The sequence below is a fragment of the Falco cherrug genome, chromosome 13 (assembly GCF_023634085.1).
Source record: "Falco cherrug isolate bFalChe1 chromosome 13, bFalChe1.pri, whole genome shotgun sequence".
Lineage (NCBI taxonomy): Eukaryota > Metazoa > Chordata > Aves > Falconiformes > Falconidae > Falco > Falco cherrug.
The window spans coordinates 3,640,989-3,697,300 of record NC_073709.1 but is presented as its reverse complement, the minus strand read 5'-3'; the positions used below and the strand labels follow the sequence as shown (position 1 = coordinate 3,697,300).

General features: G+C 41.3%; 1 protein-coding gene across 1 annotated transcript; it reads right to left on the bottom strand.

The window, feature by feature from the left end:
* Positions 1-31,474: 31,474 nt before the first annotated feature.
* C13H2orf73 (chromosome 13 C2orf73 homolog) lies at positions 31,475-46,256 on the bottom strand. Its single transcript, XM_055725992.1, is given in 5 exon segments — positions 31,475-32,546; positions 32,549-32,588; positions 33,618-33,715; positions 43,657-43,782; positions 46,187-46,256. Coding segments are annotated over 5 exon segments (657 nt in total). The 3' UTR covers positions 31,475-32,223.
* Positions 46,257-56,312: the final 10,056 nt, after the last annotated feature.

Genomic DNA, 56,312 nt, shown 5'->3' with positions numbered 1-56,312 from the left:
AGAGAGGATACTATTTTCATTTCAAAAAATTACTGCAAATATTTGTTAGTATTTTCAGCATGAACCTTCAGCTTGCAGAGTCAGAGAGCCAAAACCCACAACTCTGTGACAATTAAGCTGGGAATACATACAAGTTAAAATACCAGCACTTCCTAAATACCAGCAAGTAAACCCAGCTAGACAAACAGGTTGTTCACACTCATGGCCACGTTCCCACTCCTTTAATCAAACTGAAAGAAGCAGAATGCATGGCTGTATTAGAAACTGTTGTTAAATGAAATGGAAAGAGTCAGCCAAGCAATGTTGAGCAAAGTCACTCCGCTCCAGCCCATTACTTTGTAGTTAGCTTAGGCTTGGAAGGCCAAGGTTTTTCCTCTCGTACATTCTGTCCACGCTGCCATGGATTTCTTACAACTGAAGAAATATTTAATCTTTTTTTCCTTTGGAAAAATCTATTAAGCCACTGTGCTCAATAATACTCTCTGGTCCTCATCACACAGAAATATACCCATACATGTATTAACACCTTCCTTGAGAGGCAAGCACTATGTAGGTGTGTAAAGGTAAACATATTCCAAAATTTCTGAAAGATAATTTTAAAATAAATTATAGTTTGAAAAAACTAATGCATTGTTCAAAACAAAATGAAATCATTCAGCGTAGACTTTTACTCTTTTCAGGATCTAGGGCATTTCAGTCATCTTTGTGTGAACTGAAATTGCAGGAGGGTATTTCCAAGCAGAAACAGAAGCAGTATATCTAGATTAGATATTGAGTCACAATTGTTAAGGCAATACTAAAACTAGAAAAATTCCATTTAAGGATGGTGGCAATTTCCAAAAACACAGAAGAAATGCACACAAAGAAATCTGTGCTGCAATAAAAAAGTTCCTAGCTATACCATTAAAATGAAAAAGCATCATGTTATCAGAATGTTCCAGTTACACAGGTTCACAGCATGCCTGAGATGGGAGATACATTCCTCCCACCAGATACAGCTTTCCTCCACCCATAACACCTACTTTTAAACACACAGGGATGCTGAAAGGCAGAGATCTGGTCTACTGCTTTGTCTCACAGCAGACTTGGCCAAGATCTTGAGAGGAAAATCAAAGATGGGCAATAGTCTGCCTAAAGGACAAATTCCTACCTTCCTCACTGTGTGCACAACTTGTCTGGAAGCACAACAGCTTCTCTACCACAAACATCTCTTCTTCACATCACTCTTATTTCTTCTCATCATCTTAGGAACACCCAGCTCTGTGCTACACCCTTACCTTCAGTAACACCGTGTAGCAATGCATTTCCTGTGATCTATTTACAAGCGTATTTCTGTTTCCCAACAGCCACTGCAAACAGAAATGTGTTAGAGCCTCACTCCTTGGCTCCTCTTCTCTCTACAAGCAGGCCACGAAGCTGAAAAGCCCAGAATTCTGCATCAGGAATTAAACATGCTTCCAGGGTTATCTCCATGCACGGTACTCTGCGCTAACCTAGCCATGGCTAAGAAAGGTGTGCGTGACAGGGGCAGGGTCTCTGCTGGTAAGTAACAGACAGCAGGAACGTGGATGCCTGTAGCAGCTTTACTCTCAGGTAGGGTATTGGATGTCTAGGAATATTCTCTCGCTGAGAAAGTCCTACTTGTCCCTATTAACCTAAATGCTCCCCAAACACCTCTAGTACTTTGTGCCTACCCCATCCCCACAGTACTCATCCTTAGCCATTTTCCCCACCATCAGCTCCTGTGAGCTTAGGGCCTGCTTCTCTGTGTGCCCAACATACCGAACCCGGGAGAACGACTGAAACATAGGGCACTTACAGAAGCCTTTGCCTTGGCCTTAGCCAGTTGCCGTCTCCTTCCCACGCCACCAGAGTCAGCAGTGGAAATCCTGACAGTGTGAAGATGCCTTTCCTGCTCTGCATGCCAACATCACGGCAATCTTCAGCGTCCGGGAGGAGTCCTGGCAGCAGTCCTGGTGCTGGGCCTGCAGCACTGTGGAGGGACAGGAAGCATTAGCGAGAACTGGTAGAGGCACAGGGCCAGCGTACCACAACATCCCTTGCAGACATTTTCATTGTGTTCAAATCAGTACATTAAAAAATAAAGTAAGTGTCTTGGGACCTACTTGTATGTCCTGCAGGCTCCGTACGGAAGAAACCCTATCAAAGGGAATGTCTACAACTGCAGTCAAAGGTACGCCTGAAGCTGTGCAGACAGATACAAAGTAGGTTTACCCCAACTAGCTCATACACCAATAAGTATCTCGGCTGCAGCACTGAACGCCCAAGGGCAGCTGCACAAAACCACCCTGGAAAGTAGGGTAACACATCACACACTAAGCTGCGTCCTCCCAAGGCAACCCTGCTGCCAGCACCGACTGCTCTAGCAAACTTCTATCTGTTGCAGGGTTGCACGTACAAGTTAGAGATGTGCATTTGCAGACTGTTCCCTGAAAGAGCCTGACATTTAGTAAGGAACACCGAACGGGCAGGTGCAAGTTTCTTGCCCCTTCAAATCACCCTTTGTGGTGCAGCAGTCTGAGGACCGGTCCCGTGTGTTAAAGGTGTTAATGCAGCAAGATTCCCTCACATGTACCAGAAGAGAAATGGGGAGATAAGCTGACCACAAGCCTCAGCATTTATCTGTCCTAGAAAAATCTGCATGATTCAGTTTAAAAAAGCTTTCCCCCTTTGTTGCTAAAAGTTATTTTCTTTTCTTTTTCCTTGTGTTTCACCATAATTTTACTCCTCTATTTCTTCTAGGTGCATTATAAAAACACATCTTAGCCAGACTGTGTGCGTTTGACAAAACAGAAAGTTGTACAATGTATTTGGACAGGTTATTCTGGAACAGCTCGTCCATTAACTACTCAGTGGGGTAACAATGTCTCTATTTTTAACACCCATATTTGGATATTGTTCTTTTAAATTAAAAAGTAACAAGAAGAAATACAGACGGGGAAAGACAAAAATGGCTGAAGAAATCAACAGTGAAGTAGCCTTTAGAAAATACAGATTTCTAGGGTGGATACAGGATAGAGAAAAAAGGGAATTTTAGGGAACCTAATGTCATCTTCACTACATGAAATACAAAACCAAACCAAAACAAAAAGTTAAATCTTAGCTCCTCTCCCAGATTTTATTTGCTTTTCTGTCATATGCTTACTTTTCCTATAGAAACTGAAGCTGGGTAAAGGTCAGGTTAAGACATCAGCTCATACTCCAAAAACCCATCAGCATAAACAAGTTAGACAAGTTAAAGCACTTTTAAATGCTTTCAGTGGTGATTACCTTGCTCCAACAATGTTTGATTCTGATTGTTCAGGCTGTGATTCCCTGTTCAGCTCCACACAGGTGGACCACGTTCGCCTGTATAGGGATGTGTCTGATGCCAGTGGAACCTCATCCAGGTGCAGTCACCTGCTCTCACTGCTTTAACACTAGTACCATATAGATGGATTAAATTCTTCTCATCAAGTCATATTAACAAGAATTATTTACCAGAAAAAACAGGCTGCTCTAACATTCAGAGCTTCATCCTGAAGTTGCTACCTCCCACACACAAAACTTCCATGTCAGATCCTGCACACACACCAGACCAGAGCTATTACTCAGGTTCAGGTTTGCAAGTGCAATATGTTAACTTTTAATTCTTTGGGAAGCTTTAAGAAGATTCCCCTTTCCTCATTTAGCAGATGTCTCTCACCCATTTCCATGAAATACTGATTATTCTAAAAATGTCCCAGCCTACAACATTTGCCTTCTCTCAGCAATAAAGACCTTGAATGATGAGTTTAAGTGTAACTCTGCCAGTCTCTGTCCGATGGGCAGGTTCATTGCTCCAATGGCAAAGAACTTCTAGCGATGTGAATCTATCTTGGAAGGGGTCTGGAAAAAAAAAAATCAAAAGCAGCCAACCACAGCAGATTTTAAGGGCTTAAGGTATGGCCTGCAAGATTTCTTCAAAATTCCACAGAGTAAGCCATCCTTTCATAATATTTGACTTTCAAACTGCAGTCTGAAGTTCTTGAGTGTCTTTGAAGCCCCAAGTCTCATTTTCAAAAGTGTCATCCGCATTCTGTCTGTGTGCAGGCAAACAGAATCCACACTCCCTCATCACCTCAAAGTGGGACGGGAGATACTGTTTCTGCAGCATTTGCTAACTAGGAAGGTGAATCCATTGTTGAATGCAATTTTATCAACTCTATACCAATGCCCAGCCACAGGTTCAAAAACCACCAGCAATGTTCATCAAAACAATGAGGGGAGCATGAAACTGCAGTTTGGAAAATTCTGGCACAGAAGGAAATGTACGCTCATCTATTTATAAATGAAGTCTGGAGCTAGCCTCACTGATCATCCTATAAATAGTGACTTGCATGAAATCCAGAGTAGTGGATCTGATATTTCATACATCCTTGCTCCTTATTCTAGAGCAGCAGTTTTCTGCAAAACATCACTTCCCCAGTATTGCATGGTACTTTTCAAAAGCTTTTTGAAGCTTACTCTACGCGCTTGAATTCAAGGTCCAAACATGTTTTTCACACAAGGAAAAAAAAAAAAAAAAGTAGTCAAAAGTACTATTTAGTCCTTTGCAGAAGAGATATGATGGGAAGCCGCCTTCCTCCAAGGCTGTACCTAGCAACTTTTACTTAACCATTTTCACTACTTCCTTGAACAGTCACTTTTGCAAGAGCGTAAACACATCAAACTGTTGCAAACCCTGCCTGTGGTTTGAGGGAAGATTGCTGCCTAATTAGCACACTAGCTAAGGTAGGAAGAAGTTTTTAAAAGTCTGCTAATGTTCTGGTAATAACAGTACATCCACGCTGTAAGACCCAAGCCATCTATTAGAAATTTCATCACAAAGTAGAATTAGTGGACGGCTGAGTGAAATGTTTAATTGCAAAATTAAATCCTAGTTGTGGGCTAGTTTCCTTGGCTCTTACTCTCAACTTTTATCTTTATTATAATTAGCCAGAGGGCACAATGCTTTATTCCTGTCTTTCAGGGTATATGATATTACCAGAACTGCCAAAGCCTAGAACAAGTTAGAAGGCTATTGTTTAATACATTCGCCCTCTAGAAACAAAAACAAAATCATAAAAAACAGAGCAAAACTTAAACAGCAGGTGATGCTTCTTGCATACTTCCTCTCCAGGAATCCTGTCTCCTGGAAGACGGCTTTATTTCCAGTTAACTGGGTATTCACCTCATCTTCAAAGGTTATGACTTTTTATCCAGGTTATTTTTATGAGCTGTTGATATTAGTGAAAAAAACATTAATGTAAATTTTACATAGCCAAACAAATTGTGATAGGCCGCAGTAACTGATGGAAAATTCCCTAGCAGCCTGTCAAGACAGATTGGATCATCTGTATGTCAAAAGTTATGTGTCATTTTTGTCACTACGAGCCGCAGCTGCACAAGGATGCACTCAGCAGACCTATTCTTACCTATCTAGAAAACACCACGTTGTGCTCTGGTCCTGGGTAAACAACAGTTCCAAACCCACACAGGATCCTTTGCAGCAAAACTGAGGTTTGAATGTCATGAAAAAATCCAGAGGTTTCTGAATTTGCAGGCAACCCAGTTCCTTACAAAAGGCTTTTATTTTGGGGGAAAAACAAAATGACTATTAGGAAAGTTTGAAAAGTCAAGTAGCTGATGGGAAGGAGAGGCCCTATAAAATCAAAGACTGTCTATGGTGTTTCTCTCAATCCCCAAGCGCTTTTAGAGCCTTGGAAAAAGTCAGCACAAAACCAGGTGACAGCATAGTGATTTTCTCAGCCAAGAGATCAAGTTTCATTTAAGCACCTGACAGACCAGAACTTGATTTTTTCCTGCATTCACACTCAAGATATCACAAAGCACTTTATGAATCAATGCATTACAGTGGTTCGATCATTTCTAGCAAATGCGAGCCTAGAATAGAAAAATGGCCTTTAACGCCAGAGGAGCCTGATGCCAGAATTTCAAGATGAAATATGTAGGGTGGTAAAGATACGTGATTGCACCTTTCCCCTCAAGTGCCTGGATCTCACTGGAAAATGTATATCTTACTCAAAATACATATTGCTGTGACAATAGCTTAAATTCACAACGTTTGTATCTTACTTGGGAGATTCTGAGGATGCAAGAATGGTTAGATCCAGGGGTTAGGTACAATGTTGAACAAAACCAAAGCTGTGGGTTACATAAAATATGTTTTGTGGTACAAAGAACCATACCTTATGCAACTCTGGTAAGAAGACATTCTGGAAAAAAAACACTGAGCTGGACAGAAGTGTTTTAAATACATGCGCACATCTGCCTTCTTAGTAGAGCCCTAAATAAGACCGTGTACCTACCCAGCCTTGCTCCCAGCACAGAGGCTGCTGGGAACTACTTCCAGCTCAGGCCCACTCGTGGCTATGAGGCAGCTCCACTGATTTCATGGGGTAACTGGCATCAGAATCTGACCAAAAGTTTTTAGAGAAAATAAATGGGGGGATTTTTTGAAAACGCACAGGCCACACTATATTATGGTTCTTCCCCAACCTTATAAACACAGCGAAACACTATAGAAACAAACAGTAGCTATGTTTACACTGGAGGAAGTTGTAGCTTGTCAGGATACAGTTGTATAAATAATTTAAAAAATAACCCAGTACACATGGCATGTCCTTTTAAAAAAGAAAATAATGGAATGGAAAATTCTATTTTCCCACCATGTGCAGAAAGTCATTCTAGTGTCTGTGACACACTAATGCCTGTTAAAAGTTTCCTTCCTCGAGCTTTCTATCAGACCCACAGTGAAAACAGAGAAAGTAATGACATCTTTCCAATTAAGGTGGAAGAATTCAGTTTGTGCTTTTCACTTGGAATACAAATCCGTATACAGAGCAGTTATGTTTTTATAATGTACCATATGAAAGGAAAATAAGGGTTAAACGTAGCACCAAAGGAATACAGCATGAGAATGCAATCCTTTTTTGTGATCTTCAGCTATTTTTATTTCACTTTAGAATGAGAGATTCACAGGGACCTAAAAGAAACAAAAATAATTAAAAAAACCCCACAGCACTAGTAGTGGTAACTTCTGTTTGAGTAGAAGCTTTTTTTTTTTTTTTAACTCTCACAAATACAGTGCAAGTCAACAATAAAAATACACATCACAGGACTATTTTCTCTCTGTGTTTTGCTTGTAAAGCCCTTTCACCAAAAATCACAGTTCTGTCTAAGCAACTAATAGGTTTGGGGATGGGAAATATATTTCACAGCTTTTCACTCTTCAGATTCTAATCTAGAAGAGTCAGGAGAGAGGTACTGCTCCTAGCCAGCACTTTTTACAGCCATGGAACATCTCCCACCAGCCAGATGCTCGTAATACACTACGATCACTGATAGTAACCAGTACGCACGCAAGTGGTCCCAGCAGGCAGGCCAGGCTACGAACAAGTTTCTTCTTTCAGCAAAGATACCCCAGGAGCCAGACTAAGGCTTATAAATGAAAGCATACAAGGGGGTAAAAATAATAATCTCTTGCTCCCTGATGCCTCACAATACCAGACATGCTCTGTTATCACAGTTCTTCAGCTAATGAAACAACCCAGCCCATGACACCAGATGTTTGTTCTGTAGGACCAGGGTATGTTTTCCATGAAGATAAGAGATTTTGTGGTACCTCGTTAATGCTGCTCATTAGTCCTTTTAGGATGCACATGGCGCCGGACCTCTGTAGAAAAGCGTTGAGGGGAAGACTCAGGTCACGGTTTTGCCCTGAGATATAAGCCAGTGATAACGCTGTATTGTTACTACTGCCTCCCAGGTTCTCCTGCTGTGTCAGAAGGAGACACAATCCGTGGAAGACTTGTGTAACAGGTGGTCAGCACCCACCCAGAGCAAAACATTGTTACTTTAGGAAGCACCCTGGGGTAGGCAGCTCAATCCCAGACCCACTTTACCTTGTTTGTTCTCTGCCTTGCACTGGAATGTCCTCACAAATCTTTACTTTCTGACATGCTCCATGGAATCCAGAAAGGTAATGCAGAAGAGTGTTTGCTTTATAATCTAGGCTTCAGCTCTCAAATGCAAATCAGTCCCACAGCAGGGGACAGCTCAAGCTGAGATAATACAGTTTCATTATTTAACTAACAGGGACTACTCTTTTGCCATGTTCCACTGCTTGCAGCTCTCACCATTGCTAGGCCAAGACGTCAGGAGGGCCTGACAATGGTAGAGTGATGGCAATAATTCATTTATCCCTCTTCAGGCACTCCAGAGTATCCTGGTCTGTTCGCCCTTGGAGTTCTGGTCAAATTTTACCCATTTTTCCCACATGCTTTGCCACTTCTACAGTAGCTGATTATTTATTGACTTACAACCTTCAACTGCCTGATACAGGAAAGCAGCCTGGACAGTTCCCTGCTCCGAACAGTTGTTCCTTAAGAGGCTGAGATGGAAACAAATTCCAGATTCAGATCCATTCTCAAAAGAACGGCAAATTTTTCTAAAATTATTTTCACAGATGAATCCATATGGGTCAACTGCACTCCGCAGAGCATTCCCATGTAGCAACAAGCACCCAGGGACAGCTGCTTAGAGGATGCCAAGGACAGGGGTGCAGCTGTGCAAGGGAAGGGTCATTTCATCAGCAAAGGGCAAGAGCTGGAAGGCTGCCAAGCTGCAGACCCCATGATTGCCCCACAGGTCACCGAAGGCACTGCTGGTCCCTTCCATCAGAATCAGTGCTGCACATCTTGCAAAGTCTGGGAGAAGCGTTTAAGCAAGTTTTCGAGAGATGCACTGAAAAACAGGATGTCATTTTCTGTGCTGGCTGACAAGAAAGTTGCACACAACAGGAATGTGCTGAGGGCATCGCATATTGCCCAGAACAGGGTGAGAACCTGGGGCTAGATTAATTTAGGCAGTTGAATTTGTCATTCTTAAAATGCTGTCATTTGATTGCAACAGCCACAGACAGACACATCACAGCAGCATAGCCAAAACTGGTGTATTTGCCACCAGCTCAGGCCTGGTAAAAGAATTCAGCTGCAACTACACTTGCAATTGATTGCACCCAAAATGTAAATTACACTTCCATGTTGTTTAAGGGTCTCCAGTAACAGCCCCTCCCTGGCTGTGTAAATCACTACATGATGCTGCACACAGACAATGACTCATGCTCTCAGTGAATGGCTCTCAAAGAGGCTTTAAAACAGCTTCAATAGTTTGTAACAAAGTGCTGATTTTACCAAAAAGTTTGGATCCTTTCAGAGGCACCTCATTTATCTAAGTGCACCCCACCTGAAAAATCACTCTTCATCCCCTTGAAGAATCTGGTTGGCACAAACTCCTCCGAATTTTTTTTTATTTCACAGTATTTTAACTTGGTGGGGTTTTTTTGGTTTTTTTTTTTTTGACTGATCTATCTTGGGTCAAAGGAGCAGAGAAAGATGCCTAAGCCTTCCATATTTCAAGAAGGAGCACACTGAAAAGTGTGGAATTTGTTTTGTCTTTTTATTCAGAAGGCTTTTCTATGAATCATATCCATGCTGTTTTCTGTCCTACAATAGACCTAAATATTTTATCATCAGAGGCCCAACTTAGATAAACATCACTGAAATCAATGGAGATGTGTTGATTGTTTTATCAGTGTTTTCCTTATAACTTTAAGTAGAAGAAGTAAGAGTAATGTAAAATTGTACATGTTCAGAAATCTTCGTAACTGACTTTGACATTAAGATAAGGGAAGAATCTGGGTCAACACCCCCTCCTGCTCTCCTTTGTTTTCCAGGAGAAAAGGATGACATTACTTCTGTCATTACTGTGAATGCTGCTGGAACACTACATCTGCTTTTGAGGGCTGTTCTTGAGGAAAAAAAATACAGGGAAAGGATCAGAAAGAAATATAACATTATTTTAGATCTAAAAAGCATGCCATTTATCAAATCAAGATATTAATTCTACTTTATCAAGTAGAGGTCAAGAAATTTAGTCAGTTTTCTGTGTACTAATTACAGAACAAACTTCAGACTTGAATCCATCAGTGAAATACAAGGTCCATCTACTGAAGATAATGGTAGATAAAGCCACTACAAATAAAGTGCAAATTTTTCCACCCATGTCAGTAATTAACTAACAGAACCATTCACTTTAGGATGTACTGAGATGTCATGAATTCTCCAGCAAATACCAGAATAAAACACATTTCTGAAAGCAATCCAGTGGCTTCAACAGGAACTTCTAGCTAGATGAAAAAATTACTCACTGAACTTTGACGACCTATGCTGTGAAAACTGTACTAGATAATCAGGGTAGTTCCTTCTAACCTTAAGAAACGTACATATGCCTCATTCACTTTTGACACCTATAAACTGAAGTCACCTATTGATAGGTCAATGCAAATAAAGACATATTTTCGTCTCCAGGTAGAACAGTGGAATTTATGTCCTTTGTTCTTCCTAAATCCTTAGCACAAAACCCTCAAAGAATCCATGCAGAAGGAATGGGTAAAAGGATCAAAAGATTTATTAGCGGCAAAAGTACAATGTTCAAATCCGACTCCAGTCTCCCTGACCTCCTATTTTTAGGAAACTGGTAACAACTTAATTATTGTTGGAAATTCTCCCTTGCAGTCAAATGTTGCTGACTTTGGTCAGCAACTCCAAAAGATATTGGGAAGAGGAGGACACAGATGTGTAATTCCATGTGAAACCAGGCTAAAAATCACTGTAAAATAGTCCAAGTTTGTTGTTGATGTTATTCCCTCTGCTTCAGTGGAGGTGAACTAACAACTGAATTACAGGAGGAAGCTGTAGAAGCCTTCTCTGACTCCACATACCTCCAAGACAGTCGTCCAACACCTTCAAAGCACTGATGAAACAGTCTCTTCACATCCCTTAGTCTAGAGACTGTAACGTCATAGCCTGCCTCTTTAATTTTAATTCACAGCTGAAAGTATGCGATAAGAAAAAACAGGAAACAATCTTACAAATAAACAAAGACATGTTCAGGGTGGATCCACATCCACCTAAAAAAGGAGACTTTCCATTACAGAATGTACCTAGTAATAGTCCATATCTGTTTTTCACAGTAAAGGCATATTCATTCAATGTATTTTTACACTCTGAAGTACAACAAAGCCTCCAATCAGATCTTTGCTACAGTTCAGAAAGCCAGTGGCAAGGACCGATAACCTCAGTTTCCCTTCCATATCTCTTGTTTGGTAATATCTTACTCTATATTAACTAAAATAGAGTTATGACAAATATACTTTAATTGTGCACATAATGACAACAGATAAGACCACCGTACTTAACCACCTCTGTGACCCACCACAAGCCTCTGCCTTTTAAGGTATTTACATTTTTTTAGTATCTCTAACAGTTACAAAAAAGCTGTTTGTTTGCTACTTACCATCAGGTCTCAGAAACATTTATTTTTTAATTTAAAAATGTAAAAAAAAAATTGAAAGGCTCAATTTCTTCCTGCCTTGTAGCACCTTTCTCTAGCTGGCAGGACTGGAAGGAATGGAGACAGTTTGCTTTAAAAGCTAGGCAAACAGCAATGGCTTGAAAACATAGGTTTCTAATAAATGCTCCATGCCATAACTAGCTCACTGCAGGCCAGGTCCCTGCTGGCCTCACTGGAAGTTCCCAGCACAGACCGGCTGCTTTGTGGGCTTGATTTGCTCCTCACACATAGGACCCACCCCCGCAGAGCTGGGAACCTGCAGCCTGGGCAAGCCAGTTCAAAACAATATTTAGAAACCTATTAGCACAAGAGACTTTAACAGCTCCTCTTCTAACAAGCCACAGACTGATCTGGGGGTTGAGGTAATCTGTCACTGTCTAAGTACACGTCTTCACGAGTCTCACCATCCACACAGCAACACATGAGAACACGCCAGCTTCAGGGACGACTCCCTTCCTCTCTGCACTGAAAGAGGTTGCAAAGGTTCTCAGCATTGCCCCACATGAAATGGTTGAGGAAATAACAGCATTTCTGAGAGGGACTCGCATCACGCCACCCACGACTCTAGCTGCAGCTTCGGCAGCTGCGCCTGCCTTACTCACCCACGGGCAGCCTGTTCCCAAGATATGCCACCAGGTGTTCACAGGTGACCAACAGGAAGCAACTGGTCTTTGCAAGGCCTCACAGTAATGCTTTCCGACAAAATACCATTTCTTCAATCTATTCTCACAATTCAGTTTTCCAGTTGTCTCATGTTAAAGAGTTATAACATCATGCTTTTGGGCAAGAACTGAGGGACTAGGTGAGAAGTTATATTAATTAAAAAGAAAAGCAACAGCAGGCTCTCTCCTGGTGAGGACATTGATCTGGGAAGAGACTGCTGTGCACACAGTGAACTCTGGCTCATGCTCCAGCCAGTAAAGAGGACAGGTGTTTTCCTGCTTTTCCTGACAGCTGATAGAGTAGCCATGTTGCTAGTGCTTACAATTTTATGAGGAACTGTAAGATATTCGACATTTTTTCTGAGGACCCTGCTACTGAAATCAATTGATTGCGTAAGATATCAGATCTCTTTACAGGTCATGCTGTTCTACCCATCAAAGAGAAAGTAATTTTATTTTCTTTTTTTAGCTGTTGAAAAATGCTTTAAAATGTGTTCAAGACCTCTAAAAGCTCAAAATCTGAAAGGCAAAAATAAAAGGTTCACCTGCCTTCCTTTCTTCTTCAACTTCATAAGATTTAAGTCCATCTCCTTTTCAGGAAGATGTAGTTTGAGGCATTTGGAACTTCGAGGCTAGCAACAGCAGCAGTGAAAGGAGTGAGTGGTCCAAGTGAAGAGGAGGACATCCAGCTCACATAAAGTTCTCTTCTCTTCTGATTACAAACAGGAATCAACAGAACTGCACAGAGCCAGGGAGAAATCCACTAGTCTACGCTGCAAAACACCTGGTGTTATCTGGCCACTTTGGCTTTTGGACATGAGATCTTCACACCCACATCCAAAGTGAAAAACAAAACAGAATCCACCACAGATGAAACTCTTGTTAGGAGAGTGGACATGGAAATCCAATCAGCTCTCTCCTTCTCAGATGAACCCCTCAGGTCATGGTTGAAGCACAGTAACATATGACGGTGAGAAGCCTGCAAAGCCAGTCCTACAGCTGCATCTGCACTATGCATAAACAGAGAGCTTCAGTTCCTGGTTCTGTACTTAGTATTTTCCATAGGGTACTGATTTCATTTTAAAATGAGTTTCACATAACTAGTACATTTTGTGCAAAACTGGTTAACTCTACACCCTCAAAATATCATGCGCTTTCCAGCAAATAAATCCCAGACCTTGACATCTAAAGAATGCTTGGCAGATCCAACAAGATGCACAGCCAAGCTGGATGTCAAAGGTATTTGTTAGGTTTCCCGTCAGCCAAGAATATTAACACCTTGCCCATACTTAAAAGGAGTAAGATTTTTTCTGGTGCTGGAGACAGTGCATGAAGAAATTATTATAATAAAGATTTGATGTGTTCTGCAAAATGTTTGTGTGCTTGGTTGGCTTTGAACACGTGTCACAGAGAAAACTCTCCAAGATCTGCAAATATGAATTCAGTGCTGGCTGGACTTGATAACCTCATCCAATTTCTTAGGACATTATCTTTTTCATGTGCACACATAGATGGAATTATCTGGAATCCAAAACAGCTAAAAGGGAGAGAAATTCTCTCAGGTGACAGGCTGCCATATCTCAGATGTTTTTCACTGCATCTCTCTTCGAAAAACCGCCATCGACAAAAAACAAAACAGAGTCTGGCTTTCCAGTGCCTTGAATTCAGAGAAAAACAGGAGTGGAAGGGATCCCTGAGGACTGCTCAGCCCATCTCCCAGCCCTAGTGCACAGTCAGACCTGTGTTTGGATTGTTATTTTGACAGGCTTTCAGTCACAGCCTCCACAATGTTCCCTTCCTTCTCTATGCACCTCCTCAGCTATTCTAATTCTAAAAGTTTGCCCTAAAATCCAGCCCAAATGGTGGCACATCCTAAAGCAGGATGGTGGGATTTTCATGGAGTACTGACATCCTCAGATTTTTATTGGCATGACTTCATCACAGACAATGGAGCAGTTTTGCACCAGCTAAGGGCCTCACCAACAGCCGATGGCATCAGTGAACAAGCCACGGGCAAGCAGGCCTGTGCAAGTGTCCTGGTCCTGGCTGGGATAGAGTTAATTCTCTTCCTAGTTGCTGGCTGGGGCTAAACCACCACAGCAGAAAAGAATCAGCTTTTGCAGAAATCAGGGCACCTTGTCATGTAAGTTCAGTAGAGATCTCTTAAAATCCAGACTAGATTTTGCTGGATTTTTACACACCCCCCCCCCCCCCCCCGTTTACCGTGGGTGCAGCGAGGGAGCAGCATACGTTGGCTGCAAGAGCTGGGAGGAGCAGAGCCCTCCATGCCAGAAGATAGCAGAGGCCACAGGATCTGGCCCCAGCCCACTGGCCTGCTTCCCATTCCTCAGGGCCAACAGGTCTCCACCCAACACCCAGCCCAAGCTGTGGACTTCCCACCTCTTCCAAAACACCAGCAGGCCCTGTTTTTTGTGCTGGAGCCCCAGACGATACAGTAGGCTGGCAGGCATGCACCTTCACCTTCTCCCATCTGCACTCCCTCTTCCCTGCTGCTCCAGCCACAGGAGGGTGGATGGCAGAGGCAGGCAGGGAGCTGGCCTGCCGGCACCGGGTCACCTGCCTGCACCCTGGGCTGCTGGCTCCTGGCACCCCCAGCGCAGGAACTGCCTGCCTCCCCCAGAGATGGCTGCTGGGGATGGGGAGGGTTGTCCCCTCCTAGGAACAGCTTGCTCCCAAAGCAGGACGGATGGGAGGGAGCGAGGAGAGAACTGGGTGCAGTAGGGGGAAACAGAGGAGAAACAGAGGGGAGATCCTCCTGCCAAATGCATTTGCGGTCTTTATAAACATGAGAAATATCCCTCCCACCATTGACTTAGGCAGAACGAGTTAGAAATCCACACTAGGACAGGGATAACCTACCTGGTACCAGATCACAGCAGTAAGGAGCTCTATCTACAAGGCAGTTTGGCATTGACAGGACATTATAGGCCAGATTCTGTTCTTATTTTCCACATCTTTAACTACACCATGACAGCCAAAAGCAGAACTGTGCCATCCGGACACAAAAGGCCTTGCAACTGCCTCAAGAGGTGCTGATCCCTCAGCAGCCAGCACTGTAAATGGTACAGGCTCAGCTGGCAATTGCAGATTCTGCCTACAAGCTCTCCAGCTGCCCCCTGGCCTGTGCATGAGCCCCACATTTACCTTCAAAAAAAGATCCATGTGGAAGCACTGCACAGTGTGGTGAAACACTTGCACGATACCTGCTGTGACACCACCACTCAGAGCCCACAGGCCAGCCACTCCCTCTGCAGTAGATTTTTCCAGTGGTTTCCTAAATTGTTTTTAAACTATTTCATTGATTCAGGCGTATTGCAAAGCTCCAATATAACGGTCAGGTTTGGAAAAAAACCCAAGAGATTCCCTTCTTTCCCACCAGCCTTCCCTATTCTGCTCCCTGTTCCTTTGTCACACCATTGGTGTGGTGCAGGAGAACTTCTTCATCACGAGGGACAAGCACATGCCTGAAGGTCAGGGTCAGCTTCCTCTTCGCAGCCAATTCACACAGGGAAGCCTGGAAATGGGACCAAGCAGGCTCAGAACCAAAAGCATCTTCTAGCACAGTCTGGTCCCTGCTGACCTTGGAACTCCAGGGGAGATTTGGGCCCTACCCAAATGACCCCTCCTCTGGCTTTTCCTGCGATGCTCACACTGCCAGGCCACGCCTGTGCATCAGATAGGAGCCAACACAACTGAGTCAGCTGCCACCAAGCCAGTAAATGTTTTTTTGCTCCTTTCTGCAGCTCCACAGGCACATGGAAACCTGACTGTAAAAGGAACAGCACTAAAGTAGTGGTCAAGCACACCTCACATAGAAGTGCCAGAACTTAAGGAACAGAGACTTCACAACTAGGAATATGAGTGCCCCCTCTTACCTAAGTCACAGTGTCCCCCCATCATCATTTCCTTCACCAGCAATAAATTCTGGGTAAAACAGATTACATCTTGGTTAGGTTTATCTTCCTAGGAGACTCAGTGGTTCCAAGGAGAAGAGGATTCATTATTCATTCATTATGTACCCTATTACATTGTTGCGGTAATTACTTACCCTCCTTGTTGAAAACAAAAAAACCTGCGGAACAAACAAAAAATACCAAACCACTCCTCTGACTTCAATTTAACTTTTCAGCATCCTCTCCCACCTCCACAGATTACGAGCTGCTTGCACAATTTTAATTCAGCATTCTTTGTATTATGGACTATTACACACTGTTTTTTCCGTTGGCCCCAGCCTTCTGTCTCCAGGAAAAGTGGTCCCCAATAGCAACAAGTAGATACTCTGTTTTCTCCTCATTTTTCTACAAGTTACTTGATGCCTGCCTTTTGCATTTCTTATTTCTTTGCCTTTTTTTTTTTGTTCGTTGGTTTGGGTTTTTTTTTTTCCCTGTTGCTCACAATGAAGATACCCTGCTGCATCCTAGCCATCACAATCAATCCCCAGTTTTTGGTTTCCAATCTCTACCTGTTTATCTAGTCAGACTCGGGCTCCATGAAACCTCTCAGTTTCATTCACGATGATCTACCAAATTCCATTCTGCCAGACCTTGCTCTGATAGATCTTCAAAAGGTCCGTCTCCTCACTCCTCCATTACAGTCAGACTGCCTTGCCTGGCTACTTGCCATCCTTCAGGAACATTAGATATCTGAGAGCAGCCTGTGCAGCAGCAGCAGGAGGTTAGAAAATGCCTCAGTTTGGCATCCAAGCTGCTCGTCATTGCTGGATCAGGCCATTCCCAGCTCAGTGCTCAAGCAGTCTTGCAGTTCTCACTCAGTGAGTCATCCAAGGCCTGTTTCACCACACACCATCCATACCTTGAACTGTATCCAGGACAGCACATATCCAAGCACCTCCCCTACATCAGTGAATCAATGGCAGCTGTGAGTACTCACAGGCACAACGCTCAGTGGTATCCCAGGAAAAGCTTTCAGTAGCAGCAACTGCAGCGCTGGAAGACTGCTGTGCATTGCCTTCTAGCTGAGCCTCCGGCAGGAGAGGGAGTTACCCACTGCCGAGGGCTGCAGAGGTACTTCCTGATGACACAGCAGCACCAAGATTCAGGAACATGCAGTTTCCTTCGTGGAAAACATTTCAATGGTTTTTAGATGCTCCTTCCCTTGGTTGTCCTCAACCTAATTCCTCTCCTGCCTTTCTCTGTCCCAATCCCAGATTCTTCCCTCTGCCCACCTCTGGTGCTGGATTTTACCCCTCCTGAAAAACCAGTACTGGCCCCAAACCCCAGCTCTGCACCCATCTGTGCCACATCTTGGTCCCTTACCTACTCCTCTGATTAGGCCACCTTCCCTCCTTATTTCCATCTCCCAACTAAGATCAGTTGCTTTCTCTTTTCACTTCCTGCAGCTGATGTAGCAGCTGGGGAATCAGTAAGAGAACAGGAAACAGTGTTCCCCTGCACTTTATAACTCACAGCTTTTGACCATCAGTAGGAGGAAGAATTGCCATGATGGTCTGCTCAGAGGTGGGCCTGTGCCAGGTCATGCTCAGTGCCAACAAACTCTCCCCTGATTTTAGCTGACAAACTCTAACGAGCCTCTCCCTGGTAGATGGCGTTACAAGTTTTCTGAGGTTTTCTGATGACTAAATTTGGGCTACTTACACAGAAGCTGCAAACCACACATCTGTGGTAACTGCCTTCCTAAACAGCAAAGTCAATAAAGTTTAACCGATCTACTACAAAAAAAAAAAAAAAAAAAAATCATATAACATGGGATACACTTGTGACAAAGAGCTGAAGAGCTTTAGTTGAAAGTTTAAAAACCACAGCAAAAGCAAGTTCAATGTGAGCCTGACACACAGGGCAAAATACTTCAGTATGAAGAGTTCAAATTGACATTTACAAGCTACTGAAAACAGGGAATCGGAAGTCTCTCAGACAAAGTTTCTGTGTCATTTATTGGCACAGCCACCTGAACTTTCTGTAACATGTTTTCTTAGCAACTGAAGCTTTTGGGAGATGTCAGTGTGATAAGATAGCATGTTTGAGTTTTTTTGAGATGCTTTACCAGTTACATTTTTTGGTGAAAACACAAAACCTGTTCCAACCCTTCAGATCTCTGCTCTGCTGCAGCCATTCACACTTAGGCATCACCTCAAAGAATTACAGGCAATTAATTCCACCAGATGCTCTCCTCTCTTGCAGCTCTGTTTAGGAAATGCTCAGCCATGGTAAGCTCTTTTGGCTGTTTTTCCACTGCTCAAAGCCAGGCCCTGTGACTTTCACATCCAACTGCTCTTTTGCCCACCTCCAGTGATACTAGAAAGGGTCTTCCTTAAACCCAAATGTCCTGCCTTCTGTTTTCTGAAAAGAACTACTGTAAACTGATTGCTAAGCCTGAAAGTCTGTCACTGACATTTCCTAGGACAAGAACATTTATTTATTTTCTCTTGAGACACGCAGCTCAGCTGTGCAAACAATGAACACTTCTGAGCAAGCTAATAAGCCTGCAATTAATATCCAAGAATTGTCTAATGGAGAAGACAGTTATTCCTACAGCCATAAGAGAAAGAAATGTATGTATATGATATTTAACCCACGAGCAGCCAGCTGAGCGAAAAACTACAGTTATTGCAAGAAACAACAAGGGTGGTGGAAAAATGGCCTAGCAATGTAAAGCAGGCCTTTTGCTCATAATTTAGAGGTGGAACAGTGCATGGGCTCCAGCAATGCGAATGTCCTCTGTGGATATGGATCTATCTATGACTTGTTCTAGCCCTGTATGTTGCTCTCTTGGAACCCAAAGCTCTGAGATCCTATACCCTCCACTTAGGTTTAGGCACAATAAATCACACTGTCACAGTCACGCACCAAACACTGAGGAAATGGTTAAGAGATCTCCACACCCTGTTTTCTCCATCCCTTTCCTGACTGCTTGGAGCCTCCCAAATCCCTCTTTAGTCCCACCAAAGTAATTGCAGTAAGATGTCCTGTCATTGCATAGAAATACTGCATTTGCATGTTCTGCTTCTGCAGCGCTTCCGCACCGACTTCCAGAGGGAGTCCCACAGCAGCGCACAGTTGCTCGCAGGCTCTGCAGCGTTTTTCAGCGGTGAAGTGACCTCTTACTCATCAGAACTAGTAACACTGGCTTATAGGCTTTGAAGGTTATGGATGTTGATATGAATATACAGCTCCTTTGAGACTGGTAAAGGCCTAGCCAAATGTTGAAAATTAATTTGTCTAAAATTAGCAGTAAGCCCTAGTAACCAATTTATCATCTTAATTTTATAAAGTTAACGTTTTTAACCCCCACTCCTTGCATGGGAATCTCTGCTCATTACTAATGAAGACTTGATATTCAGCACAGACCCACCATTTAAGCACTCTCAGTCATACCGCGATCAAGACAGCACCAGAGGCTGTACCGCTGAGACCCCCGTGCACACCCCACCCACTTTACTGTACTCGTTTTAAGAAGGCAAAAGGGATAAAGTATATGTGGAGACTGGACAACACTGCAAAGCAGCAAGGCTGATAGTGCTTTAGCACCTCTGAGGCTTCACAGCTCTGAAGATAAGTTTTTCAAGGGTCCCACGTAAATCAAAGTGCTGATTTTTAATTGCTGCAGAAAGAGCTCAGTACACAGACATATGCCTTCAGATCTGCCACTTTGTTCCTAGTGCCCAGATATCATCAACACCGCCATAAAAGCTGTGAACTGAAAGAGCAATGCGGACATTGAAATGTAAATGAGCATACAATCATCTCTCTTGGCTCCAGGATCCATTACTTATCCCCACTGACTTTTGAACTAGTAGAGGGCTTAACAAAGCAGGGCATAAGCACTCAATTATTACGGACATGTGTTTACCCTGCAGATGTATCTGGATGGCCCAGCAACTTGTGTTGTAGGAAGGATATGGGATAATTTATGATAACAAAGTCAAGTGTGTGTTGTTCCTCTAAACTCTGCTTATTGGCCTCAGATCCTTATCTCCTTGACGCTCAAGAGTGGTGCCTTACAGATGCTGAAGTGCCTTCAACTCAGCTGGCATTGTGGGAAATCTCTAGAACTGGAATAAGAGGCTTCTTGCAATGAAAAACACTCCTTGGGCAAGCAGAGATGCTCTCACCCATCCCTGGAAAATAATCCATGCTAAACTGGACCAACCTCTGCACAAGTCTGAACAGCTTCAGCTCCCACTGAAGTCCATGTGAGTCACTCCCACTTATTTCAGGTTTGAGTCTGTGTCTTTCTAGAACGCTCCCAGGAACATGCTGTCCTTTTCCACACATTTCACTCTCTCTGCTTGCTTTGATTAATTTCAACGCTGCTGAAAGTTTCTGATCCACCACTGCTTGTACTCACCCATGTACCCACAACATTCACTTCCCTGCCCTGCCTCCCTGCTGCATCGTACCACAAGGATCTCGTGCTCATCCTGTCTGGCCAAGATGGTGACATACATCTTGTGGACACCTCACCCCAACCCAGCATCACTTTCTGCCAATGGAAAGACTCCCAGTGACTTTGACATCCATTTTCTTTAAGGTCCAAGAAAGCTGCCACGCCATTTCACCAATGTAAGTCTGCAGCGCTGTTTTTACCCTTTGTTGAATTCAAACCAGAAGTGCACTCTGACCAACGGTTCATTCCCAGCCATATTCATCTTTGCTTTGATTGATGAGGCTTCACCTCATTCTAATCCATATGAAGCTGCTCAAGAGATGGATCCATTCCATGTAGGCTTTTCTTTTAATTTACCCGGGTGCCCTTTGATCTTGTGAATCTCTGTATTTAATTATGTGAGTTGAATGAGCTTCACATCATATCTCCTGCTGCACTTTGCTCAGGTCTGTCTTTTTTCTTTTTTCATTTGAGGAAGGAGAGTGCAATTCTTGGAAGCACAGCTCTTTAATTTTAATATGCTATAAAAGTAAGCTCACCTTCAATTGCTTCTCATTGTTGATCCGTGAATAAACAACTGGTAGGGGAAGGAGAAAAAGATGCTTCTAGAGGAATAGATTTGACAGCCATAAAGGGCCCCAGTGATCTCCTGGGGCACAAAGGCCTTGGTGGTATTGCTCTGCCACTTGCAATCAGCATAAATTTAGTACTTTACAATCCTCCTCGACTGCTAAAAAATAATACAAAAAATATAAACAAGACAGAATTATGAGAAACAAAGAAAAGTCTACACTGCACCCCAAACTAGCGGTCCAAAGCACGGAAGGACAACTTTCATTTTGCAGTGAGAAAAAACAGGTGAAGAAGCGTGATACAACAGAAAGCAAAGGTGGGAGAAACTCCTTTTATGGAATTTCTGTCTTTTTATTTAGCTTGACTGAAAGTTTGACCTTTTACATTTGTACCCTAAAACATTCTGGGATGCCCTGACAGTAACGTGATCACGGTAGATTTGAATTATCTTGCTGGCAGGCAAGGGCTCAGATCACTGGTCTTCAGAGAAATGGAATTACTTGTCGGGACGCCTATACTTTATGCATGCTTTATACCACCAGAACATTAAGATCAGCTGGCTTGAGGATTTCACCAAACAGGTTGGATCTCTAACTAGAGAAGCACCTCATTTCAACACAGCAGCTGTACCGTGGAGCTCACCTTTGGGCAAGAGCTTCAGTCAGTAGTGCCTGGCACCCACCGCTGGGCTAGAACAAGCTATCTAGGTACTAGGTACTGTTATCAATGCAACAGTACAGCAATCCAGCTCAACTTGAGGGCCCTGCTCCTCTGCTTATTAGCTAAGCTAGTACCACTTTCAGATGGTTTATTTTTAGTCCCTGCCTGCAGGGAACTGAGCCTGTAAGAGGCTCTGGAATGGGCCAACTGAAACAGACTGTTATATTATGTATGCAGCAGCTCATACTTGACAATATCTATCATCTGGGATTTGGGCATCAGGAGGACCACCTTCACCTGCACCTGGGTCTTTAAGCCACCACTGAACACCACATTTCTTGTGTCATCCTAACTCACAGCAGCAATTTACGTGGTTCCCTAATGCATAAACCCCAAATCTGTATCTAAAATTAAGTTTCTGCATTAGCTATGCATGGTATAGTGCATTAAAAATGGATAGTCCTTTCAAGCTCTGACACATAAGTAGGGAAATATATTGCTCAATATGCACAAAGTACCGAAATAAAATATCCATTACCTGCATGCCTCTGTTTCAGCAGAGTACTACAGAATGTGATGGTCCTGCCACAGACTGTCCCCGTCGTCGGGTTATGCTTACAAAGCTATTAGGAAGGTGGAGGAAGTGAGGTCAGTGAGGTGGCTGACCATCCTGTGGCATACAGTCTCACGCCACGGAACAGGCCATTGTACAAAGGAACAATCTAACTTTGTTTCTCCTTTGAGGGTCATACTGAACAGGAGTGCAGGAGCACTGGAAAGCAGCCAACTTCAGAGTTCCCACGGCAAGCATGAAACAGTCATGGGTACTAAAGAGAGTTTCGCTGTGTACTCCCTGCAATAATGAACTCACAAACTCGTTTCTCCGCAAGCAACAAGCAGTACTGCAAGGCCACAGCAGAGCCCCATGCCACAACCCCAAACGCAGAGGGTTTCTCACACCAAGAATTCTCCCCATAGCCGAATATTTACTGAAAGCCCAACTTCATTAAGGAGGCCCCATCAGACAAACCCAACCCTTACGTGTTTCCTTTTTGATGAAGCAAGGAGGCTGCTCTTCTCTTTCTGAGTGTATTGTCTCACACGGAGAAAAAAAATGCATTGTTTTATTGGTACATGCTTCTTCTAGTCCAGATCTCTGCTACAGGTTAAGTGTATGAGGAAAAATCACAACCAAACATTTCAGCAAACTATCCCCATCTGTGTGACAGTTTGTAAAAAATAGTAATAAAACAAGGCACAGGTGAAATGAATCTCAAGTCCTAGTGATACAAACTGCAAAATGTAATACTGATTTGCTGTGGATCCACACTTTTTTAAGATTAGAAAGACCGCTTACAAACCTGTTCCTTAACATCTGTGAATAGTGCACAAACTAGCATTATTGAAAGAAAAACAAAAAAGATTATGCCTTTTGTGCTGTAATAGGATTAAACTGTTTTTCAAGCTCAGATAGCTGACTCACTATTTTAACTTGCTACCAAGAAAGCATCAAAGTAATTCATGGGATATATAGCAAATACCTACTCTACTCAAAGGATGAATTTTGCAGCACTGTAAAGGTGCAGGCCTGTGCATGCAAGGCGAGCACAAAATAAGCAGATTTGGCTTCTCAAAAAAATTTGGTTTGTACCAATGATTCGGTCACAGAAAAGACACAATTTACCAAATATGGTTCTTACAGTGATCCTGCAGCCTGAGTCTCTTCTTCAGAGTCACTCACTAGACAAAAGGTCTGTGTGAACAAACACAGGAATTTATACTAGACCTTTATTAAATCCTCTGTATACATGCCCAACTGTCTGTTCTCACTGCGCTCTTTACAAAATCTCTTAAGCTGTAATTGCTATGCTCTAGCCTCATCTATGTCATCCTCCGTGCTGCACACTCATTGACCAATAATTAGTGACACAAGCTCCTGTAACCTAGGAGATCAGGAGGCAGCATTTTAGATGACTGTTAGAACATTCAGAGACTTCTCCTGATATTTGGATTTTGGCTCTGTTTAATATTTTACCACATCAGCAGATTCACAGTATGGCTAATTAAAGCTAGATATGGCTGACCTAGTAATACTGCCACCACTACCATACTGCCTTGGTTCCTTAAATTAATGATAAACTTCCAAGACTCCTGCAAAATAGAAAAGCATCATCCTTATTGAGCAAGCGCTGATGCTCATAAAAATAGACTGGCTCACAGTCGCTATATGGACGGGGGAGCTGAGAGCCAGGAATCAAACAGATCAACAGATCTGAGTCCTAGCCTAAAGCCAGATGCCCATTGTTCTGTTTAGGAAATTCCTTCTGTTTCTGTTCGGGAGAACCAAAGCTTCCAAAACCATATGCTTTCATTGGTCTGAGAAATCACTCAGCCTAGAGATACAGTTCATAATGATACTGTCAGGGTACCTTGCCTTTGCAGTGTTAATATGTAAGGTGAACACAAATCATGGAAAGACACAGTGTATTGATCCATTTCAGCAATAGGAATAGCAATTGCTAGATGTAAATGGTTTATAGCTCTGTAAAGCATCCCAAATATGCAAAAAGCATTATAAAATCATTCACTATTAATTATTTAAACAAAAAACTTTTTCTGTAATTTTGTATGACTGGAACTATTCTGATGCTTATGCTAATAAATGAATGAATCTACAAGTTCACTACAAAACAGTCCAGAAGTATTTTTTTTTTAATTGAACAGAGCTTATACCCCCCACTACATTAAACCACCCTTGTCAGCATGCACTGTACCAACATGTAGCAGTGTCACAGGAAGGGGCCTTAATTTTTGTTGATTAGATTTCCTTCCATGTGGTAGAACTCATTGCAGCAATGCAAGAAAGCCAGACAACGAACAAATGAACATCTGAAGGTAATTTAGCTGCCTATGTGATAAGACTCCTGAACATGATGCAAAACAATGTCAAGCAAAGCACCTTCACTGACAGCAGTTCTGTTACATCAGCCAAATGTTTAGACTGGGCTAAGCCATACCTCTCAAGCTAACTGTCTTCAGTTCAAATCAATATCTATTGTTTATCATGAGAGACATTTTCTGGGCATTTGTGTGCATTATGATCACTTTGCATAGGGCTAAAAGGGAGCTCACTGGAGTTTCAGCAGATTTAGAAATGAAAGTAAGGTGATGAGACACTTTTCTTATCAAGCAGCTATTCGGAAACTCAGCAGTGGGATGAATACTGCCTAAATTGCCCACAATCTACTTTGTCATTTTATTAATGTTTTAATTGGCATTTGCAGTTAATAAGTCTTTTACTGTTTTCTCTGTATTATTCCTTGCATAAGAATAAGCACAGAGCAGCTGAGACCAGCGTCTATGTAGCACATACTACCTTCAGAGACATTCCACTGTCTAGAGCTGCTTCCAGACAGTCAAGGGAGGAACAGGGAAAGATTAATGAGAATATGAATGAGGAAGATCAATGCCAAATCTGTGTGCAACGCTCACCTTCCCTGAGCATGAGGCAGCTTCTTAACTGCTTCCTGGCATCTGTAAACTGCATGTTCTCCCGAGACGTTAGAAGTTAAACAAATAAAGACTAGTATTTTTTAATTATCCCATTGCTCTCACATCTCCTCAAGTACTGACAAATAAGCTTCATGTTGAAAAACGTCTTTCTTGCAGGAGAAGTGGAGGGTGATTGGAGACAAGGGAAGACCACAGGCACAGTTGCACTGAGCTGTGCTACGAAGGAGTTCTAGATCACCCATAGAGCTCCCAGTATATCTCTCTATTTAGGTACTGTTAAATTTAAATAAAATCTTGGTCAGGACAGTGATCAGGACACCATTTCCTAGAGTAAACTTCCTAGATAGTTTCCTAGAGTAAACTTTACTTGTTTTGGCCCTATTATGTCCATTAGCCATTACATTTGGTGTTTATTCACTTCATATCAGACATTCCCCACTTTCACCCCTGGTTAGAACCGCAGTGGTTCATAGACACTCTGTGGTTGCACAAACCACTTCCCTCCCATGTGCAGTGACAGCAGTTGTATTCACAGAAGAGTTCTAGTAGGAACTTCCATGGGTTACAGCTTAATCCCCATTGATTTGTGCCAAAGAAATGCAACGACAGGGCTGTGTCCTTTTTCAAAGACCGCAGTTTTGTCCTGCTCCCATTACTTACTACAAATGGGAAACGCATATTAAACTAAGGCTCCATGCCTTTTGTTAGGCTGGAACAACTGACTTTGCAATTTCATTAACTCGCAACCAGATGAAAGCCACAGTCCTCTGAGACAATTAGAACATAAAGTGCCATCACAGAGCTGGATCCAACTACAGTTAAAGCCTGTGGTGGCATTTCCATTGACTTCAACCCCACCCTACAACTCAAGATTGACTGGAAAAGACTTAATAGTACCTTACAAGTTATTCTGACTCTAATGTGTATTCTGTTCCTACCAGTAGCTGCTGCTTTATTAAACATGCTGACCATCCACCGCCACAATGCAGAGCGATAATGCCACATGTCACAGAAACATGAGGGTATTACTGCTTAAGCTGGCATGTAAAATGACAGTGTGGCGTAATGGTTGAATCGTGCCATCTCAGGCTGCTCCACTGCCCTTCACAAGTAGCCACGCATAGAAAAGAGGTGAAGCTCTAAGAGATGCAAGTAGCAGCCAGCCTGCCGTATGAACCTAGCCTCAGTGCTGTAGTTTTGTGTCCCAAAGCCTAGTGGAGGACACCATTCCCAACCTGTGACTGGCCGTCATGTCTGGTAATAAGCCATAATGTCATGTATTCCAGCTATTTTGGCATTCATATTACAGAATGATAAAATTGATGAACTTGCCACTGGACTAGAAGCAGACACGTCCTCATGAAGCACCAGTCAGCTGAGTGCAACACAACATTTTAGGCTGATCAGTGACAGACTAATTATTGCAATTACAACTGCTGATTATAAGAGGTTTCTGCTCAACAGTACTCAACAGTAACCGCTCTAAGAGGTTTCAGAAATTCACTAGCCCAACCATATAGATTAAATCTCACAAGTTCTGTTAAAACAGTGCTATAGAGACAATGATATGGCTAATCATTCACTGTCTTCATTCCACAACGCAAAGGTCTTCAATCATGCTACCTTCAACTTACCTAGAATGGCGTTTCCTGCACAATCATGGCATCTTCTCCCATGTTTCTTTTTGAGAACACCCAACTTAACAGAACACTCTGCCCATCCAGGTGTGCAAACAGATAGGTAATACATCGAAGTGACAGACGAGTGACCCAGACACACTGAGTAGCACAGCTTCTAAAGGAATTCCTCATGACTGAGCTCCTAACAACATGCACACATGCCTGTCTACCTAATTCCTATTCAGCATCCTGAACTGTATCTTGAGGGGAAAAAAAATTATTTTAAAAAAAAATCTGTCCTCCCTGAAGCTCCTCTTTTATTTATATATTTTAAAGCAATGTAGAAAAAAACATTGATACCTCACTGACAAGAGCTTCTGAAGGAAGAGTGTGCTATGGAGCAAACAATGCAGCCAGGAACTGCAAGAAGCCTCAGCCATAAGTTTTGCCATTTTATACTGGACTGTACCAATCATAGACTGAATTCACAGCAAGGTTCTGATGCCTTCCATCACATAAACCAGGACAGAGGGCTTCCTAGCAAGTGCAAGAACACTTCTATAGCTGGATTTTGGAGGCTGCTAGTGCATTCCTTACAGTGAAAAATTCTCTTCGGGGTTGAAAGATGAGGCACTACACATTCTGTAGTTACTCTACTAATAGGATCCACATCACCAGCAAAAACAAGTACAGGCTGTCTATTTTGTAAGGGTTGAGCAATTCAGATCATAGCTGGACCAACTGGATTTTAGGCTTCTCACTACACTAAATTTCACTGCAGAAGACGGTCAGGAAGAGAGGAGGGTGGAAGCAACAACTGCAGCCACCGATTATTCTTTATCCCACCACTTTAACATTGCTCAACACTTAGACTGATTTAGTTAGTACAACTCTCCAGACCTAAGCAGACACACGCACATTCAGACACAGAAGTAACCTTAAAGACCTGGCAAATGAAAGACTAAACAGCACAGCAGCATGAAACCTGAATGCCAGGCCAATGCTTGCTCGCTTCTTCCTTTATTGTGACTCATGAGAGCAGCACAAGACAAGCCCAAACCCCACTCGCACCCCACAGAGAATAGCAGCAGGGACACTAACCTCTTCTCTCAATGAATTCTCTCAACTCATGGTAATCATGCCTTCTTTTTTGGCACAGGGGTATAATCTGCATCTCCTCACCATGCCAGTATGGGTGACTGTAGGTTGGGTTGGTGACCTGTGAGAATCTAACAACTGCTTTTATCATCTCATTGTTGCCTTGAAGGATTTTTTAGCTCACAGACCAATGACCCAGGCACACCGGGTAGCATAGCTTCTAAAGACATTCCTCATGACCAAGCTCCTAACAATACACGCAAATGTCACAAAAAGTCAGTAAACACTCTGAAGACTAAAGTGTGCATTCTGGACAGCAATACTGGTAAATTCTGGTTTTAGTAACCACTACAAAAACCCCTAAAATGTTAGCATGTTTCAAAGTTCTTACTATATTTTTTTTAAGTCTCTAGCTCACAAAATGTCTGATTAAAAAAAAAAGAGAGATAAACCAAGTCCCACCTCTCACACATTGCATTTATTTCGTAACAATAGTCCACACATGCCAAAATCTGTGAGAGAAGGCTTAGAATCCTTCTGCTAGAGCTCTCTTACAAAATTCCTCCCTTGTAGTTTCCTTCTGGACTGAAATTTGCCACCTGGAAACAACCCATGAAAACTGTTTCCAAGCCTCAAGGAACAGAACAGCTCTCTGGGGATGCATAGGGACCAAATACTTTGGTTTATGGCCAACTTCTATGTGGCCTTCTATTAAATCTAGCAGTGTGAACACCTCAGTGGTAAACTCCTCTGTTCCACCATGCAGCACTTGGCACAATGGAGCCCCAAATGATGACCAGAGGCCCTGGGCAACAAAGAGTACAGCAGTTTAGCCTAAGTTGTATATATCTGAACAGACACAGAACAAGAAAGGATGAGGAAGACTTACCCCAGATTTTTTTTTCCTTCTATGACAGGAAGGTTCTGTGTGTTATATGATGCCACTTACAGAATACAAAGCTATCTTCAGAATATAGAAAGGTATTTTGTAAAAAGTTCAAATGAAATGGAACTTTGATTTCTCCATACGTACAATGACTAATGAAATGCTTTCACTAATGCTCAATGAAAACTGTCACCAATGAAACAGCAACTCTGTTAAAGTAACAAGCTTAGAAAGCAGAAAAGATGAATATACTTGGATAATAGATCTTCCAGAGTGCACAGCAGAGGGACACAATCAAACAGCCAGTACAGTTACTATGAATTCACCAGAGATGCTCAGAACAAATGAAATATCTTCAAAAAGCAGATCTGATATAGAGAAGAAGTCATCAAAAATATTAAAGTGCAGGTATACGGGTGTGGTACAGGGTAGGACTGGCATCGGTCTGTGTGTTTATAGTCTGGGTAACATATGAATTAAACTACTGTGTATGAAATAAACTACACAATATGTAATGCTTTTAGGAAATATGAATGAGAGCCTGGAAACATTTACTCATGTAAGCCATGAGTAGCAATCTTACTCCTAAGTAGAAACCAGTCACACTAGTAAGGATTTAGGCAGTCTGATCCTTCTACTGAAGTATGGACAGTAATAACATGAATTATTAATTTAAAAATTATTTTCATTGTTATGAAAGAAGTCTAACTCTAAGCTTGTCCATAGCACCTGCTGATTCTTTAGATTGTAAATTCAAGAATGCAAGTTCCCTCAGACTGTTCTTTTGTTGACATGGGTTAATAGCCCAATTTCTTTTTCAGGTGACACAGACTGTCCTTTAATGAGCATCATTATCCTGCCTTAGTACAACTGAACAACATATATGCCTAATAGCTGTCCTGTGTCAACAAATTTTCTGATTTATCTTGTCATGTATGTGTCCTCTTATCCTACAATAGGCATTTCTTCATTATTTAAAATAATAATACCTGCATATTTACTCTACTTGGAGAATACAGAATTAATTTATTCAGGAAGGTGAGCTGGCATTGACAGAGGCTCCAGGAAACTCCACATGGGAGAGAAAAATATTCCAGTTGGGACAGAGAAAGTACGATTCTGGAAAACACAGTTGATGTGCACTATGTGCTACTTGCACAGGACGACAAATAAGATAATCCAGGTCAAGGTTCAGGTGCTTCTGAAATGATAAAATTAAAACCGGTTAGTGAACACGCTCTGTGCATTTAAGAGACTGACAAGGCATTAGATGCAATGGCAATGTCCTCTCTATCATGTTAACTTGGTCTCCCATTGATTTTAATTTTGGCATTTTGTTCTTTTAAGATATCTTGTCTAAAATTGTACTTTGCAAAACTTAACAGTAAATTATCACGGGTTTGGGATTTGTGTGCGTGTTATACAAATATTCAATTAAATATAACATTGGGCTTCTGCTACCTCATGTGAAAAAAATCCATCTAGAGAAAGTATGCAAGAATTCCAGGGCTGCAGAGCTGCTTTCCTCTTCTTTAGCTATTAAGGTATTTAACTAACTGCTTGGAATATACTAACTGCGTTCACTGTGACTGAAGGAAGAACTGAATTTATAGAGATTATCAGATAGCTTTACTAAGGTATTCTTATTTTACTGGGATGACCTCTGAAGTCTGACATAGTAGGTTTATTTACAGTGTACTAGATGTCCCAAAAGGCTGTTACTCGTTTTAGGATTGGCTCCTTGTGCCTAATGTCTGCGTTGGTGTTTGTACAGAGTGTTTTAGTTCTTACTGATTTTACCCTCTCTTCTACTCCCCACACTTTGCCAAGTTACTTTAAAAACTTACAGCTCATTATGAGAAATGAAAAGTTTTAACGCACAGGATCAGGAAAATCCCGACTATATTGCAAACATATCTGATCATTTTGGCAAGACCTGATCTACAAATGCCAATGTACTATCAATATGGCAATGATAGTAGAAACCGAAGAGGTGCAGCTAGTAATCTCGCTCAGTTTTTACCGATACAAATAGAAGGTGAGTTTGCACAAGGGAGGGCTAAATTAGAGCAGTTTCATACATTTTTCGTCAACTGAAGAAAAACTAAGAACTATCACAGCATGTGGTATAAAGGTGTGTTTTCCTTTTGACTGTAACACAGGATCTAAAGCATTAAGTAAACACTATCTCAAGTATTTTCCCCAAAACGTTCAAGGATTATTTTCCCATTCTGTTACCAGTACTTGAAAGAAAAACTTACCAAATGTGTAAGTCTAGTAAAATGATATATAGTTAGGACATGTCTTTCTTGATGCAGAAAGCTGACAGTTGATTTTTCATTACTCTCATTGCAGCAAAGTGCATACATGAACTGCTCCAGCATGTCAGAGGGGCCAATTTGAGTGCTGCAGGAAATAACTTGCTCTTGTCTGTTTTATGAAAAGCTGCAAGTTAAATTTTTGAGTTAAAACGTTGAATCTCTCCGACACATGAATACAGCGAAAAATCTGTTGTGAATACCAGTGAAAAGTACAGGGAAAAATAATGGAGAAATATTCTTAGTAAAACTTGTCCTTCAGTCTCTTGAACAATTGTTTTCTTTTCCTATGGAGGGAAAGCCTAGAGTAAATTAGCTGTTTTCTTGTTTAATGTGCTCTAATATGAAAAAAATTATAGACTTAAATCTTATGTAAAAGCATTCTATTCTCCCTCGAAAGGGCTTGCTTCAAGCTCTTCATTAGCTGTAGAGAGCAGTGATATATTATTTTTGCATTCCTGTGGACTGCAGCAAATTGTCCCTCTTGGCTGTCATTGTTTCCTATGGAAGCAACAATGGCTTCCATTTATCACAAGCTGACACCACATGGCATGCAAAATTACGTTTCACACTGCAGCATCCAAAGAGATGGTGTAAATACAAACCATTTACATAAAACACCTAGCAACCAGCAAAAAAATAAAAGGACAAGTACAACTGGCTTGAAAAATGAAGTACTTTTTCATGAATTACAGTGAGTTCTAACCAGCAGCTCTGAAAGTATTTACTAATGTAAAAATCATCTTACGTAGAATGTATAGAAAGAATCAAGAGGGCTCCAGGGAAGACAGTGAAATTTCACCATAACAAAAAAAGACTCTGATAAACATACAGTTTTCTAGAGACATCAAAGCATAGTGCAGCTGTTAGTACGTCAAAGAAGTATTGTGTTCCCTCCAACAATTCACTGGTGTCAGCTTGTGTTTGGTGTTATTGATATTAGAATAAGCAAATGCAATGGCCTAACAGTGACTCTAGGCTCTGTTTGTTTCAGTTGCTGATGGTGATATCAGTGTCTGCATGTTTTTACATACCGTAGGTAACCCCCTCACTCATCTATCAAAGGCCATTTCATTGCAGGATGCAAAGGACTCCTCCCCAGCAGTGCAGTCAACATCTACCTTGCTTGTCTGAGAAATGCCTGAACTTTTGTGTCCTCTCACAGGAATTCTGGGGTATGCCTTGGCTATTTCTCTGACGTCTGGTTTTGATAAGTGATTTTCAGAGCCTACTGTCTCCTAGGAATTCTGCAGGAAGAGACTGGGTGAGGTCATTCGGCTTTCCACTGAGCTTCCTTTCTCTGTTTTTGGCCATTCTAGTGAACATGACCCTCTAGCACTCAGGAATATTTCTGTTCCCTTAGGAACTATCGACCACTTGCTGGTTTTATCTCTGCACACACAAAAGCTCCATGTCGCTGGAAGGGGAAACAAGGTTGACATTAACCAGGGGAACATAAGCAGCTCGTAGATGCAGCTGTGAACTGAGTTCATTTATTAGCTCAAGTGCTGGCAAAGCTTACGCTTGTTTCTCGGCCTCTCCACTGGCCACTGGCCTAGGTCCGAATAGCTGAAGGCAATGGAATAATAGCTGGTTTGTCAGCCCATTTTATTCATGAAATGGGGCACGGTAGGAATACTTGGAAAGAAGCAACAAGAAAACGCATCTTATTTTCTGTGGTTCACAACCACTCTGCCTCAGAGAGTGTGTGACTTGCATACAGCTCTTCTGTACGAGACTATTCATATCAGATTTCATTTCTTGCTACATGGGTTGCTATGGATACAATTCTGAACTGCTGCTTTTGTAGGCCAGGAGATTTACGGCTGCATCCTGAATTATTTTGCTCATCAGAGCTACATAAGATTTTTTTTTTTTAAACAGATAGAAATGCAAACAAACATACCTTGCATTTCTCAAAATATTTTTCACAACTGAACCCCATATTTTGGATCTTCTTTAAGTCTATCAGAGTCTGTGGATCAGTTCCCTATTTATACGAAGCTACTGGTTTATAAGAAACGCATAACCATACATACAAACCCCTAAGAGGCAAGGCCTGGCAAAAGAGTCTGTATCGAAACAGGCCCTCATACATTAGCCCTTGCTCTAATCTTACTCATCCCAGCTTTTTCACACAGAGAGGCAGTCAGGTTCAGTGAAGTCACAGCATAAACAGACTCTTTAGAAATCCAAATCATGTGATTTATGATTAGGTTATTGTTCATCAAAACTACAGGAAGCCTGGGTGCTACAATACACAGGAATCCAAAACAAAGCATGTACAAGTAATACAAAAGAGCACGTCGTTAATATTAACTGCTAACAATTCTAAAGCATCCGACAACAAATCTTCATATAAAACAGACAGTCGGAAGCTCTGGGATAAACGTACTCCTCCACCTTCCTGAATGCTATTAATCATACAGGATGCACATTGTCTTACCTTTCCTTGAATGGGTTCATTAGCAGAGTCTCTGGCATCGTACTGATGGCTAAAGGAGGTCTGTTCCTGTAAAACCTCTGGAAGACCTTCGGACGCCTCTAGGAGTTGCAAACGGAATTGAAAAATATTATATCGTTAGGAAGCACTTGAACTACATGGTCCAGGGTAGCCCACACAAACACGCTACATGCTGCGCAGAAGATAAGTGATAGCTGCTTTTCTTGAACTGCTCAAGTTTCCATGCCAGACAAGTGGAACCACAGCATTTACCACCAGGGGAAGTGGGCACAAAGGAGTCAGATACTCAGCTGTGCTCGCACATGTCAAACATGTCCCTCATGTTTGTGCTCGCACATGTCCCTCAACAAAAACAACAGTTTTGTTGAGGGACAGCATTGCTGAGGTGGCTTCAGAGCAGCGGTTTTACAGGAGTCAAGACGAAGGCCAGGTTGGCACGTTTTGGAGCAGCATTTCAGTGCGATCATTTTTGAAGCACAGGACAGGAAAGTCCTGTCGGATCATTTGGCAGGTGCATGAATACTTCTTACAGTATGTTCCTTCTTGTTTTCTCATGGACGTTTTACTTCATATTACCTGTCCCCTCTGCAGGACGGTTCAGAAACTGCACCATCAGTACCAGTTGCCACTACACCTTTATCAGCAGTCTTCCAGGCAATTTTCCATCTACTAACACAACAGTACTGCCCTCTAAATGAACAAAATTTTCACTGTTAATATTTAATGAAACACAGACTGATCCATTACACTGAACCACGACACATCCAGGCACAAGAGGAAGAAAAATGTCCAGCACAATTTAAATACTCTGTATTAAAGTCTCCAAAATTACTAGAAATTTTTAATTTTCAGCTTGAGGCATGGTATAAAACCAGATTCACTGGTGAACAAGCGCTCAAAGCTTTCTGAAAAGCAGGGCTGCTTAGAGCATTTCAAGCAGGTCAGGCTGTCTCACTAATCACTGTTGAAATGTAGGCCACTGCACTTCCATTTGCACAGCTGTAACACAGCAAAGTTGTTGGGAGTCACTAGGACACAAAACACTCTACATAAACCCTGAATGTGGGAGCAGAGCTTGAATACGGTAAATTTATAGTTGGCATCCCTATGACACAACTAGCAGCATATCAACAGATGCTGGCTTACTGCTATGCCATTGCTGGACCAAGACCTACATCAGCTGAAAGATCCCACTCTTCTTGTAAAATATATATGACAATAACGGTATTCCATTAATATGTTGAGAGGTATCTATTATTAACTAGGCAACTAGATAATTAATAACATCCAAAGAGCATGTTTTCTCAAAAAACACATACAGGAATATTAATTAGCTGACACCAAGCTCTCTGCTGCTACAGCCAGACTGCTCCTAATAACTGAACTGGCTAATTTAAGGACATTTATTTGGGTAACATGCAGCATCGTACAGAAATAGTGGTCTACGGGCCCCTTAGAGCAGCAAAGGCCAGATCAGGTCTTTTAAGTGTGATAAACCTAAAGTCCTTTGTTAGAGTAATAGCAGAGCAAACAAGATACGCCACTGAGAAGATAGGGAAACAGAGGTCAGCAATATGAGTTCCTCAAGGTCAACTTAACTGACAGCCTGTGCTTAAGTGCTTGGCTGCCAGACATAGCAGGCTAGGAGGGAATGAGTATCAGACCACTAAGTGATATGTATCTCCCAGTCTTTTCACAAACTGGTCGCCTCAATGAGGTTGTAATTAACATGGAGCAGCTTGCTACATTAGCACAGGACTAGTAGTGAGAAATATACTGAAGACCTTTAATATGCTGGAAGTGGTTAATTAGTACTAACGTGATTCTGAAGATAGAGCAGATCTACATTCAAGTACAGTGCCAGCAGTTTTAGGCCAATCATCTTCTACTCAGCAATGTTCAAGCAATCCCAGGCAATGATGTGTAAAATCTCACGCCTCGGTTTCACTAGCTACAGAAGGGGAATAGTAATACTTACAGCTTGGAAGTGCAAACATAACTTTTGAAGTTCCTACAAAAGTACGAACAAGTAAAGACTTATTTGTAGCTGTTCGTGGAGCTCTACAGGCTTCAAGCATGCCTGGAGCTAGCTACAACTTTCTGTGCATTAATTATATATGTTTAGAATTAACTCTCCTTTATTTGTATAGATAAAGAAGTGTATTTTGGTAGAACTATAAACTGCCTATCTGATTACTGATCACAGGTGTTTAATAACTGAATCTATATATGAAATTGAGGAAGACCTTGTGTGAAAAATAAAATTAGATAGAAATTCTAGTTTCCAATTATCATACTGGAATACAGAGGTAAGAAATATATTTATATCAACCATGGTAGTAGCTGCATGTACAACATTGCTATCCATTCCGCAGACTCTACTTTTGCTGCATAGAAAATGCCACTCTTCAGACATGAGTTAGAATCTAAAGTTGCTCAAAACCACATGTGAATGCCATTGTCGAAATTTTGAGTATGCATGTAGTTCACAAAAGTAGCAGGGACTTTCTCTTCAGTATCTGAACACCTGCAAAGACGATCAAACCCATTTTCTTAATAAATTACTCAGTAAGTTTTGTTAGCTCTCAAATACATTATCTATCTTAATACATTTCAGCACACTAGTTTTGCACATTTGTTTTCTATAAAAATAGATTAGCTCATTTCTCTCAGTGGAATTTTAGGTATCAGAAATCTATTCATAATATCTTACATAAATATTCCAGCAGAGAGCCTGAATGAGTTAATATTTCCAATAAATAACTAAAAAATCACCCATGCACATGACCGAAAAGGAGAAAAACAGATTTCATGGTAGTGTTTTCCTTCCACAGCACTGCAAGTCATCTTGGGAAGAAACGCACATCCTTGCCGATAAGCGTTCTGACATTCACTCCATACATGTACAATTCTTGCACAATGAGGATCATAAGGGTGGTCAATACACATCCCCACAATGCTCCAATGATATCACTGCAAACATTCCTAGAGTTAAAATGCTAATCTAGTAATTTCCCTAGATTTAATGTGCGTTGAAGAGTGATTTGATATGTTTGTTATTCTCAGCAAGAGGAATTAGCATTGCTGCAGTGGTTTGAATGATTCTGCCCACTGTGTCTCACAGTTGCAAAGGTTTTTTGGCTGCAGAATTGAAAGCTTGACAGTTGCTCACAATTTAGGGAGTGAAAGAATGCATTTTTTTTAGAACTCTATACTGAGATTTTCCAAAAGGACTAGCCTGGCTGTGACACAGAAAGAAGTCTGTGTGCCTCTAACAACCTGCCTGTATGTTTTTCAAACGGGGTCACAGACACACATATGCAACATCCACTGCAGGTTTTGTATTGCTGGTGGAGACGCTTCAGGAAGGGTGCAGTGATCTTTCATTGGCTGGATCATAATCAGACAGCTTTGCTCCATTGTTGGTGGTTCAGGGAACTGCAGATACCTGGGGAACTTGCAGAGTATTTTAAATTGGTGGCTTCTTCACATATTAAAAATACCCTTTTCCAGCAATCTTTAACTTACCACCTCCCTCGGGTACATACTTGTGCTTGATACAGAAGTTAGCTTGGGGCCTTGGCATAGAGGAACCTCATTGCTGAAGCCTAAAAATTAGTAATCTATTTGTGTAGCAATACGTAACTAGTTTGACACTACAAAAACAAAAACACACACACAAAAAAAACCCCAAACAACCCAAAACTAAAAGAAATCCCAAAGAGATGGTTTTAGTAGGTATACAGCATATCTAAAGATCCATTCAAAGAGCCTGCACTCCAGCTGAGAAACTTAACAAAACTAGATCTAGCTATTAAAACACCTCTAAGGAGTCGTGTTAAGAAAAGGGGGAATCCTTACAGGCCTCAGCAGGCAATAGCCCATGCAGCTAAGTTAGCACATAAAACAGCACCAGCTATTGTTTTATTGGATTCCTTGGGGGGTACGACAGGGGGATGCTGAGCAAGAAGGAATTTTTATGCATATATGCATACACAAAAGGACTATTTTTTCATCTATGTAAAGTCAAAACATACTGGAACCATAAATTACATCCTGGATAAGTGTTCAGAGTTTATATCCTTTTAAGGAATACAGCCTGAAGTTAGCACCCACTTCCAAGGTATAATCTTCCATCACTGTTAGATGCTGCTGCCTGATCACAGCCAGACAACTGGCTCAACACCAAGATCACAAGTGTGCCAACATATGGAAACAATTGCTTTCCTTTTCATTGGGAATGACATATTCTGGGTGTGTGCAAACATCCCCCATCAATCATTCAAAATGGCTCATTATTTCAACTTAAACTTATTATCCAATAGAAGATCCCTAGAGCCTTGTGTGAAGGGTAGGAATGATATTTACACACCCTAGAAAGCAAAAAAGCCTCTATCTGGTGATAGCCACAGTGTGCCCTGAGCTTGATTCCTTCTCTGTACAAGGCTGTTTCACACACCAGCATTGATGTTGCTCAAGTTTAATGCAAAAGCAGCTAAATCTTGAAATTATGCTTGCATAGTAAGGCCGTGCCAGCTGCTAATCATCCCTGGGACTCCAGAAAATCTCCACGTTAGCTGTCTCAGCAAGGAAAGTAAGGGGAAAGGTTTAATAGTGAATATTTGACCATAGATTACATTTTTTGACACCAGTAGCAGCCCATCTGTCTCAAAGAAGTTACAATGACAGAAGGGCTGCAACATGAGGAAAAAATCAGGGATTTTTGTTGAACCTGTGTGGCTGATCTGGAGACAGATCAGGAAGGGAAATTCCTGCTGAGAATGCAAGTAAAGTCTAGTTCAAATAGTTTTCTGGGTTCATACAACAAAGGATAGCAAAGGGAAAAAAGAAAGGCAAATAACTTCCTAAAGAACTGCCAGTATAAGTGAAAAGAAAGCAAAGGTCAGGGTTTTTAAATTGATAAACACTAGTGATGGTGGTACTTTTGGAGTTAGTCTGGGCAGAGGCGTTCTGCATCCCAGGAACAGACCCACAAATTGAAAATGAAGTTGTAGCTCAATGGAGGTGAACGTATACTTTTCCATTGCTTTCAATAAAGCTAGGGGCTTGTGGGAATGTTTGAAGTCTACTGGTGTTGGGACTGACTATTTCGTGTTAATGTGAATTCTGAAATTAGTCCTTCTATGGATTATAGAACAAGAGAGGCCTTCACATGGAGGACAAGCAGGCAGAAGCACACCTAGCTGCAATGTATAGCAGATAGAAACCACCAATGGGGCTTTTTGGCAAGAGGAAGACTATTATGACGATTAAGGTTCTATACATAGGCAATCAAGAAACAGACTAAATTTCTACCTCTGTATTGCCTTCCTGCAATAACACACACAAGTCTCTCAAAGGCAGATTTTTAAATGTATTTAGGCACTCAAAGATGCAGATGAGCACCGTGTAGGATTTACAAATGCATGTATGCAGGCTAGATGTTTATCAGCACCTGTTTGTGTCCTTTGGGTCCCCTATTTGCAAGAAGATTACAGATGTCATCTATTCAGATCACAGCCAAATTCTGCCTTCACTCATATGCCCAACATTTCCATGTAAGTGAAAGAGAGGAGTGAGCTCATATCTAAGGATGGGACTTAGCCCCAAGTAAAATAGGAAAAAGGATTTGCTGCATGACAAAAATAGGCCGAGTGCCTTGTCACATCTGACAAATGCCTCAGATAGCATAGCACAGACTTGTGGTGGTGCTATTAAAATAGATTATATTTCCACTGAATAAATTGACTTCTTGTCACAGGTAGGTTGGTAACCACTTTCTCACTGGCAGTGAAAATGTGTCTCAACATCAGTGGGTAGCAGGTAACTAACCCTTATATTGTTTTGAGAATGTATTTCTAATGCATCCCCTTGCTACCATTTGCTGATGAGCTCTTCCAGGCTGCATTCTGCAGGCCATGGCGCTCCCCATCCACACTTGCTCATGAGAGCTGCTCAAATATAAGGAGAACAGAAAAAAATTCTAGCCATTTAGAGCACAGGCTGCCAAATCAGGCCCTTTCTTGCTGATGATCTGCCTGGGTTTGGATGTTTTCAATCATATAAAATAAAATTAGGTCAGACCCTCACCTAACGTACATTCATAACGTCAATGGCCCCTGCTGCAGATGGGGACCTAAGTAGTAGCTCTGATCCACTGCTGCTGCCTACTGACTAGTAGTTAGTATTCCTTTACAGTCTTTCTGAATTTATCTTTTATAAATAGAAAGGCTGTATTAACAAATAACACTCGAGGAACTGTTTTAGTTGTTAGCATAAACGGCGATGAGTCACACAAAACCCACAAGCCAGCTGATGAGAAACCAGCTTGCTTTTCCTGTAACAAAAGCTGACTTCCCAGATGAAAAGACCATGGCCTCCAACTTATTTTGGTTTGAAAAACCAGAAGTGGGCAATTACGTTTTCCAGCAGATACTACTCTGGCACAGGAGAAATATTTGTTGATCTGACTAACTGGCAGACAGGCAGTTGTTGGGTGTGTACGACACAAAGAATACTTTCATTATTTGGCATGGTACAGCATTTCTGAGATACCAAAGACCATGGCTAATTAAGTGGAGTGATGGAACAGAATGATTTGATGATAAGATTTAATTGGTATGAACATTCTCATAGACTAGTTACTGTAACTGGAAGGACCAGACGCTCAGCTGCGTTGAGCATTGCTCAACTGTAGCAGAGGGAGTAAAGAGCACAAGGGTGCCCTTTACTCGCTCTTGCTCCTGGGACTGTTCAGGGTACAAATCTGAGTAGATTGTACAAGTCTTCTGCAGCCCCATTCTGCTGTTGCAGTAACTGAAATGACCTGGATCAGTCATAACCCCTTGCCCTTACCATGCCCCCACGCCGCCTGTTGGGGAATGAAGCTATGTGGGAGCTACTACAGCACACCTGCGCTGCCCAGAGCCCACGCCACAGACTGCTCAAGCTGCTTCACAGCAACAGATGGAGCACAGCACAGGATCCAACCACCAACCGTATGAGTGTTGCTGCTTTCAGTTGATTATTTTGATTCTTTCTTAATAAACCTGATTATCTTAACTTTCTCAATGGGAAACAACACTTGGGTAAGCCACTTGGAACTTAACAAAATGATACTTGTCCTGCAGTTCGGCTGACATCAACAGAACAGGTTCCCCAAGTATTCTCTGTAAGTACCTCTATGAAAGCCTTCCACAAGTCTCCCATCTGGGGCTCCAGACTACTAAACGGGTAGTGCTGCAGCCTCCAGAGACACAAAAAGTCTATTTAAGGGCTCCCACAAGGCCAAAAATCACTGATCAAAGCCACGGAGCAATGACCAGGGTCATATTAGGACCAGTGAACTGGTGTCGCCAAGGGGAAGGGCTTGCCTTTCAGAGCATTCTCCTTCCTTGGACACAGATGGATGATCACAGCATTCTGTTACAGGCCACTTCCATCTGCCTTGACACATGGCCAACATCAAACAGGCAAGAGAGCCAAGATCTTTCCTAGAAGAGCCTGAAAGATTTCTGCCACAAAGGTACATATTATTTGTGTTCAGCACATGCTTATGTCACTAAGTCAAGCAACACAACACACAGAAGAGTGTCACAGGCTTTAGGATCCTTCAGGTAAACTTAACTACCACACTCAAAAGTCATCCTAAATTTCATTAGTCGTCTCTGCACAGCTCTAACTTTTGCTGCAGAGAGAAAGAGAAAACTGAAAGTAATTCCTTAATTGTGTCTCTCTCCTTTCTCCTCAGCATTTAGCAAAAGCTGTCAGGGTTCCAAATGTGGCTTTTTATTTTCCACTACACAGGCTCAGCTACATGCAGTAAATCTTAAAACACTGTTTCATAACTCGCTCACATTTGGCTATGGTTTCGATGCAAAATGGTCTACACAATTGAAAAACTTGCAGCAGTTAGGCTATAAACAACACTCATTTGATCTCTTAACACCAAGCGATACTGTATATATCAAAACCCACACATATAAGTTAACTATTATCTCTGACTTTCATTCCTAGATGCTAATAGTTGGATGGAGACCTCTTGAAGATTCAAGAGCCTGATATGTTGAAAGATTTGTGCCTATCTGTATTATAACATTTTAATATGTTCTTCTCCTCCACTAGCAGAGACAAAGAAACAACTGCCATTCTCTTTCCCCTCCCACTCTGGAGGAAAGCAAGCCAGCACACAATAGTTCTTGCTGTAATGTAAAAAAATTTACTTGCTTCAAATGCCATTGCCCTCCCTTTGCTGCCAGAGACCTTGGGAACTCCAGCGTCTACCCAGGCAGCATCACCTTTGCTTCTGGCTTTGTGGTGTCTTGCAGAATGAATCTGCTTCATCATTTACTAAAGAGAAAGAGCCCTGAAGCAGCAACCCCAGTCCTTAGTCCAGGGGAGACAAGAAATTATCCCTCTCTTCAAGGCAACATCTCCCCTCCTTCCTCTCCCTTATTTTCTCCCTATAATTGCTGAAGTTTTTTTTGGAGAGATTTTAACACTGCATAATCTTTGCCCTATTTCCTGCACATCTCAGATTGTTCTGAAATTGCCAGCTAGGGAGGAGCCTCTCTCCAGACTTCAGAATCTAAGCTTCCTATTACCTCACAGTAACCATGCACCTCAGAGCATCAGAGCAGCATTATACTTATGTCAAGTGTATCAGGCTCTCATAACTGAGAAAATGCATTGGGTTCTTGAACAGAGTATAAGCTGTTGTGTTTCAAAGTGTTATCTGGCACTAAAAAAAGTAATCCACATAATTTTTTTTTAGTTGAAGACAATGCAGTTCAGCCATAACACTCTAGTCTTCAAGAGTGCAGTCACATGCTTGCCATGCTGCTCTCTTGGAAAATCCTTTGGTGACAGCAGCAGTCCCTTTTGATCCTCCTGGCACAGTCAGCGAGGGTGTTGGCTTATCAACCAGTTGGCTCAGAATAAATATGCGTGGAGTTAAGAAATGCAGAATTGCAGCTGCTCTGCAGCAAATTCTTCTCATTAAAATAAGCGATGAAAATCACAGCAGCAGCAGTTTGAGTTCACTTGCTGATAACACACTGCTACTAGGCACATAAAGAGATACATTTAACCAGTACTGCTTTTCCAGCCAGTCCGCTAGCTCACCTGTTACAGACATGCTTTTAGATGAGTCTTTCCCCCTCATGTAAGTCTGATTTTATAGAAGACTTAGATCCCCAAATACCCTACTTACAGAGAATAAAGTGCCAGTCATTATACTGACAAAACACTAGCAAGAGGGAGAGCCTGTCTGAGCAGTTTTTTAAAAATTGGTCTAGACTTGCTCTCATTAATTTGCTTTGGAGGTGTCTGGGAAAAAGGACAAGAGAATGTATTCTGCTTGCCTTGAGCCCTGCTGAGACAGCCCTTCACTAGCACTGTGTTAGTCTGTGCTGCAAAGTGCAATGCAGCAGCTCAAAGCAAGCACTCAGGCAGGAGGACATTCTGTCAGCTAAAGTGGACACTGCAAACAATTGTCCTCTGACAGCAGAATTCAAACACTCAAAAATAGTATCTCTACCTATACATTAAAACAGCTGAAGGAAGAGTCCTACAATCTTACAGCCTCCAGATGGAGATTTTTAAAATAGAAGTATTTCCTCATGTGGTAACTCAAAAAGGTTTGTTTTTACATACCAGAAGAAAACAGTTGTTACTAATATAGGGTTATTTAACAGGTGAAATCTGCTAGCAGAGACATTCAATTTTTATAGATATTTACTCAAGATGGCAGATAGTCAGAAGGAAACACCTTGAGTGATATCAGTATGGTAATTCTTAACACATACTGTTACAAGGAAACAAAAATCATATCTGCGGACAAGCGCTCCCCATAAAGTGTAGTTAGAAAAATGTATGTTATTTGCAATTTCTGAATACCGACAAAACCAAAGCACAGACCTTAGGAATCTGTTGGCAGATAACAACTATTTGACAGTGTATACAGTGCAATCCAGTCAGGTAACGTTAGCTAACATTGGAGAAAAATTCCGAGGGTTCTCACCTATTCCACATGAAGGCTGCTGCTGACTGAACTCAGCTGGCAAAACCAACTCACAGTCTGGTTTCTGAAGATTAGTTTTGTGGGTGCTCTGTAATTCAGTGGAATATAACGATACATGTGGGACTCCTCAGCTGCCCACCAATGATGCTTTAATAGCAGAAGAAGGAAGAGGAAATTGCACATACACAGTTAAACACAAAGCTGCTCTTATTACAATGCTTCTAAAGTGTCCCCTCAGAACACTATCCACTACAACAAAACCTTGCCACTACTGCTAAGCCCATTCTGACACCTAATACTAGCTTTCCGAGGAAATAAATTCTGTGGCTACATGAAGTCCCAAAGTAATTTTAAATCTTAATTATGGATTGTTCTAGGGCTGATGGTCTCACTCAGATGTGTAGAATTTTTTTACTATGGGTTTCTCATGCCACATACATATCTACACAATATTGAAAGAGGAAGTGCAAATCATTCATACCTGTTTTGTCCTGGTGTCTTTTGCTCCCATAGAGTACATTGGCTCCTTTAGTAACCTCACATCAGAGCTAACTAATCTTGCATAATGGGGTCGCAGATTATTGTACCACTGATGAACATAAGCAGTGTTTACTTGAAAAAGATTATAATGGCTCTGATGACAATTCTTGTGCATAGTCAGTATTAAAATTTTATATATATTTATACAAACATAAAGTAAGTATTTGGGCTGAAAGACATAACCAGACAAGGAAGAAATTTTTACACCAATATGTACTCTACTCACTGACAATAGTTAAATGTATTTACACCAAGCAAATGAAAAAACATATTGGTTAAGAAGTCAGCAACCTCTAGATGATATTATTCACTGCTCCGAAAGCAGAACAAGGTTTCAGTGCAGTTATTCTGGTATAATCTGGGTTTAAGTCTCAGCAAATACCAAAAATTAGATTCTGTTCCCATTCACACCCATTTTGTTCTAGTTACTCCTGAGTCATACTAGAGAAATGAAGGTCAGGTTCTACAAAAAGTCGCACTTAAAGTGTTAATTTCTTGGTTCCTCTAGATTAAGAATATGAGTCATTCACATCTACTATGTGATCCTGAAAGCACAAAACTGATACAAATTCCTGGACTAGATTACTTGTTTTTGAGATTCTTTAACATTGTTCAGTTTTTTATTCCTGATTTAATTCTGTGGGCTGGGTTTTGGTGTTTGGTTTCTTTTTTAATCTGGCCATGGTGCCAGCACTCTCAAGTGCTAATGACTTGCACTAACTGCCAATTTAAAAGGTTTTGGCTATTCCTATCAGCTGCTTTGGACACTGATTAGTGAAGTCTACTACTGCCTCATCAAATACTGTTTTTTCTGATTCTGGTTGCCAGTGGTTTCTTTCAACTTATCTTAGCCATCTTTCCCAGAATCCCTCAATTGCCCCTCTGTGACTCTTGCCAGATCTTCTCAGACTTCTACTCCTTTTTCCTATACCACCCCATAATGACATCTCCGATCATACTACTGACATGCTAATAATATGCATTACTATTGTATTGTCTTTTCCATCCTTTCCTCTGTATTCTTATCATTTTGATCCAAGCCTCCTTTTCAATAGAAACTAATTAGAAGCAATTAAGTACTTAAGTTACAAAAGGAAAAAGTTCTCTATTACAAAACATTCACCTAGCCAGATCAGTAATTTCAAGGAAATAGTGAAGTGTACTTTTATAAACAGAACTGATACTGAAATATGCCATTAATATTTAAAAAAAAAAGAAGTCCTGTCCTTCAAAACCAAATGCTATTTTCTGATAAGAAAGTTTTATGTATGCAGTGACTTGAAACCATAGACAAGAAAATCAACTTCATATACCAACAACTCAGGTCTTTTGTCTCAAAATATTCAACGGATAAAGAACCAGTAACAGTGTGAACTTCTAAGTTTCCAACAGCACACTTTCATACTGAAACATATCATTAGTCTTATTGCTGTACCTGAAGGACTGTCATATAAACTGGGCCTTATGTCACTCAGTATGCAAATGTGCCATGGAAAGCCAGTCTGACTCATCCAGCTCTCAAAGTAGTAATTTCTTCCACTGTTTTCAATGGAAAAGGTGGATCAGCTCTCTGAAAAGTTTCCTGTCTAGTTTTATTCTATACATCAATTCTACTTACATACAACTGTCTTTTATTAACAGATTTTATTGAACTCGGCAAAGATCACAGCTTTTCCTTCAGTAACTTCCTGGTGTGTAGCTACAGCAGTGTGTGTGTGTGTGTCAGTTCAGGGCTGCCTCTCAGGCACTTTTGTTTGTAAGTTAAGTCATGTGCATACCTATTTTTATTTTCGTATGCAATATGCATAAATTGTTTTAGGGCCTCAGGAACACAGTGTTGATAGGACATCCTGATCATTCAAACAAACCTGCTATTGCAGGCAACTCTGGTATACAATCCCAGGTTTATGTATTCACTAAGTCTACCTCAATAATAACAATACTACAGGTTTTTCCCACTAGTCCTACTCCTGCCATGCCAGAGCCTCACTGCCCAGAAAGTCAAAAGCCATCTCATTTTCAGAGTGATCAATTTCTTGGGCTAATAAAGCCCCAGTCATTCTTACCCAATTATTATCCTTTAGCTAAAATTAGTTATTTCTTTCTGCTGTGACCCTGAGCACTTACCCCTATAACACAAGCAGAAATAACAATGACATTCTTTAATATTTTTGGTTTTTTTCTGAATAGGTTTAAAAGAAGACAGGTTATGTCTCCTCTCCCATATGTGGTTCTTGCATCCCATGATTATCATACTCATCCCAAAAAAACCTGCTCCATTTCAATTTCTTGAACACCTTGTACATTCTCAACTGTCAGACAGCACACAGAACAACAGTATTAACACTTCTCTCTCTCTTCTGGGAAGACCTCATACAGCGCTATTACTACAGACTTCCAGGTCGTTTAGGTCTTTATGTTCATCATGCTGACACGCTCTCTAAATTATGCCTCTTAATAAGCAAATTTTCACTTCTTCCCAATGTTTATATTGAACATGCACATGTACTCATGTAGGTGTGCATGAGTCCAGTAGGACTGAATTTGGTGAACTTTCCAGTTCAACTCAATGTTCCAGACTTGCCATACGACTGTCTCTGTTCATCAGCTCTTCACCCACTTTCCAGTTTTTGAACCAGGGACCATCTTTTTTTAGTTTTACTTGTACGTTCTCATGTTACCCAGGAATTACTGCATCCGTTGCTTGTAAGTAAAGATTGATTTCCACTACCATGTTTTTCCGGTCTAGAAAATCAGGTAAGATTAACAAAATTGTTAGAAAGTCCAGGTTAACTGTTATTCATTTTTCCATTTGTTCTAGAGTCCTAAACCAAGTAATAATGAAATCTTACCACTGGATGAAATTATCTCATTAAGCGAGAAACTTGTAAGAACATTACATACCGACCTGGGGTTTTTTTAGATATGGACAAGACAAATCACCCTTTTTACAGGAAATCAGACATTTTCTTATCAGGAATTCTACACTTCCATTTGAAGCACAAACCTTTTTTTCTTGTGCATGTTTTGTCACTGCTGAGGGTAAGCCCTTGGATCCTAAATGCTCAGCACCTGTCAGCAGTTTCCACAGCATGCATATTTGTCAGGCTGCTAAACCTTAAGTATTCCAGCTTTGGTGTATCTTGCACATATCTACCTGATTTGATAAAAATGAGTATTCATGTTCCTGTGACTTTATTCCTGGGAGTATTTTTAGCAAATTATTTATATTTTCTTTCTCTTTGCAGTTCAGCTGGAGACCAGATGAGGCAAAGCAGGAAGTTTGGAATGGTATTAGGTTAACTGTTATTATAGAACAACCTCGACATAATACAGGCGTTACCTGTATTACCTTCACAGGGAAAGAAAAGGGCCTAGAAAAGGCTGACCTTTCTTTTTGTTTACAGTTAGTCATTGTCCATTGTTCTACCTTTCTCCTCATAAATTCTGGACATGCACAGAAGTCTCCACAGACATCTGTAACAAGAGAACACAGTACCATAATAGTGACCATACACTTTCAGAGATCACAGAATAGAAGCTTTTCCCTGCATGCAGTTACTAGATGCACGACTGGACCCTGAGGTCTAGCTCATAGGATGGAGAATTCAGTCCTATTTCGTTGACTCCCTTCTGCTCCATAGTAAATCACTGGGATTGCAGTGACGACTTCCGTGGAAGGCAGAGATAATGAACTGGAAAAAGCCTGGCCAATAATCTTCTCATTAATCTTCCAGCAGATGTTTTTTGTTTTCGACCTGATACACATCTCCCTGCCTATCTGCTAAAGAAAAGTTTTACTATGAAGCATTCAAATTCTACAGTAGTACATGAACAGAAAAGAAGGCAAAAGAGACAAACTCCTTTATGCCAACTTTGAGCCCTCAGAGTCAGGGCAATCTGCTACACTCTCCCTCTTCAGGACCCTTTACTGGCCCCATATTGGAAAGTCTTGACATAAGAGCATCTCCAGAGGGTCTGGTGTTCACATGTGGACACTACTCACCCAATTTGCAGATTTAACAGGCCCAAGTTTTCATTAAAAAGTTAAATCCCCTCTCAAAATACCAGTAGTAGATACAGTATGCAAGACGTCAGAAGGCCAAAACAGGGTTATTCTGCACGATTGAGACTGACTTGAAGTCAATGAAATTAATCTACTATATGGCCCTGTGTATTTTCAACTATACTTCGTGTATCATAGTAAAAAAATAAAAGAAAAATAAAAATGAGGAATTCATATACTTTCCAAGCAAAGATTTTCCTAGCCAAAGTTCCTAAACGTAGTTGATTAGTGTGAAGTAGTTAGTGTTATTAACATTTATATTTCTGCCAGAAGGGGCAAGATCTGTGGTACTTAGAAAAACACATAAAAGGTCTTATGAAAACCTAATTTGTGGAAGAAATGAGGGAGGAAGGAGCTTAGCTTTTAATCCTGTAATGAAGGACTCACTAATGAAAAATAAATTCCTTTAGAAGGCTTTCCCAGGAAATACCTTGCTTTGTAGGATTAATTTGTATAATGTCCCCATCTTTTGGGGTTTCAAAGGTCTTTGAAACTCTGTTTATCCAGTGTGTGAGTGGCTAAATAACAGGGGGGGAGTGGGGGCGGGGGGAGAGGTTAAAAGGTTCAAAAAGCTAATTTGATAGAGGAAGTCCCTTTAAGAAGGATATCTATAGAAAAGACAGGTTGCAGGCCCCAAAACAATGCTCTTTAATTTCAACCTCAGCTCCTACTTGAACTACAAGGTTTATGGAACAAATTTTTCTCTTATCTTCTGCTTCTTTTACTGTTTCTGTTCACATTTTGTCTACAAACTGCCAAGCCTACTAGCACCCAAGTTCCATGCCTGGAACCTACAAATTCTTTTACAGTTCACGTAAGAAAAGCTATTGTAAGTGACAGATACTTTCCCATATCCTGACGCTTCTCCAAGACAGTTACAGCTTCTCAGAGACCCGTTGTAGTACCCACAGCACAAGGAGCGGAACTCCCAGCTGAAGTCAGGCTATGACTTTGTGGCCTAGCACACAATACCATGCACAAGCAGCCAAGCTCAAGTTCGAGAAGCACTGCAGCGCCAATAGCCTGGACAATTTTCCCTGTTTCTCAAGAGAGTTAAATAATTGGTTATGGAGATACCACTTTGCAGAACTGCCTTGCACATACCTCCTCTGCCACACACTCTGAGGGTTCAAGCCTCATCCTGCACATCCCTACATGACCTCTATCCCAAGCTCCTGACACTGCCAGACCTCAGTTACATACCTAAAATCACTCTCTGCGTTGCAAGTCACCCCTCCGAGAACTAACGACCTCTCCAGTAAGAATGGGGAGCCCTGAACTGGAAAATGCTCAGGCAGAACTCCACCCCATAATGATATTATACTGCTTCACGTTGGACCCAGGACCAGCAGGTGAGAAATCTCAGCAGTTCACTCTGCTCCCGCAAGTATAGAGCCTCGGGGAGAGGGCGGCAGCAGCTCTGCCAACAAAGGCTCCAGCCCAGGCAGCCCCCCTGGGCACCTCCTCCCCACCTTCCCCCTCACTCGCATGTGCAGTTAGTGCCTATCCCAGCTTCTCACCCCAGCCTGAAACACAACAGCGGTTAGTGCAGACCTGGAGACCAGCTCAATACGCAGCACTAAGCAGAGGCTCCCTATTTGGCTGCACAGAACCGGGGCTGTTCATGCAGACTGCTGCAATTGCACAGAGTGAAAGAACATATATTGATTGAGATAAATGGCCTTGATAGACTAGATTTCTCCCCCTTCGGCAGTTCAGGATGGAATCTAGGACAAGACATACTTCCTGATCTCACATACGCAAAGTTGTGTGACCCCACCATTTTCAGTTTCCCAGGCTGGGTAGCTGCAATACTACTTTGCAAGGAAGTCAGTGAGGTTACCTTCCTGCACTGCTCAGCATCTCCAGCTAGCTGATTTGACACTTCTTGAGTAGTATGTGGGTGCTCACAGCCCAGGAAAACCTATAGAGTGTTTCTTCTGTAAGTCCAGTTTACATCAAAAGGCACCTTGCTACTGTTTCAGCACCAAGCAGAAATGAGTTAAAAAGGAAGAATACAGCCTCCAGTGCAATGTTTCTACAGCCAGACCCGACTTCCAATTCCTGATGGGACATTTAACTGCGGCATGTACCATGACACACACACACACACAGAGATTACATCACTCTTTTGGAGGCTGCTCCTTTTGTGGCTGGAGAACTCCAATCCGTACTTCCTTCACAATCCTCACCTAGTCCTGGGAAAGAAGTTATCTGAAGAGGAAGGGACAATAAGTTTAAGTGCAAGAGAAAAAGGGAATCTATCAATTTATTAATAGCTCACCTGCAGAAAAAAAAAGTTTCCTTAGTAAATTTCCTCAGTATACACTGAGACCAAGTTCAAATTTTCCTGCCCATTTCTTCCCACAAACACATTTTAAAGAACATATAAGCATACCCCAAGAGGTATGTGAGGGTTCAGGTTTTTAAATTCACAGCCAGCATTTGAAGAAAATGGCTCTTGATGTGTCACAGGAGTCACTCACCTGATCACAGGTGGATTAAAGTTCTCCCCATGACAGAATCGTCCCCTCCATAAAGAATCACAAGTGTAATGTTTATGTAAATGTAAGTGGGTGCACTGCAGATCTCAGCACTGCATATGAAAGCATGGAGAAAATTGTGTACTGTATCTATACTGAGAGTTAAAAATAAAATAATTTGCTAGGCTTGGTATCTTGTGGAAGCATTTAGTCATTCTGGTTTCCTGAAGAGAAAGCAGAATAGCAATGAGGTGGCACACTGGGCTTCCACTTGTCTGTTGTAAGCCAATTGCTTCTGAAAGGACTGTAGGATGTGTTCAGAGAGGGATTTAGTGGGAGCTTCACGAAAGGAGCTAGAGGTGGTTAGAGATGGGTAACTAAGTTTCAGGATCCTAATAACACTATATTCACTGTAAAGTGGGTTGAAGAAAAAATAAGATTGATTCACCTAATTTTGTTTTCTTGGATTAAATTTACTTGACTCTGACCTTAAACTGATTGGTCAGTTTTGAGATTCAATTTCCCTAAGCCTGTGCATACATGACTTTTTCCAATATTAAAATTTTCTTCATAATGAAAGAGAAGAGCAATCTGAACAGAGGAAAGCCCACTAGATGCCTACAGAACAAAAAAAATCACAAGCTTTATGGAAAAAGCTTTCAGATTAAAGGAAAATACTTTAACCAGTGACAGCTTTACTACTTCTGACTGGCTGTGAAGTTTGTCTCCTTCATCTGTAGCATTGCAAAATAGACTTGTTCAAGTCACTCCTCAAGGAGCAGGCCAGTCCAGAGCTACCTTTTATCTACCCGTAGTTGCAGTTGTGGCATATGTTATGCCACGGTAATGCCCAATTCAGCATTTTACTTATGAACTGGTTATTTAAAACATTTGTAATTTGCCATTACAATTTTCCCCTGTTCGGGGTGTATCCTCCAAAGCCTCCCCCTGCAAGAAACGCAGCACACACTGTGCCCTGATGAAAGGGATCAGATATATTGATCCAAGCAAAGCTCCTTTTCCTAGCATTTTCTTTAAGAAAAATAACGTGAAGCCAGAGACTATATTAAAGATACTTATGTAGGGAAGGATTTTTGAAGCGGAAGCCTATATTGGGATTCATGAGTGCAGCCCTAGCTCTACCTCTGGCTTGTATTTTTCTACTTGTGTTTATTTTATTAGGCTAGACAGGCACTTTCTCTTTTCCGCATGCCTGGGTAATGCAATCCCCAGTGGTGTCACGCTGTCAGGAAGTATCACCCCCAAGCATCCAATGGAGTGTGGCTGTTGAGGCAGGACTTCTGCAAGAGACTAACTACAGCACAAAGAGGAGCCTAAGCTATTAGCGATCACTATCAGCTAAAATGGAATAGCTAGAGGAGAGAATGAGGAGTGGAAGAAATATAAGGCTGTTCCTGGATTAGCATTATACAGGGAGCTGTATCAGTGGTGAAAGCCTGAAATAAAATGGAAAGACAAATCCCAGAGGGACAGAGGAGAGATACAAAGGTTTCTGAGAGTCAGACTATAAAACTCTAGCTGACCTCAGACTCAAGGGAACTAAAAAAGACTGTCAAGAAGGGAGTGTCTTGGAATTAGCTATTAGGATATGACAAATCTAATCTGAAGCAAGAAAGAACTGGGGGGAAAAAAATAAAAAGGAAAAAAGGAAGCAGCTCAGCGCAGAAAAGCCTGTAAATAGTCCTCACGCTTTATGCTGCAGCTACCATCAAGATACAGTTTGGCAATGTATTTCAAAGGACATCTAGAACTGCTTAAGGTGCTTCAATTCTTTAAGTTGCTCCACTTGAAGTTTTAGGTTGTCAATATCACACATCCGAGCATATAGGTCTTGGGTGAAGGAAAATGGTAACTAAGAAACAGAAGTCTAAAATTCCATCTTGAACTAAGAATAAACATCTCTGTCAGACAGATGGATCGCAGCTCAGATGTTCAAAATATGAAAAGATTTTGAGGAAAAAAATTAGTGGGAAAGTGTGAAGCAGTAAATTGGTAAGATTTCTCTTGTTAAGACGAGCATTATCTATAACAACTGTGATACACAGCAGCATAACCAAGTAGCCCATTAACCATTGAGCAGCAAGTAGTACATGTACTAATCAAGACCAAAAAATACACTGATATTAGGGGTGGCAGCACGAGTAAAGTAGTAAAGATTCCTCTAATAGTTAGCAGGGAAATTTCTTTTTCTTTCTGAATACTTGTTTCAGTTGCATTAGTTTAGTTGCTGCTTCAGGTTACTTTTAAATAGGTTGTTATAAGGCGTTTTTCTCATAACCACAAATCAAAGACCTGCATCTATTTTGTTTACTGTCTGAATGAAAGCATATTTTGAAAATTCAGAGGGTATTTTCCCTTGTTCTTTTATTAGATGCATCAGCTTTGATACTAAATAATGTAGAGCTGGCATCTCGTCTTTTTATTTCAGTGAATACGAGCATCTTATTCTGCCTCCTAGTTTCCAGAAGTTAATGCATCCTGTATTGCAGTGGAAGCACAGAGAAAAATCCATTTTTTCTCTTCTGCTCTGCAGTGACAGCATAGATAATACATTATTGCTAAGGTTCTTCAAAACTGATAGTTGTTAAGATTTCTAGCCAAATGGCCCTGGTTCTGCAAACTGGCTCCTTTAGACCACTCAAAAAATCTTACCCTATGGGCTTGCTACAAAGCAAAATAACATATCCAGGCTCTTCTCCTAGGGACTGAACACAACTTGGATTTCTACGTCTATTTGCTTCAAGGCAAGTCTGTATTAAGCATATCATGTTAATTATCACAGCCATGTCATATCCACTACAGCTTTTAATGTCTCCATTCTCCCCCAAACAGTTTTTTAAAAATGCAAATAAGTCCTGGCTATGTCTTTCAGAAAAAAGGAAAGAGAACATTAAAAAAAGAAAAATCTCTGCTTTCATATGCGATTTTGTTCCCTGCACTTCATTAATACTACCTAAAAATTTAAAAATGCAACCAGTGAGTTGGGAGTGCTACTCAGAGGAAAAAAGCTGCTGGTCAGCAGAGCTGCCAGATAGGAAGCTGGTTTGCTGCTGGGCTTTATGTCTTCCCCTTCTCACTACTTTCTTGCCAACAGGATAAAAAGGATGGTATGTGCCTGACTTAAAGGAAACTGGTCAGGGCTGGGCGGGAGGGAAAGTACATCACCTAGAAACAGAAGGTGAAACTTTGCACTGCTGACATAAGAGGGATTCATTAGGCATACAACACAATTCTTCCAATTCTCTTTAACCCAATGCTATATTTGAAGATGCAACACTGAAGTGATTCACTAGCCATTACATCAGACACTAAAATAGCTCCTAGCGTTCAGTTGTACCACAAACTGTCTGAAAATTTAAAAGCAGCCACTGCAGCTCACCCTGCACGTGTATATAAAACACTTGGCTAATTTACTTTGGTATTAGATAGTATAAGCACCAAAATAAGCACTGCCGGCCTTACCCATTAGGATCTGCCCTTTTCACCTGGCTGAAAACCTGTTGGCATTTCTCACAGGCAGAAATGTCACCTTGGTATTTTCAGAACCATTAAGTTAGTTCATTCAGAACACATGTGCATTTTAAACATACCTTGACCAAGTCAAAAATTTCAGGAGTTGTGGCTATTTCTGTACCTTCTTTTTCTTCCCAAAATACTACAGGATTTCCACTGAAGAAAAGCACAGGTCAGAAGTGCAACATTTCCTACCACCCGAGGACTACATTTTATGGCTAGGTGAGGACAAAATTTTTTTTTCATACATAATAATTTCTACAAAAAATTGTGTCCAGAGCTGTAACACTCTGCTCAGAAGAATCTCAGGAGTGAGTATTAACACCATAGAAATGCACTATTGTTTATTCCACAGGACAAAGTGGTCACAAATAGAAGCTGGTAGTGCACCCATGCACTACCAGCTATTTGAACAGAAATGATGCAAGCATCACCAACATGTTTTATATGTAGAGGGACAAACCACTATATCCATTAAGTGCAAGTATACAACAGTTTGCTCAAGTCTTGCTTATGAAGGTACTAGGCTCTCTTCCTAACCTGCACCTTGGTGCTGAATGAACAGCACAATTCCAAAGTCTAAGGGCTGCAAAGGTATAAAGATCCCTTTTCACAGCTGAAATTACTATCTAAACCAGAACTTCTAATGTTTCTGTGCCCTAGCTTCCACACAGGGCAAATCACACTTCCTACCTTTGATAAAGTAGTTCCATGACTGGAAGTTGAAAGGCACTAAGTATTGTCATTCATCTGGTGGTTCTAGGCAGGAAAGCTTTGGGAAGGCATTTATCACAAACATTGCATATTCTCTGGATCCAGCAAACTTGAAGAGCTACGTGTAGAAGAATGAAAAAATGCACTTCTCAGTTTGAGAAACATCAGCTTCAGACTAGGTTAAATGTCATGTTACTGAAGGACCCATTTTCCACCTTTGGTCTTTCATCAGCCATGTGAATTTCACAGTTCTTCTAAATACTTTAAACAGTGGAATATAAGAATTCAGTGGGTTTAATGGACTTCAATTCAGATAAAAGCATTGTTACCAATGTTGGTATCATATCTTAGAAATAAGAGAAAGCACAATCATGTCAATCAATCTCTGCCTACAATTCAGTTTAAAACAACAGAAATAGTTTCTTCCTTCTCACAGGCACATTACTGACTGCTAGATTATACTGTCTGCATAATGAATTTAAGTAATCAGCATTATGGTATTCAGGCTATGGCTTAACTGTGATAAATAGTGCCTAAATCCTATTCATCTTGGTATATCACTCATTCTTTGGAGTACACATTACTATTTAGTCATCATTTTGTTTTGAAAGTGTCAGCAAACTTAGATAACTGAACAGTTGGTGGTGGTTTGTCGTTTTGTTTTTTTTTTTCCTCTGAGTTATATAGTGGGTCATTAACTAGTTTTAACTTGGTCTGCAATTTTTTTGTCTGCCTATTTCCAGACTGCAGACATGGTTATTTCTGCTAGGAGATGTTACTGTGAGCCCCTCCCTTATCTGGAGGGACCCACCACAATTCACATGTATTTTCCTACGGGGTACTAAGATTTCTCCTCCCAAGTAAAGCAAGCTGCTCAGCAGTACACTAGTTGTACAGTTCAGTACTATATGTCATAGAAATTTTGAGGCTAGTGGCTTTTGAAGAGGGAAAAAACTACAAAGTATCAGTGAACAGTTGTATAAAACTCCCAATAAGTCTAATCTGTAATCTGCCCAGAGCACCAAAAAGGCAGCCAGCTGAACAGATGATTCTTACGAGTTGATATGTTATTTTGACCTCTCTTTATGCTCCAAATGTTATCTCCTCAGCTTTTGCTCCTGAATGACTTCTCAAGCTCAAGGACTCCTTCAAGGTAGGACCTCTTCCCCAGCTAGCCCTTTTCTCTTTATGCTGCTCACCAAGAACTGGTTTCCAGTTACATCACTAATCACAGATCCAAACAACTAACTTCAGGTAAATTTCTCCATGTTGAGCTTTTAAGAAGTCCAGTCTGTGTACCCTTCCTGCTCTGTTTACCA